Source organism: Mytilus trossulus, chromosome 4 (genome assembly GCF_036588685.1).
Source record: "Mytilus trossulus isolate FHL-02 chromosome 4, PNRI_Mtr1.1.1.hap1, whole genome shotgun sequence".
Taxonomy (NCBI): Eukaryota; Metazoa; Mollusca; class Bivalvia; order Mytilida; family Mytilidae; genus Mytilus; species Mytilus trossulus.
This window is the reverse complement of record NC_086376.1, coordinates 91364616-91436704: the sequence shown is the minus strand read 5'-3', so window position 1 is coordinate 91436704 and position 72089 is coordinate 91364616. Positions and strand designations below refer to the sequence as shown.

General features: G+C 31.4%; 4 protein-coding genes across 4 annotated transcripts; 2 read left to right on the top strand and 2 right to left on the bottom strand.

Moving 5' to 3' along the window:
* Positions 1-13092: 13092 nt before the first annotated feature.
* LOC134716290 (uncharacterized) lies at positions 13093-16019 on the bottom strand. Its single transcript, XM_063579186.1, has 2 exons — positions 15903-16019; positions 13093-14526 (listed from the first exon to the last, which is right to left on the bottom strand). Exon 2 carries the CDS (start codon positions 14514-14516, stop codon positions 13110-13112), a length of 1407 nt encoding a protein of 468 aa, XP_063435256.1. The 5' UTR covers positions 14517-14526; positions 15903-16019; the 3' UTR covers positions 13093-13109.
* A 12957-nt stretch (positions 16020-28976) lies between these two features.
* LOC134716289 (heat shock 70 kDa protein 13-like) lies at positions 28977-42493 on the top strand. The gene is made up of 6 exons (XM_063579184.1): positions 28977-29074; positions 34084-34173; positions 35292-35397; positions 36557-36701; positions 38625-38844; positions 39756-42493. Exons 1-6 carry the CDS (start codon positions 29050-29052, stop codon positions 40466-40468), a joined length of 1299 nt encoding a protein of 432 aa, XP_063435254.1. The 5' UTR covers positions 28977-29049; the 3' UTR covers positions 40469-42493.
* Positions 42494-52039: 9546 nt separating this feature from the next.
* LOC134714299 (large ribosomal subunit protein bL35m-like) lies at positions 52040-54980 on the bottom strand. The gene is made up of 3 exons (XM_063575536.1): positions 54855-54980; positions 53990-54128; positions 52040-52503 (listed from the first exon to the last, which is right to left on the bottom strand). The coding sequence occupies exons 1-3, from the start codon at positions 54880-54882 to the stop codon at positions 52107-52109; spliced, it is 564 nt and encodes a 187-aa protein (XP_063431606.1). The 5' UTR covers positions 54883-54980; the 3' UTR covers positions 52040-52106.
* Positions 54981-58977: 3997 nt separating this feature from the next.
* On the top strand, positions 58978-70656 carry LOC134716902 (MICOS complex subunit MIC60-like). The gene is made up of 12 exons (XM_063579918.1): positions 58978-59134; positions 60881-60990; positions 61821-61994; positions 62650-62734; positions 63021-63180; positions 64037-64186; positions 64713-64846; positions 65909-66006; positions 67180-67442; positions 68355-68578; positions 68944-69172; positions 69650-70656. Exons 1-12 carry the CDS (start codon positions 59096-59098, stop codon positions 70267-70269), a joined length of 2286 nt encoding a protein of 761 aa, XP_063435988.1. The 5' UTR covers positions 58978-59095; the 3' UTR covers positions 70270-70656.
* The last annotated feature ends 1433 nt before the right edge of the window (positions 70657-72089 follow it).

Below are 72089 nucleotides of genomic sequence, written 5' to 3'. Positions count from 1 at the left end.
ACCCGTGTTCCAAACTTAAGCCGAATAACTAAAAGAGGACAACAGCAAAAACACTGAAGTAAAACAAAAACAAACGCCAACATACATAGAAACAGACTATTTGATAACACTAGCCTATAGTTGCTTACATCCGACTCATTTAATGTGTAGGTGTCTCATTTGCAATCACAACACATCTCCTTATTTTTACATGGTCCCTTTGAAAGAATTTATTTAATTTGTGCGTAACTAATATAAAGCAGGCATAACTTAGGAAAGGGGACGAAGTCTGCATGAATTATTTTTTATGAATCTGTTAAAAAAGAAACGGAAAAACCACAAACATTTCCGATTTTGGTTCTGGTGTTAGGGATTTTTACTTGTGACGTTAGTAATCACGTCATGTACAGTGTAAACAAAGACACGCGATCATCAGGTAACGTTTATTCATATCAAAGATAAAGAATTATTAAAAATGAAATTGTTATTGTGTTCCTCGAGTTTATATATTTTACTAGATTACTCAAAGTCTCATGACAACAAGACCGGAAGAAGGAAGTAGATTTCTGCGCTATGTGCAAATGCAGGAATTAAAAAAAGGGACAAAAAAGAGTTAACAACTTTGAGTTCATTAGTTCAATGAATTTTTTTCTTTCTGAATTTTCTACTGTAATAGGGGAGTTCGTCCCCTTATGAAATCAGACAAACAAGTATCATAAAATTTAAAGTCATATAAACTTTGAAGAAGATAAGACATAAATTGCGATGACGCTATGATAACGATAACTAAAGAATGACTTGCAAACTGAAGGGCTTTGCATGTACAACAACAAAGATGCATCATCAAACCTCTTACGTATTCATGAAAATAAGTAAATATGAATACTGCTGACTTCCCTGTGAAATAATTTCAAAACGATCCCTAAGTATTTAATGCAAAAATCAAAATCACAAAAATACTGAACTCCGATGAAAAATAAAAACGGAAGGTCCAAAATCAAATGACAAAATCAAAAGCTCAAAAACAATAGATTAAATTTGGACTTCAACCATACACTTCCTACTTTTGTGAGAGTACTTATAGTATTAATTGACTATGATCATTCATAACAGATATCAGCTTTATAATTTTGTATGCTAGACGCCATTTCTGTCTACATAAGATTCATCAGTGGCGGTTGCATACAAAAGTTGAAAGGCCAAATCAAGATCGAAGTTGACATTTAGGACCCAAATTACGAAAGGTTTTTGTCCTACTGTAATGTTTATTTGTGTATTTCTCTGTTCTGTATATTCTTGCATTTATTTGTACTGTACCCCTGTCATTTAATGTTGTCATTTTAGTGTTTTAATTAACATATCCATTAAATAGCAAGGTTTGGATTGCCGCAAAACTAGGTTCAACCCACCATTTGTTCTTAAAATGTCCTGTGGCTTGTCAAGAATATGGCAGTTGTTATCTTATAGTTCTTTTCTGTGTTTGTTGCATTGTCGTTTTGGTGTTTTGTTGCACTTCAGTCTTTCTGTTGTTTCGTTGTTTCCCTCTCATAGTTGATGTGTTTACCTCAGTTTTAGTTTATAACTCATAATGCGTTTTCTCAATCGATTTATGCCTTTCGAACAACGGTATAATAATGTTGCTTTTATTTGCCAAATACAAAAAGTATAATATTCCTAAGAGAAAATCCTAAATGATTAGAACAATTCAAAGTGTAAACAGTTAATTTATATATGTGAGCATATGATAGACAGAAGTGCTTATTACTTGGTTGGTGATACCCTCGAGGAGAAAGCCTCGTAGTGTCACTGACTGTGTAGATACCTTTTTCGTCTACTAAAGACTCATCAGACTTGTTTGTTAAATAATTATTTTTTCAAGTTTTTTTTTATTTGTTATTCTGGGAGCTATTGGAACAAACGTTTTAAACTTAATTGGTGCCAAGGCTATGAGGAATTAACCTCGCACATTACTGCAGTAAGGGTACTGTGTATTAGTAATTGGCATTCCAATTTTCGTAGATTTCGTTGGTATAGGTAAACAAGAATTTATAAGGTCCCCTTTATGCAAAATCTTTTCCAGTCTTGTATGCCATCTAAGTCAAAATCATTACTACAAAAAGCCGCGAAAATTATTATTCATTAAGAAAATTGAATAAGTACAAGACATTTTTAGAAAATCTTGTTTTGTAAAAGGTATAAGCTGTATTTGGCACAACTTTTTGGAATTTTGGGTCATCAATTCTCTCCAACTTTGTTCTTGTTTTACTTTCTGACTATTGTGATATGAGTGTCATTGATGAGTCTTAAGTAGAAGAAACGCGCGTCTGGCATATTAAATTATAAGCCTAGTACCTTTGATAGCTATAAGACAACTTCATACCTGTATCATTTCCTGGTTTCTAAAAAATCATCAACGATAAAACCGGTCCAAAACGAGACTAACATTGCAAAACACAGTTAATGTGTGTGCCTCATAAATTGTTATCACTAACGTGTTTCTATACATGTTTGCGTGGGTTATTTTAGGTTTTTTTTCTTAATTTTATATAGCAATTCAGTGATTCTGTTATTCTGGATTCTCCCCCTCTGATAGTTGGTGTGTTTCCCATGGTTTTGGTTTGTGACCCGGATATTTGAAAGCCTAAAATGTATAAATTTTGTAACGAAGGTAAAATGTTGGAATCATATTTTATTTGTACAGACCATGAATAGATAGATGAAAAATATTAGGGTCATTGTATTAAACACTTCTTGTTCTCTTTTCAGCTTAGTGTCACAGTTCGATTGAGATTAATCTTTCGAATTATTGTATTGATACATTCTGACCGAATGACAATGAGAAAAATCTCCACCAGAGACCAAATGACGTTGAAATTAGCAGCTATATGTAATCGTACGGCCTTCAGTAATTAGCACAACCAATACCGCAAAGCAAGCTATAAAAGGATTTCAAAATAACAAAGGTAAAACATTTCAGACGAGAAAATCAACTTTAAGATTCAGAAACAAAACAATAAACGAAAACAAAAATATAATATACTATTACAGTATAACCATGGTTATGTAAACTAATTGTTTATGACATGATCTTGTTTTCGAACATCAAGGTTTTCCCAAACTCAACCATAAATATGTATGCTTATCATTATTCTGCACAATTTTAGGTATGAGCGATTCTAAATGCTTTTAAACTAACCAGCATATTTTCCTTGACATTCATCGTTTTTGATTCAATCCCTGCATTTTAAAGGATTCATATCGATATGCGTATTGATATTTTAAAAATCGACTAAACTGTTGCATTTTCTGCACTTCGTTGAAAGTCAATACATAAATGCGAATTGAGCCATGCGAATCGAATTATTCTGTATTACATTTGTATATGATATATTTTTTTTTTTAAGATAATGCTGTACTATGCCTTATATTTGTTGACAAATCTGTTAATTTTTTTTCATTGTTTCCTATCGCATCGTATTCAGCATTGAAATTAGAAAAAAATATATCATATACAAATGTAATACAGAATAATTCGATTCGCATGGCTCAATTCGCATTTATGTATTGACTTTCAACGAAGTGCAGAAAATGCAACAGTTTAGTCGATTTTTTACTTTAATTTACTTTTAAACAATACAAAGGTCTGACATTTTTTTTAAATTTTTAGCTCATTTGATAATTTAAATGTTTGTGAAAAAATAAAAATGAAACCTTGAGACATGAATGTTTTCAAACATTTAAGAGCACGTGTTAGTTAAAAAGAGGTGGCATGTTTGATTCTACTTGCAATACTAGCAGCTGGCTTTGTTGTATAACGATAGACAATAACACAGTCATGTTCAACCATTTGAAAATAGGCAAATATGAAATGAGTTATCCGTGAAAATAAGTTTGTTAACAGTAATTCAATGTTTCAAAAAAAACATACGATGAAGATATAATATTTCAATCTGTTTGATTGAGATTTGAAGCTGGCATATAAGAACTGCTTGTATTCTTTCCTTAATAGTTACCAAAGGTACAAGGATTTGTAAATTTATGTATTATTTTAATTTTGTTTGTTTTCTTTTTTTTCCTCTTCTGACATCGGACTCGCACACTACTCTTTAACTGAGTTTTACTATGCGTATAGTGATGCGTTTGTTTTTTCTACATTGACAAGAGGTATAAAGGGAGGGTTGATATCTCAAAAAACATAGTTATACCCGCCTCATATTTGCGCCTGTTCCAAATCAGGAGCCTCTGGCCTTCGTTAGTGTTGTATGATTTTTTATTTTCGTTTCTTGTGTATAATTCGGAGTTCAGTATGACATCCATTATCACTGAACTAGTAACATATTTCTTTAGGGGTCAGCTGAAGGGCCCCTTCGGGTGCGGGAGTTTCTCGCTACCGTGAAGACCCATTGGTGCTGTATAGTCGGGTTGTTGTCTCTTTGACACATTTCCCATTTCCATTCTCAATTGTAATTGAAAAAAAAACAAAAAGAAAACATTTTCCAAGTGTCAATGTCTTAAGAGAAGAGTATATGTATAATTATGATCAATGTCGATGACTTGAGATAGGATTATATATGGCTACCAGCGTATGATATCACTTATAACAAAACGATATTTGTATATAATTGTAATTGTAAAATATTATATATAATTGTAAGTGATTTGTTACGCTTAAAGCTAAAAATAATTCTGGCTTTCATTACGACTAATAAGACTTTGGATTTTTGCTATTATACAGCTAGATGCAAGTTTTAAATTACAGTCAATGTAGTTTCCATCAAAATATACGTCATTAAACCAACGCAATTGTCATTATAAACTTATTTGATATATGATTAGGACTTTAATAGATAATATGTACTATTTTATAGTCTACCAATGTCAAAGAAAGTATCGGAATACAAGTTATAAACAGAAAGAAAACCAGTATTTTCTTACAACCAATTTGTTATTCGTTGAAGGTCGTAAAGTGACCTCTAGTTGTTTATATGTTTGTCTTTGTGGAGGTGTTTGCCTCATTGGACATCATACAACACCTGATTATTTTTCATGAAAGCAATTGGAATTTGACGTATTTAAAAAAGTTAGAGCAGGTTTGTTTTAAAACCTTTAAAATTAAAGCAAAATCATTATAGGAGTATAAGCTACGATTAACGTGAAAAATTAAAATAACATGTCTGCTTTGCTTGAAACATTTATTAAGGTGGAGTTTTGAAATAAAATTTCAATATGATAAGTTTTTTCCGTTGCTGTATTTAAGATAGTTTGCAAGTCAATAACTTAATATCTTTCCTTTGATCTTCATTTTTACTCTGAGCTGGAGATATGTTGCGCATGAGCTAAGCATGCTCAGTTATAGAATTAAAATAATGTAAACATTCAAAAGTGATGGAATGAGCCACACTACGAATCAGTTCGTTGACTTTTTTAAACCACAAAAACATACTTCCATAAAATTTGACCTTAATTTCATTTTGTACAAAAGAGCTTTATAATTCAATCGTGATCAAGTAACTTAAGACAACAGGTAATCTCCGTATTTCATTCGGCCAATTTAATAATTTAATTTCTGCTGAGTGTTCATGCGATGTTTATGTTGTTTTTTTGTAATGTAGTGTTGTCATTTTAATCAATATCTTTTAACATTGCGATATAAGCTGGAGGATTGGCTGGCCATAAGAACGTTTCGATACACCATTTTTCTTCAAATGTACTTAACCAAGTCAGGAGTATGGCAGTTGTTATCAAATAATTCATTTATATATATATTTATATGTTGGCGATTGTTTTATAACATTTATATGTTTCTGTTGTTCTGTAATTTCCACTTACGATTATAGTCTTTCCCTCGGTTTTTAGTATATAATTAGTTATCAAAGGTACCAGGATTATAATTTAGTACGCAAGACGCGCGTTTCGTCCACATTAGACTCATCAGTGACGCTCATATCAAAATATTTATAAAGCCAAACAAGAAAAAATGTAAGAGCATTGGGGATCCAAAATTCCATAAAGTTGTGCCAAATACGACTAAGGTAATCTATTTTTGGGATAAAAAATTCCTTAGTTTTTCGAAAAATCCAAAGTTTTGTAAATAAGAAATTTATAAAAATGACCACATTATTGATATTCATATCAACACCGAAGTGTTGACTACTGGGCTGGTGATACCCTCGGGGACGAAACGTCCACCAGCAGTGGCATCGACCCAGTGGTGTAAATAGTTATCAAAGGTACCAGGATTAAAATTTAGTACGCAAGACGCGCATTTCGTCTACATAAGACTCGTCAGTGACGCTCATATCAAAATATTTATAAAGCCAAACAAGTGCAAAATTGAAGAGCATTGAGGATCCAAAATTCCAAAAAGTGGTGTCAAATACGGCTAAGGTAATCTATGCCTGAGATAAGAACATTTTTAGTTTTTCGAAACCCTGATCTGTTTCCTTTTTTATTCGATTGATGACCTTTGAACAGAGTTATACTACTGTCGCCTTTATTTAGAAAACAAATCAAGTTAACAAACACACCTTAATGAATTCGCATTAACTCTAAAAGAATCAAGAACGTCTCCACTATAATTGTATAGTATTGATTATTTGAGTATATGTATGTCAAACTATGTAAGTTTAAACTCATTCGATGTTTTTCTCTGGTCAAGTAGGGCTTTTAAGATACAGGGATCCCTAAGTATGCGACCTGGGCTACTTAGATATTTATAAATCAGGAAATGATAGAATAAAAAAAAAACGTCTCCATTATGCCAATCCACACTCGCTCAAAATCGGGAATAGGACACAATCGGTAAAGGTACGAACTATTATGGTATCCCAAGATCTAAAACTGCGAAACATGTAGTTAGATTACTGAGACATACACATATCGTTGCAAGAATTCTACTTGTGACCTTTTTTCAAATCCTCATGAATCTGTTCGGGCAGTTTTTGTGAACTTAATAACACCCGTCGTTATAGAAGTCCAATATGAATGAGCGTAGCGTATCAGTTGATATATGTATTCCCTGAACAATGGGGCAAAGAGTATGTTACTGCTTAGAAATTTAAAGTTGAAACAATCACCTGTGTCATTATCGAGAAATAAGTTAAAATATGAAAAAAACTATTTTAGATGTCAGATGAGATGCAACCAACCACTAAAATTCGTGAAAATGAAACAAGTACCCTTATGATAAAAACAACACTAGTTGGTTTTATAATAAAACAGGCGCGAATGATATTAAAAATCGAAAATAAACTGACAACGCTACGACAAAAAAATTTAGTTGGTAGAATTCGATAATAATAATTTGACCGTTTGGGTGACCGTTACGGAATAACCGTTTCACAGATGCTATCGGATATGTTACTTACGTCGTAACTACGATCCCCTTCCCTTTCATAAATGTTACATCCCGAATTAGACTATTAATCGGGTTTGTTATAAAATGAGCAACAGGACAGGTGCCACATGTGGAGCAGGATCTGCTTAACCTTTCGGAGCACCTGCGATCACCCCATGATTTTGGTGGGGTTCATGTTGCTTAGTCTTTAGTTGTTTATGTTGTGTTATTTGTACTATTATTTGTATGTTTGTCTTTTTCATTTTTATCCATGACATTGTCAGTTTATTTTTGAATTATGAATATGACTGTCCCTTTGATTTCTTTCGACGATATATTCAAATATCATTAGAGTACAAATCACCTAAAAGTTTCTTCCGAACTTATAATTTTTATACTGCTGTGGTTTTAAAAAAAATCGAATTGTCTGTCAAACATGCTAATATTTAAGAATTGAATGCTTCTTTTGTAAATTCATTGAAAGTGTAAATGCGTTGACCGGAGTTCATTTGGTATGAAGTGCGGAAGCGCTTTATTCTATTAGCACGTGTCATCATGAATGTTAAGGGGTGGACACTAAAGTAAAGTATATTTAGAATAACAAGTGAAGTAAGGTTAGGAAGCGTTTTGATTTTATTTTAGTTCGAATTACATTGTAAAATAAAGAATAGTTTTAATTAATTCTTGAAAAAGCCAGAATATATCAATATGAATTAACAATACTATGATTATAAGATTTTTCAATAAATCTTTCAAGACAAATAAAAATCAAAGATTTAAAGGGCAGTTCGTGCACGTATTTATATGTATTATTATATAACCATCAAACGCACGGTTTATCATGATACAAGTTTTTTTCTTGCTTCCTACAGGTGCAATAATTCTCGTTATAACGCTTTATATATGAGATCTAATTATGTTGTTAAAGTTATGCATATCAAAGAAATTTTCGGAAAAGCCTGAAATGGTAAAACAAATGAAGTACAAAACAAATTATTTATTGAAATGTTATTAATTGTGTAGGCGGAACATGCATAATTTAACCAAACATTTTTTTTAAGAATACGTCATCTCCGTAGGCCCTTTATCATTTGATAGATAGGAAAGAAATATGTTACTAAGAATACAAGAAGAGGAACGCTAAGTTCTTTACAAAATATATCATAAAAATGAAAGCAACTTGGGAACTGAGAAAATAAACAATCGCATCTTGGCCACAATTGTGTACGCCAGATGCACGTTTCATATTAAAAGATCCATCAGTACGGTCGAATAAAATAAGTCAAACAGTCAAAATAAAATACTGTGTTGATCCGAGTGTCACTGATGAGTCTTATGTAGAAGAAACGTACGTCTAAATTATGTTGTTAAAGTTATGCATATCAAAGAATTATTCGGAAAAGCCTGTAGGCTAACATTGTCTATGTAAAATTTTAAAACTGGTTGTATGCATATTGAACGACAAAGTTATGTGACGTATAAAAATTTCTGACGTCAGACACTCAAAGTATTCGTAGATAGTAGATGTGTTTGTGTTCTGTTAAATTTTTCCTTTTGAAATTGTTATACGATGATGACTGATGTAGCCATGTTTTGACTATTTTGTTTATTGTGTCTGTTTGTTTAACGCATCAATGTAAATAAACGGAATTTGTTGAGACTGTCATCATAAAGTGAGAGGGTTAGCGCTGTAGAACCAGGTTCAATCAACCATTTTCTACATTTGAAAATGCATGTACCAAGTCAGGAATATTAAAGTTCTCGTCCATTCGTTTTTGATGCGTTTTGTTATTCGATTTTGCCATGTGATTATGAACTTTCAGAATAGATTTTCCTCTAAGTTCAGTATTTTTGTGATTTTACTTTTTATAAGCCTGGTACCTTTGATAACTATTTACCTACTGAATAAATACCACTGCTGGTGACGTTTCGTCCATGATGGTATCACAAGCCCAGTAGTTAGCACTTCGGTGTTGACATGCATATCAATTATATGGTCATTTTTATAAATTTCCGGATTACAAATGTATGAATTTTTCGAAATATTAGGGATTTCCTTATCCCAGGCATATATTACCTTAGCAGTATTTATCACAACTTTTTTTGAATTTTGTGTCCTCAATGCTTTTCAACTTTGGATTTGTTTGGCTTTATAACTATTTTGATCCCCAGTGTCACTGATGAGACGTATGTAGACGACACGCGCGTCTAAATTTTAAGCATCATACCTTTGATAACTTTTTACCCCACCGGATCTATGCCACGCCTAGTAAACGTTTCGTCCCCGAGGTATCACAAGCTCAGCCGGCATTTCGGTGTTGACCTGAATATCAATTATATGTTTATAGATTAAAACAACCTACTAGGTCTATTATAAATAAATTTACAGTCAACTCGACTTTTAGAAATCGTAGAGCCATGTCGTTTAAATTCTTGTTAATTTCATGTCTCCATATTACTATTGTTTACGATGTCATTTAAAGAATTTTATTTTGTTCGGTTATTAATAATTTGCACGTAATCACGGTAATGTAGAAGACGTTCTAAGTCGCAAAACTTGAGTCTATTCTGATTGTCAATGGTTTGAAAAAGCAAATATGTTTATTAAACTACAACTACTAGCTTTTATATAGATATCTCTACTTACTTGTATATGAATATTTCTATTTACTTTTATCTGACAATCTCTATTAATTTTTATATAAATATCTCTACTAATTTTAATATGAATATTTCTACTAACTTTTATACACATATCTCTATTAACTTTTATATGAATATCTCTTCTAACCTATATATGAATATATCTACTAACTTTTATATGAATATCTCTACCAACTTTTATATGGATATCTCTACCAACTTTTGTATGAATATCTCTACCAACTTTTGTATGAATATCTCTACCAACCAACTTTTATATGAATATCTCTACGAATTCTTGTATGAATATCTCTACGAACTCTTATATGAATATATCTACCAACTTTTATATGAGTATCTCTTCTAACTTTAATATAAATATCTCTACCAACTTTAATATGAATATATCTTTTAACTTTGATATAAATATATCTACCAACTCTTGTATCAATATCTCTACAAACTTACTTACTTTTATATGAATATCTCTACTAATTTGTATATGAATATCTTTTCTATCTTTTATATGAATATCTCTGCCAACTTGTATATGAATATCTGTACTAACTTTTATATAAATATCTCTACCAACTTTTATATGAATATCTCTACTAACATTAATCTGAATAGCTCTAATAACTTTAATATGAAAATCTCTTCTAACTTTGATATTAATATCTCTACCAACTCTCGTATGAATATCTCTACAAACTTTTATATTCCTCTACTATTTTTTTCTATATGAATATCTTTACTTACTTTTATATTAATATCTCTACCAACTTGTATATGAATATCTCTGCTATCTTTTATATGAATATCTCTACTAACTTATATATCAATAACTCTTCTAACCTTTGTATGAAAATCTCTAACATGTCTGAAGACGTCTAAGTTGGTGAATTCGTGTTGTTCGGTTGCTCTTCGTGACATTAAAGTTAGTATTAATTCTTAAGAAAGCTCAAACGTCAAGTTTATTCGGGGAAATGAATTTCATAGTTTTGCATCTGTCAAACTGGCTTTCAGTTTGTCTTACATAAACTTTTTAGTGTCTTGACGAACATATTAATTAAACAAAGACAGCTGTGTAATACCAGAGTTGTATGTTTATAATCTAAACGTACATTTATAACTATCTGAACGTGGGATTAAAATGTATGGAAGTTATAATGATAAAAAAATCTCCATTTTTCCAGTATTGAAAACTTTGTTTCAATGCCTTTGATGTAGTAATTGTGAAATGAATGTATTTCAGGATTTAGTAAAAACACAAAACATGAACATGATGAAAGTGAGCTCATGTTTCCTGACTAAAAACAGATCATTAAGCTTCAAAATGTAGACATAAAAATTAAAGAAATTTAGACTTTGAAAGTGTGATACCTACGCATAATGTTAAATACTAATAAATCAAAATCAATATCTTCAAAGCCTAACAAACAGACGATTCGGAAATCCGAGATCCGTATATTTCTTCGCCTTGTCATGTAAATTTTTGAAAGATTTTCCTTCTTGTTCTTCGTTAATGGCCCGTCTCAGAGAATATTGATTAATATACCAGACGCGGACGGATAAAACGTATTTATTCTCTCATGATAAATGCTATAAAATTCAAAATACCCACTATTATTCTTCAAATTGCCACGTAAAAGGAAGATACAAAGGAAATTTTAAAATCCACATATCCAAAAATACGACTTCGAAGCAAATCTTTGACAAATAGAACAGAAAAGAATAATTTTTCAAAGAAAACTGAATAATTAGCCGACATAAACATGATGTTGTCTTTGTCTGCATATTAAAAGAAACTATATGTTAAAGAAAAAACAATGACATTTGCGTACCAATCACCAAAAATTCAGGATATATTTTCAAAAATACATTTATGTAATTTTAAAGATTCGAAGCCTGCAGAACAAACATGTTTAATGCATGGATTCAACACTTATATTGCAAACAATGTCTTTAATGGGGTGATTGAAAAAAAAAAGTCCTATTATGTTATTTGTTTAGCGATAAGGTGTATAGTATTCAGAATCATTTATACAGATGAAAAAGTCTGCTTGTATATGTTACAGAGGTGTTACAGGCAATATATCCCCAAGAACTAGAGATTAAAGAAACAACAGACACAGCTTCCTTCGCTTCATTTTTAGACTTATACCTCGAATTTGACATACACAGTCATCTCAGTACCAGAATATATGTCAAATGAGACAATTTTAATTTGAAAATATCAGTTTCCCTGAACTAAGCAGCAATATTCCAACTACACCTGCATTTGGGATATACATTTCCCAACTTATTCGATATTCAGGTGCTTGCAGCTCTTGGTTGGTAAACGTCAACAGAGTCTGAGCAGAAAGTTGATGAACCAGGGAGGGATATGTCAAAGAACGTCTCGTCCTTTTCTTAAAATCAAGTTCATCGGAAGGTACCAAGACCTTGATGATAAATATTCCGTATCAACTTCACAAGTAATACATGATGGTCTTGATTTATAGATTCTGCGTACTGACGTTGTTTATTATCTTAACAACGTGTAATATTGTTCTTTCATTTGTCTTTGTTATATAATTAATATTACTTTTACTGTATGGTCTTTTTTCTGTGATATCCATTTGACGTGGCTCGGTACTTATACATCCCGTCAATGTGTTTGTATTATCTTTCATTTTTCCTGGTGTGTTTTGTATGTGCGACTTTTTTTGTGTGTTTCTTCAGTTCAAATGACGTGACTCTGTACTTTTAAAGATCCCGCCATTATGGTATTGTTCTATTATATGTCATAATGATATTATTCTATTATAAATTTGAAAATACTTGGAACGACAAAATTGTTCGCGTAGTGGTATTAACCATTTATGGACTCTTAAAAATTCTAATGAACTTCTTGATAATTTCAAATCTCAGTCTGTTCCTGAAATTTGTTCTAACATAACTTTTGATTTGTTAGCCTTGTATACAACCATCCCCTCATGGGCAATGGCCTCTAAATTAATACTGTTAGAAACGAGCCAATTTGAAATTTTCATACATCGGAGTTTTCATCTTGTTAAATGAGCTTATCCATGAAAATTTATTCAAATGAGATCTTTCATATCAATTATTCATTGAAAGTATGTGAATAAAACTAATATTTAGAAATAGTTTATTTAAATTTCTTGTATTTGTTGTTTAGGATAGCAAAGTAATTACTCCTGGACAATGGCGTCCATCTGGTATTAAAAATTTCAGACATCTTCTCATTAAGCTTCTCCGGGGTTTCGTGGAAAAGAGTCACTGTCTTTCGTATAACTTCATCTGGAAAAACATCATCGGGGATGTCATTTGTGTAAATGATCATATCATCACGGACAAGAAAACGTCTAATATTTCTATTGAGACACGCAATCAAAATTAATGAAGCACTAGATAAAGGTTCTTTAACCGTAAGCCATTTCAGTTTCTGACAGTTTCTGGCAATGTTAATTACCCAATTGTCCATTCTAGAAAGAAATGATTTGGCATAGCCTTGTTGATATGTCAGTTCTGATAAACTATAATCTACGAATTCTTCTAAAGTTTCACAATATGCCGACATAAAATCAGAAATAAAACAAGGATATCGCAGCCAGACGTTCTTTCTATAAACAAGCGAAGCCAAAGGCATGCTTGGTTTAAATATAACATCTTTTTCAGCCCATTCATGGGTGCAGCTAAAGTAACAATGAACTCGAAGTGTTGGGCCATTCCTCCTTATATCCTTCCACTGTGTATCGTTAATAGCCTCATTGTAAAATTCCCGCGTGTTTTCGTTGGCAACAATGAAAAGATCTGTTAGAGAGTATGAAGCTAGGTGAACTAAAAGACTATGATTAAGTTGTTGTGGATTAATAGCTAACTCTGTCAGATTTACTAAATACAAGATATTCCTTAAAGAATGCAGCTTAAAGGAATTGACAATCCATAGCTCTTTAAGATGTTGTGAATGAGAAGCTCCGAATGGAATTGTAGGATATTTTGACTTCGACACATTGAGTCCTGGAATAACATCACCATCAAGGAATGGACTTTGATCTGTAAGTTTCTTGGGAAAAGCACCAGAAGAAACATCATAGATTCGGACGACTTTGATATCTTTCTTTTTTATAAACAAATTGTTTACACAATCGTGAACCATCATGTCTAATTTCTCTTTCGTATTGGACCATATGGATAATTGTAAAGATGTAAGATTTTGACAATCAGATGTTATATGTTTAAAAAGTTCAATGTCAAACTGTCTGCAAAATGTTACATTTAGATTCTTTATAAGATGACTTCCCTTTTGAACAAAAAATAAAAGTTCTGAGCTAAACTTATATTCTGAAATCATTTCGTCAAGACACATCATATTGCATGTTATCTGAAGTAAAAGCTTTTCTCCAGAAATACATACATTCGCCCACGCCTCGGGTCTGAAAGCAGCACATTCCCACGAACGGCATGTTTTACTAATACAGAATTTATCGAGTATTTCCAAATAACTGAGAACTTTTCCAAGTACTACTTCCGGTAAACATGTCCAGTCAGCCATTGTGTTTAAACTGCAAAACAAAAAGAAATACAAAGAAATATTAAAGGTTATATTCTAAACTCAAAACGTATATGTTAAGGTTCAATTAAACAGAAACCCACAGTAATAAATACATACATGACATAGTGGAATGGACCCTTCATAAAAATTGATTGCAACAAATTCTATATATGTTTATATTTTCAGCTTAAAGTATTTTTATTTCAGTAGTTCACACAAAATACCATATAATGTATTGTATCATTGAAAACAAGATACTTGAGGGAAGTGACTGTACGTCAATGCGACAGCAATCAATCGACACCAAAAAAATAACACTGAGGAATTAAAATATAGATTTCATCTCTAGCTCAAACATATTACGTTTTCAACATTGAATTCATTGGCACTTATCTTTAAATCTCCTGAGTATTTCTATCTTTAACTCAGTGCCAAAATCTTTATGTTTTCAAACGTAAATGTTTATACTTAAACTGAAGTAGTGCCGGCCACGGTCTCATTTCGTGGTTATGTGACCAAAATGTATTGGTTCCATCTGATTTTAAATTGTCTGTCAGACCGATTTATAAGTTTTGGCTGCATGAGCACGTACAAAAAATGACGTATTATTGAAAATTGTAAATTCAAGTTCTGTAATTAGTTATTACTAATTATAAACAGGATAAATCGCAGAAAGCTACTATTTTTAGGGCAGTTTTTCTCAAGCTTAGTCACCGTGTTAGGTCAAATGTGTGTAGTGTAGAAGAGGGACGACAGATACCAGAAGGATAGTCAAACTCATAGATTGAAAATAGACCGTCTGACAACGCCATGGCTAATAATAAAAAGACAAACAGACAACTAATAATACCGAAGACAAAACATGGAAAGCTAAATAATAAGCAACACGAACCCCACCAAAACCTAGGGGTGATCTCAGGTGCTCCGGAAGGGTAAGCAGATCCTGCTCCACATGTGGTACCCGTATTGTTACTTATTTTATTACAAATACGGTAAAGTCTAATTCGGTATAGGTCTCAATCGTGAGACTGGGATCCCGCTATATATAATCACCTTGTTCTATATGTGTAATTATGCACATTTGTCTAGACAGGAGAACCAGTCTAATGTTTGTAAATATAATGGTATGGTTTATGATTTGTTCTACTTTAAGAGAAAGGAAGTATGAGCTGTGCCCACGCATTCGTTCATTTTTTATTGTTTTTATTTGTTATTGGTAAGAAAATATTCGGAGTTAAACATCATTGAAAAAAGCGAATGAAGTGGTTTTTATCATGGCAAAATTAATAGACATGTGTTTGTATATTTTGTATCCAATCCCTTTTGCTACTAAAACTATTTTCTGGACGCGATTTTTTTCTAAATATAAAAATAAAAACAACGTACCATTATATTAAAAGAGTTGATTCTTTGAATTATATGTAAATACAAAATATATTCCAATAATCGAAGTATTCATCACGCGACAATATTTACACATATATATACATATATCTATTTATAACACGGAAGTTTATTGATAAAATTATGGTTACACAATTTGGTAATTCCTGTAACCGAAAAACGTATCTAAATAATAGTGAACAAAAACGTTCTTCTTGCATTCGGGTCGGTTGGATACCTAAACACGTGACTAGCTATAAAGGGTAAATTTCGATTATTAGTTTGTTCAAACAAATAACACAAAGACACTGAAAGGTTTTTTTGAACTAGCATATCGTATAAGCATATAACATAACCCCGAAAATAAAGATGTGTACATAAATAAAACAAATCACCGAAAACAGCCAGGCACCAACAATAAACAGATTTCTGTCAAACTAATATTTTCTTAGATAGCACTGCTTAACTCTCTAACAACAGGACATGTGGTAAGTGCCTCTCATCTGTTTGACTTAGACACCCGACAGCAGAGGTGAAAATCGACAAGTTTAAAACAAACTGTTTCCCGTCCTGAAAAAAGGGTCTATTGTGCATACTTAACATGTTCTTCCTGTCGACGTAGCTTCTAATATTTGTGTATCCACATCACAATGTCACTCTATTGGGAACCCTGTTAAAGAACTATTAATCTGTATGTATCTCCTGTGTTTCAAATATGTAAGAAGATTATGTTGATCTTCCTTCTTGAGGACTCTCAGGAAGATTAGTTTTAACTAATGGGATCAGCCTCTTGAAATAAAGTTTTTTTTTTTTTTAAATTTATTTTGTTATACTTTGAAAGAACCTAAATGTGACACGTTACATAGCAATGGACTTTCGTCTATAGACCATGTCGAAGGCTCTGACCAGTATTCTCGAGCATTGCAATCAGATCGAGAAAAGTTTGCAATGTGTACTCTAACATATCCTAACAGATGTTAACATTTTTTAATTTATTTTCTAACGAACAATCGATATTTTAATGGACAAAGAATGCGAATTCCTGCTAATCTACCTGTTTTATTCTCAGTATGAAGCATTATTCATATAAAACCCCTCAAAGACAAGAAGATTAAAACAAATTTAGAAAAATAACTAAATTTTCTTTTTCTGTTATTTTTATTTTTAATCAGATTGTTAATTATGTCCTTGCAATCTACATGTGTACTTGCATCTCTTATAACCATATGAAGTTTTGTGAACTTGAGACCTGGTTTACGGTGTCATCAAGAGATATTTATATCCACATTATTGCTCGAGTTACACCATGGGTACCACTAATTGTTGAGCTTATCCTAAGTCATCGAATTCATCCAAGCATTTGGGTTTGTATTAATTTTCGTTATCTTTATTTTTCAAATGTGCATCTTTAATGCCACGGTTTAATATTAATCCAATTTAACAAACACAATTCGTTATACACATTAATGGGAACAACTTCACAAGACATAATTGTTATTTTGTCTGATGGACAGTTGTCTCATTGGCAATCAAACCACATCTCCATATTCTATATATTTATTAGCATTGATAAAATTTCCAAAGATATCCAATGTTATGCCAACCCCTTGATGTCGTTAAATTGTATAAATGCCTATATTACTGACCTGATTATATAGCGTGTCTCAAATTGTTCCGCAATATCAAAGATCAAACTAGTGATTTTAAAAATGTTCTTTTTGATATTAAACATTTGATTGAAAGCAATATCAGATTGCCAGAATAATACATATGATGATGATCTCTGTTATGTCAAAACATTAAGACGAATGACATCTAAAAATAACACAAGGAGCAAGAACAATTCGCTAATGATTCAACATAGTTTATTTAACAAATGATCTCTGTTATGTCAAAACATTAAGACGAATGACATCTAAAAATAACACAAGGAGCAAGAACAATTCGCTAATGATTCAACATAGTTTATTTAACAAATGATCTCTGTTATGTCAAAACATTAAGACGAATGACATCTAAAAATAACACAAGAAGCCAGAACAATTCGCTAATGATTCAACATATTCTATTTAACAAATGATCTCTGTAAGGTCAAAACATTAAGACCAATGACATCTAAAAATAACACAAGAAGCAAGAACAATTCGCTAATGATTCAACATATTTTATTTAACAAATGATCTCTGTTATGTCAAAACATTAAGACGAATGACATTTAAAAATAACACAAGAAGCCAGAACAATTCGCTAATGATTCAACATAGTTTATTTAACAAATGATCTCTGTTATGTCAAAACATTAAGACGAATGACATCTAAAAATAACACAAGAAGCCAGAACAATTCGCTAATGATTCAACATATTCTATTTAACAAATGATCTCTGTAAGGTCAAAACATTAAGACCAATGACATCTAAAAATAACACAAGAAGCAAGAACAATTCGCTAATGATTCAACATATTTTATTTAACAAATGATCTCTGTTATGACAAAACATTAAGACGAATGACATCTAAAAATAACACAAGAAGCCAGAACAATTCGCTAATGATTCAACATATTCTATTTAAGGGCATACGATACAGTTACAGGGAAGGGAATGGCGTTGCTAACGTAATTTGTTAGTTTGGCGACGTCAAACAGTGAGATATTGGGAAAATATGCATTTTTCGACTGATTTTTATCATTCAAACTGATTTAATTTGAACACAAGTTCATGGACCCCTATTTTTCAAAACGGCATTTTGTTTCATTTTGCAGGGAGATTATGTGACCCAAATTTTATAAAACTGTAAATAGAGGATTTTTTTTAATTTCAATAAACATGCAGTAAAAAATGACGTTTTTTTCCTCAATTCATGAACATTTGATAAATATGAGTTACTTCTGAATAAAAAATTGCATATTTTTTTAGGATATTTATAAAATACAGAAATTACCGATTATTTAACAAAAAACAAATTGTGTTTATCTTTTATAACAAAAAAGTTATGTCTTTCTTTCGAAAAAGAAATTACGGCCACAAATCTGAATTTTGAGCAAATATATAAAATTTCGACCTCATTTTACTCAAAAAGTAGCACATGAAGGTATATTTTTTATTACATATTTGATTTAATCAGGTAAAAAATAGCCTTTATGCAAATTTTCATGAACTTGTAAATACAGGATCAAAACTGTATCGTATGCCCTTAACAAATGATCTCTGTTATGTCAAAACATTAAGACGAATGACATCTAAAAATAACACAAGAAGCAAGAACAATTCGCTAATGATTCAACATATTTTATTTAACAAATGATCTCTGTTATGTCAAAACATTAAGACGAATGACATTTAAAAATAACACAAGAAGCCAGAACAATTCGCTAATGATTCAACATATTCTATTTAACAAATGATCTCTGTTATGTCAAAACATTAAGACCAATGACATCTAAAAATAACACAAGAAGCAAGAACAATTCGCTAATGATTCAACATATTCTATTTAACAAATGATCTCTGTTATGTCAAAACATTAAGACCAATGACATCTAAAAATAACACAAGAAGCAAGAACAATTCGCTAATGATTCAACATATTTTATTTAACAAATGATCTCTGTTATGTCAAAACATGAAGACCAATGACATCTAAAAATAACACAAGAAGCAAGAACAATTCGCTAATGATTCAACATATTTTATTTAACAAATGATCTCTGTTATGTCAAAACATGAAGACCAATGACATCTAAAAATAACACAAGAAGCAAGAACAATTCGCTAATGATTCAACATATTCTATTTAACAAATGATCTCTGTTATGTCAAAACATTAAGACCAATGACATCTAAAAATAACACAAGAAGCAAGAACAATTCGCTAATGATTCAACATATTTTATTTAACAAATGATCTCTGTTATGTCAAAACATTAAGACCAATAACATCTAAAAATAACACAAGAAGCAAGAACAATTCGCTAATGATTCAACATATTATATTTAACAAATGATCTCTGTTATGTCAAAACATTAAGACCAATGACATCTAAAAATAACACAAGAAGCAAGAACAATTCGCTAATGATTCAACATATTTTATTTAACAAATGATCTCTGTTATGTCAAAACATGAAGACCAATGACATCTAAAAATAACACAAGAAGCAAGAACAATTCGCTAATGATTCAACATATTTTATTTAACAAATGATCTCTGTTATGTCAAAACATGAAGACCAATGACATCTAAAAATAACACAAGAAGCAAGAACAATTCGCTAATGATTCAACATATTTTATTTAACAAATGATCTCTGTTATGTCAAAACATGAAGACCAATGACATCTAAAAATAACACAAGAAGCAAGAACAATTCGCTAATGATTCAACATATTTTATTTAACAAATGATCTCTGTTATGTCAAAACATGAAGACCAATGACATCTAAAAATAACACAAGAAGCAAGAACAATTCGCTAATGATTCAACATATTTTATTTAACAAATGATCTCTGTTATGTCAAAACATGAAGACGAATGACATCTTCAAAAACACAAGAAGCAAGAACAATTCGCTAATGATTCAACATATTCTATTTAACAAATGATATCTGTTATGTCAAAACATTAAGCTGAATGACAGCTAAAAAAACACAAGAAGCAAGAACAATTCGCTAATGATTCAACATATTCTATTTAACAAATGATCTCTGTTATGTCAAAACATTAAGACGAATGACAGCTAAAAAAACACAAGGAGCCAGAACAATTCGCTAATGATTCAACATATTCTATTTAACAAATGATCTCTGTTATGTCAAAACATTAAGACGAATGACAGCTAAAAAAACACAAGGAGCCAGAACAATTCTCTAATGATTCAACATAACAACAATTGCATCTGTAGTTTTATTTTCTCTAACTTGGAAATTAAGGAACAAACAACTAAATTAAACGGATATGAACATCCGGAATAGACTTCGTTTGTTTATCCAAGATGTGCTCTAAATCAATGTTTAAACAATGATAAAAGTAAAAGAAAGGGAAATGAAGCAAATTAAAAAATCTGCTTTCATATATAGTGTTTATAATTACAGTCGGAATCAGAGGGGAATAATCTTCAAAATAACACATTGCCTTCTAAATTACAAAACAAAATGCTTAACTAGTATTCTTCAGTTGAAAGAAGCTGTGGAGAATCCTTGCTGTGAAGTTTTAATCATTTTCCTAATGATCTATTCGGTATTCCCAAGTCGAACTTCGCTTTAAATCTTTTTCTTAATATACTTATAACTCTGCCAATGAAAGTGGCCATTGTCATTAAGGAGGAAATAGACACGAGAGTGAATTACAAGTATAATTCTTCTATCAATTCACTCTACACTAAGTAAAGACATGGGTTAAATCAATCATCATAGAAAGCTTCAGTTTAACGTGCTGAATAAAAGTAATATTTAACAAGTTAAATCAAGTTAAATCTCAATCAAGTCGATTAAAATCCATACATCAATGAATTCTGTTTACTCATGCCAGCATCACTGTATGTAATTAAGAAGATATTTAAGATGTTAAATACAAAATCATAAGTCTTATAATAACATACAAAAATACATCAATCGAAAAACAACAGTAAAGACAGTAAATATTCACGAAATTACTTAGAAATCAATATCGAGTCATACAAACCATACAAAACCAAGAGTTAAACATATTTGCTCTCTTAAGATAAGCATGCCCTTCTACACAATATTATCACCCACCGTATTGTGTAGCATTGCTCCTCCTTCTTTACAATTGACAACCATCGTATTGTGTAGCATTGCTCTTCCTTCTTCACCATTGACACCCATCGTATTACTTATCATAACTCTTCCTTCTTCACGGTTGACCCCCATCATATTGCTTGTCATAAAACTTCCTTCTTCACCATTGACAACCATCATATCACTTATCATAACTCCTTCTTCTTCACGGCTGACCCCCATTATATTGCTTATCATAAAACTTCCTTCCGTTCACCATTGACAACCATCATATTACTTATCATAACTCCTTCTTCTTCACGGCTGACCCCCATCATATTGCTTATCATAAAACTTCCTTCCGTTCACCATTGACAACCATCATATTACTTATCATAACTCCTTCTTCTTCACGGCTGACCCCCATTATATTGCTTATCATAAAACTTCCTTCCGTTCACCATTGACAACCATCATATTACTTATCATAACTCTTCCTTCTTCACGGTTGACCCCATCATATTGCTTATCATAAAACTTCCCTTTTCACCATTGACACCCATCGTATTACTTATGGTTGCTCTTCCTTGTGCACAATTGACACCCATCGTTTTGCCTATTATTGCTGTTTCTGTTTCACCAATGACACCCATCGTTTGGCTCAGGGCAAAGGAACAGCATGGCAAAGAAAGCATTAATTCGCCAGTTTTATTTAATAAAAGGGGTTTTCTATATACATGCAAAACGCTTACTTGGAATAAACAATATAAATGACAAGGTCTCCCTTCGCCCATTGAAACAATATCTAGCTATAGCTTTTAAACTTAAGAAACAAAAATAAATCAAATGACATAAAATATAAAATAGGTCTTTTGGATGGTAGAACAAATTAACAAAACCAATTTTCAAATAAATCGACATCCATTATTGGATGTCCCATAAATACAAGCCAATCTTTAAGATCCTGTGCGGAAAGAAGTCATCAAAGATAAGGAAGGATATGTCGATCGATTGACTGCACATGCAGACAGTTATGTCATCACTCCAGATATAAAGATGACCACAATCTAAATTAAAAGCATTAGTAAAATATAGATCTGCTAATGACATGTAGAAATTAAGTGCAAAACACTATTTTTGTCCTCTTCTTTTTAAGTGAAATGTGCCATTGAAATGAAAACAGTGAAGCCGTATGGCAAGCCGATTTGCTATTTATTCTTAATTCAAGATATCTCATAAACTTTATAAGATATCTTCTATAGTTTATAAAATATCTCATATAGTTTAAAAGATATCTTCTATAGTTTATAAGATCTTATATAGTTTATAAGATATCTCATATAGTTTATAAGATATCTCATATAATTTATCAAATATCTTATATAATTGTCTTTAAAAGATATCTCATATAATTTATCAAATATCTTATATAATTGTCTTTAAAAGATATCTCATAAACAATATAAGATATATTATAAACTATATGAGATATCTTATAAATTATATAAGATATCTTATAAACTATATAAGATATGATCTTATAAATTATATAAGATATCTTATAAATAAAAATTGTTTATAAGATATCTCATATACTTTATAAGATATCTTATAAACTTTATAAGATATCTTATAAACTTTATATAAGATATCTCATATAATATATAAGATATCTTATATAATATATAATATATCTTATATAATATATAAGATATCTTATATAATAAATAAGATATCTCATATAATATATAAGATATCTCATAAAAATGAAATTATATAAGATATCTTATATATTAAAGGAGATATCTTGAAATTCGAATAAATAGTAAAACGGCTTGTCATATGGCCGATATACAGGTTTAGTTTTTTTTTCACTTAAAAATCACGATATATTTAATTTCCGTTAATGCGGGAGATGTGAAGATTAAGTTTTTAGCCCCCCCCCCCCCCCAAAAAAAAATAAAAAAATCCCGTATATTCCAATGGCATCACCTGCTGAGTTAAATATGTCCAGTACAAGCAGCACATTGAATTGCATTTCTTACAACACTCGAACAAAACAAAAAACATCGTCCGAAGATATTTGAATTACGGACAATAACTTTAGTATAACTGAATAGAAATGTGTGTTTAAAAACACGGTTTATGACCAAGAAAGGAAGGTTTGGATTGATTTAAGGGGTTATGGTCCAAACAGTTTAGAAAAGAAGTCAAAAATGGGCCCAAATAAGTATTTTTCTAGTTTCCAAACAATATCTTATGATTGGTGTATTGATCTCTCTGAAATTTTACCACAAGTTCCCCTGCATACGACAAAGGAATGGTAAGGATTGGCTTTGGAGTTATGGCTCAACCCATTAAGGAATGGGGGCAAAAACGGGAGAAAGAAGTGTGTCCTGGTTTATGGACAATCACTAAAGTACAAAACATAATTTAAAAGCAGTGTAAGGGAGGTAATTCAAACACATCATGTTGATTAATGTAATTTAGTATTAGTCATGATTATGTATGTCATTTTCTATATTTTAAGACTTTTATGATGTATTTTAATGGGTTATTATGGTTGCAAACTCCATTGGAAATTTGAATTGAGATTATGACCACATTTCGAGTAAAATATATTTTGTATGGGGAAAAAGGGGGGGGGGGGGGGTAAAAAAAAAAGAGGGGGTCAATTCGCAACAGCATAGTGTATTGCACAAAAGCAAAAAACTGAATATAAATTCAAATCGCATAACCAAAATTTGCAAGGTCTTTGACTAAAGTTATTCTGTGTCAGAAACCTATTGCATGTGTGTCAAATGTTTTAGAACATTCCAAATTCAAACCTGTATCAACTGCGATTATGGTGTCAATTTTTGCCACATCTTTTCAGGGTTGGTCTTTGCGGTCGTATCTAGCTGCGCTATGCGAATCAATTTATCTAGATATATAAAGAACTCACAGCAAAGTGTCTGTAATAGTCATATTTGCCTATTACGTAATAGCAAGGATATGTGGTAATAATGCCAATGAGACTATTTACCAAAGTTCAAATTTAGTGGATTTAAACAATCAAAGGCAACCGTACGGCCTTTAACATTGAGAAAGACCCATACCGTACAGTCGGCTATAAAAAGCCTCGACATGTTTGTTTGTTAGTTTGGTTTTTTTTCTGTCTGTTTAGTCAGTTAATTTTTCTTCGTTCTGTACGTTTTAAGAAAAATATATGTTTAAATATTTCAGCTATTCTTGATATCAATAGTTGAATTTCGAGTTTAACACAGTGAAATTCCTACTTGAACACTACATGCCATTTTCTAGAGGTTCACATATTTAATTAGTACATAAGTTTACTTTCTCATGCATGCTTGCCTGGTATCGAACCTATTAAATATACCTGCTTGTTAAGAAGTATGAAAAGCTAAACTTTATTTTTTCTTTATGCTATGTATTGATAAGTTAAGCCCCTTTCAAACGACGTTTATAGTTTTTTTCAGCCAACATTTTTGACAATCATGTTCATTTTTCGTTTATTGAATTTGTTTTATTCACAAATCAGGCCGTCATTCTTTTCTCGTTTGAATTGTTTTACATTTGTCATTTCTGGACAATTTATAAATTACTATATATATATTGCAGTATTGGATTTGCTAAGGGTTGAAGTCGTATGTTGACAACTTGACATATAGTTAACTTTTACGTCATTGGTCCTTGGAAGAGAGTTGTCTAATTGGCTTACCACACTTTTTTTTATAATGAATTTTCTTTATTGTAGCAAATGGAGTATATTTGGCAAAACTTCGTGTAGTTTTGTTCGGTAAATGTAGTATTTTGAAAATAGAATAATCTTTTTTTTAACAAAATACAATTTTAACATTTTCGTAGATACCAAATAAAATAATCATAATATTCAAAGGCAGTTCAATATTTGTCATTTCAAAAATTCAAATGTTTAGTGCATGCCAGAGACTGGCGACCATCGGACAGCTCCAAAATAAATGTTCTATGGTCTCTAATCCTTCTTTACAAAATGTACACATGTTGTAACTATTTATTTTTATCTTGTAAAGTAGTGAATTAATTCCCAAAGTTCCATGAATAATTCTATATTGGAACCAGCAAAGCTTAGTGCTTTAATTTACTATATTTTGTACAACGAAGTGTGTATTTTTTCCCCAGTTAATACCAGTCATATTAAGATGGTTCTCCAATTTGTCTTTTCCAGCAAATGTAACATATTTTTCATTCAATATTTTGTACATTTCCTTTGAACCTTTACTGCACTTTTGCTAATTATATTCTATTCATTGAATCCAGATTTAAACGTACCTCAAATCACCCGTTTCACATGTTCCATGTAACCTGAGATTACTATTTCTTCTTCTTCTTTTTCTGATATACAGTTACAGCCTGGGGTTTACTGGCTATCTGTTCGGGTATAACTGTGCCGAGAGCACTTACCAAATCCTACCCTGTTCTAATTAGAAAACATTGAAAAACATACACGGTTTTAAACAGAAATTTTGAAAAACATACCCTGTTCTAGACACGCTCAGAAAACGTTTGCCCTGTTCTATACCGTCTGAAATAGATGCTGTTCTAAACCCGGGTTATAGACGCAACCCTGTACTAGACAAATACTTAATGTTTAAAAAAAATACCGTGTTCTCACAAACAGTGCATTGAAAAAATGACCATGTTCTACCCAGCAGGACATCATGAAAAAGGGATCCTATTTTGCGGCAAACTCGTACCACTGAAAATTTAGGAAGTACACCCCCCCCCCCCCCCCCCCCCTCCGGGAGTTACATATTCTTCTATATTGAAGATTAGGAACTGTTGCATGCGTGGAGAATCTTTGCATTTTGACGTACTTATAACTTATACAACGCACGTTTAACGATTATACTTAGCGTTCATCTAGCGTGCAACTAACGTATACGGACTTTGTCAATTTTCTCTGTACGTCTGGTGCACGCCGGTCTACACGCCAATATGTGACGCCAGCATTACCATGCAGTTTGAGAAATTTCATTTTATAAACACCTTCCTAGATGTAGTTTTTTTTCCAGTTAAATGTATTCAGATTGGTCCACTTTATTCACGAAAAGTATGAAAAAAAGGGTTTTTGTTCGATTTTTGTTCAATAGCTCAACAAAATGTTACAATTGATGAAAAATGAGAAAATCATCAGGAAATTGTACTTTCAAAGGAACATATCAAAAGAAGAAGTACACCACCATAGATCACCATATGATTATATGGGGACGAAGTCCCCAATTACGGTAGAAAAATCAATGAAAAAAAAAAAAAAAAAAAATCTGGGAAAATTTCCCGAATTTTTCATTGTACTAATGAACTCAAAATCGTTAACTTTTTTTTTCAGATCTAGTTCCTGTTCCGGTTTTCCCGCATTTGCGCAGAAATCTGTCTTCTTTGCATGAGACTGATATTTTTTTTATATTGATCAGTCTAGTAAAATATAAGATTGGAACTCAATAAAATTTTAATATGATAATTGTTTGATTTGAAAAAAAAACGTTACCTGATGGAAGGGTTTCTTTTGTTTACATTGAATATGACGTCATAACTTAAGGTGGTATGGGAGTCTAAAATAAAAATGATAGAATTTGTTCATACTTTGTCAAAATGTAGTATCTATTGATACATGATCAGAAATATTATAAAAATGATAGGTCACCGTGCATTTTCTCAAGCTACAGGTTGTGACAAAATGACAAATTTTGTATGGATTATACAGGAAAAAACACCATTTTGTGAATAAAAACTAAACAAAATGATAGAATTGTAAAATAAATTAGGAAAAGATTGCTTTCAGACAATGCTTTGAGAATATCAAAAAAAAAGATAGGGTCACCGTACGTTTTTTCCGGCTAAAAGACAAAATAGGAAAATTTCATGTAGAGTCCTTCAGAAAATGCACTGTTATAGAGTTACCTCCCCTTAAAATGACAATTTGAAAAATATTCAAAAACAACCAAAATTAATCTACATTTGTAAAAATATTAATATTTCTAAGTTATATTCTTATAAATTGGTTCTTTTAAATGAAAATTCACATTAAATTCTGCATTCCTGCATCAAATTTTGCTAACTTATTAGAATATATGGACCTTAGATTCTCTGTTTTTTACAATCCAAGATGGCGAAAGACACCCATACCACCTTAAAGAACGTCACAGCTAAATCCATAACAACAGAACCAAAATCGGGAACGTTACGGTATTTCCGTATCCTTTATTAATATGCTTGAAGTAAAAAAAAATATACATACAGACTTCGTCCCCATTCACAGGTTATGCCTGCCTCATATTATTTCTCAACATTTTTTTTTAATATGAGGCAGGCATTACCTGTAAATGGGGACGAAGTCTGTATGAATTATTTTTTTGTAACTTAAATATTTGTTAAAACAAAGAAACGGAAATACGGCCGTAACGTTTCCGATTTTGGTTCTGTTGTTAGGGATTTTAATTGTGACGTTTTTTAACTATGACGTCATATGCAATGTAAACAAAGAAACGCTGTCATCAGGTAACGTTTTTTCATATCAAGAAATTATTTAAAAAAATGAAATTGGTATTGCATTCCTTCCTATTTATACTAGACTGATTAATATATAGTTTACTCAAAGATTCATACAACACGTGACCGGAAAAAGGAAGTATATTGTAGATTACTGCGCAGGTCCGGGATATCAAAACATGACATAAAAAAAAGTTAACGATTTTGAGTTCATTAGTACAATGAAAAATTCGGGAAATTTTCCCGATTTTTTTTTTTTTTAATTTTTCTACTTCGTCCCCATATAAGTCATTTAAACTAGTATAGAAAGTCCCTGTTCAAACCCCAAAACAGGTTTAGAAATGAGGGCCCTCATGGGGTTTTTGATTATGTGATTACTTGGCCGTTTTTTTAAGTGATTATTTGATTATTAAGCCAAATAGAGTCATGATTATTTGATTACCTAGGACTGTATTTTTAGTTTATGATTATTTGATTACTAAAGATAAGCAAATATTTAATGATTATGTGATTATATTGGCAAAAAAATGGTGATTATGTGATTACTAGGACCCCCATGAGGGGCCTCAGAAATAAGATTTATTCTTGGCTTCTCATAGGTGTACATCCTAAATGGGTCAAACATGGTTTAATAGACTTAAACGTAGTCCAAATAATTATGACGTCTTGAAAGGCTATTATAATTTTTTTCTTTGACGCCTGTAAGATTTTTAAAATCCAAATAAATCATAAGTACATTGTTGTTTTTAATTTGGTACCTGAATAATTGGTACTAAGATAAACCTAAATTCAAACATCTAAACAACTTGCTCAATCACTCCTGTGACTAAGATGTTAAGACACGTGAACTTCCGGGAAAACAAAAAAAACGTGAATCTCTGAGGATGGGTGCTACTTTTATCATTTTAGGTAAACACAGAGTCTTACCACTGTAGACAAATTTCCATTTACTGTTTGATATGAAAACCTTTCAGGCTTGATCTCAAAAATAACATCGAAACTATTGAAGCAGGAGACAGCACTATGCATATGCCGGCTATGGACAAATTCAACTACATCATTACATGTAACATATGGTACTGCCTGGTCTAATCCAAATAATTATGACTTCTTGAAAAGCGTCACAGAATTGAATTAGAATAGACTTTCAAGTTGTCATAATTATTTGGAAAAGTACTGGTCATCATGGTCATGCTGGTAGTGTCTGTATATATGTATACAGTATATAGTCAAAATAATTATGAACAAATATTTATATTTTTGACCCCTTAAGCTTCTAACAACGCAGGCGTCACATCAAAACATAAAATAGCCTTTCCAGGATGTCAATAATTGAATTAACAGTACTGTAATTGCTGTCACTTCTGGCCTTACCCACTATAGATTTTACTAACCCCTATAGTGAACCCTAAAACTTAGTAAAAGTGTGACTGTGTCTATCATGTTTATTGGAACATGACGCGTCAGCCGCATTCTTCCATTACTATTGACCAGAACAACAGGAAGTCGATTATTGCCTCCGCCTACCGCACTTGGTTTCATATACTGGTATCTGCTTGTATTCCGCTACACTAGAACAAAGTGTGTTAGTCGGACAGGAACCAGTTTACATACTTTATTTTATTTAGAACAACAAAAATGTTGACCTGTCCATAGGAAGTCTTGTATAGTCCGCGCTTTTATTCTCAACAATTGGACCTTCCAGTGGGGATGCGCACTAAATAGTATAATTAGCAATAAATAAGAGAACAAGTTCAATATTTGCGGTGAGGTTGTTTGTTTACATTCCGCCATCTTTGTTATTGATATTGTAGAGGGCGCTCTCATGATTTTTCAAACTAATTATTTTAACTCGTCTATATTAATAAGTTATTTCTATTTAATATCAAATTAAAAGTGATAAATATAAAAACTAAACCTTTCATTACAAATTTCTCCTTTCTGTTCAATGCATTTAGAATTTGTAAACTACAAAACGTAATCGGTTATTGTTCATTCCGTTTTGATGTTTCATACAGACTTAAAATTGGTTTGTATAAGCTTAGACCCTTCAAACATTAATATGATAGGTATATTAAAGACTGTTTTACAAAAGGATGGAACTTTTTTATTTTCAAAATCGTATTATAGTGATATCTGTCATGTACGGATTTCGACTTTCACTGGTTAATTTCTTCTTTTACACGTGCGATTTAAACTTCCTTTCAAAACATCACAAAGTTTCAAAAGTTTTTTAAGTGAATTAAACTTATTTCAACAATCATGAAGCGTTCTAGAATCATTTTAAAACAGTTTCTACTTCTGTTTGATGATCAAAAACAGGGTTTCTCAAGAAAATACCGCAAACGATCGCAGAGGATTTGAAATGTTCAACTCAAATCGGCACCTGGTTAAATCGGCATATTGTCAAATCGGCACCTATTTGAAGTCAATTTGGCATCCAATAACATTTGTTATAATATTTTCTATTCAATCAACTTATAACTTTTACAAAGTACATAGTTAATTAGTTGTTGTGTATAAAGGTAAACAACGAAGCCCTTACCCAAGCTGTAACAATGAAACAATTAGAAAAATAAAATGGAAATCTATGTGTCCCTTTCAATAAATCTAACTTTCATGCCAAATAATAGCTAATTTTAGGTGTTCTTTTTAGGAAAGTTTAAACAACATCAAACCAACAATCCTGTAAAATGCTCAACTGGTTAAAAAATGCATAAAAATTGAATATTCAATACCTTTAATTCCTAAATATACCTCATATATATAATTAAAAATACATGTTCCAGACCACTAGACGTTCTGTCAATAGCATGAAAATATTGGCAATGGGAAGAAAATAGTGTCCATATATATATATATGGACACTATTTTCTTCCATATACACAAATGTATGGACACTATTTTCTTCCCATTGCCAATATTTTCATGCTTTTGACAGAACGTCTAGTGCTCTATATTATATATATGGACACTATTTTCTTCCCATTGCCAATATTTTCATGCTATTGACAGAATGTCTAGTGCCTATGTCCAGACCACGAGTATTTGGACTGTACGTTCCGGACGGTATACATATACTCGTACAGTCTGACAATACTTGTATGGTCGGACCGTATGAGTAAACATGTATGGTCCAGTCATCCAGTACGAGCTAACCATTTATCACAATCTTTATTTTTTATTTTTTATAAATTTTCATCATTACAATTACTTTTAGATGGATCAAATGAATAATTGAACAATTGAATTAAATATTTGTTTAATTGAATATCTGAATCCTATTTTGGTGTTTTCTCCTATGGTGACTCTTACTACCACAATTAATGATAAATTATTTACATTTACATGTTTGCAGTTCATTCATGTTCCTTTGCATTTGCATTATTTTATAAAGTTTCTAATATTCTAAAATTGTAGTTCCACATCATGTTAACTTCCGATAATGTAAATTTCTATGATCATAATTCAATTAAAGTATTACTGATCGACAAGCTAAATACAAGATATTAACATGATGAACAGATTTAATAAGCGTGAATTTTTGTATTAGTTAAAAAATTAAGTTTTTATTCCAATTACTATTGGAACTTTTACATATTAATTTGAGAGTTTAGTTATGTTGAGCTGTAAATGAACTTTACATGCATTTGTAACTTATAAACTTAAGCAACTTCTTAATGATATTGATCAGATTATTTTGAAAAAGTACGCATACGGTCCAGACCGCACGCATACGGTCCAAATACTCATACGGTCTGGAACAGACACATTTAGTTGAGAAAAATAAATATATACAAAATGTACATGAACCCCCAAAAATGTGAAAGTAAATATTTTCAGACAATCCTTTCCTTAGGTACTTAACTCTTTTTGCTTAAATACTAAAAACAATCTGGCAACCCCTTTCTTATTTTTACTCTTTTTGCTAAAAAATACTGTTAAAAATATATATTTAACATGGGTGAAAAATTTACTATATAGGGTGTCGATTTGACCAGGTGCCAATGCAATTTAACCAGGTGCCGGTTTGACTATAATTTTTTTTAATTACCTGAGTTTCATTAGACCTTTGATAACAGTAACAAAAAGATTATTTAAAATTATTTAAAATTTTCTGAGAGAAGGGACTATGTACCAGTGAGAAATATACAAGCCTTTTTACGGTATTTATTTGTACAATTCAGGTAGTCTTGACCTATTCATTTGTCTTTAAAAAAAACAGTCACTTCACACACACACATATATACGAATATCAATTATATGCTTACAAGACATGTTGCATTGTTAAATTAATTACGGTATGTGAAAATCAAGACTTGCATAAAAAATATCCCAATATTAGAGACAGTGGCGTCATTTTTCCTCAGAGCTTTCAGCTCTTTGATTATTTTTACTATAGACTAGTGATTTTCAAATTTTAAGCAGGGTTGGTAATTCCATATCAAATAATTATGACACATTGAAAGTTTTTTTTTCTTCCTTAATATCGCAGATAGGCAATCATATAGCTTTAATTTCAAGAAATCGTAATTAATTTACAATGTATTTGGACTAGCAATACCCATGTTTTATAAGTTTTATATAGAGGATATTGACAATGAATTGTCTTGATCAAGCTGGAATGAAAATAGATATACTACCAGTCAAAATGCAGGGGTACAGTTGAATCTGTGTAAACACCTTATGATATCAAGATTAATGAAGATGTGTCACCAACATTTATTATTTTAATACAAGGACAGTCCTCACCTGAACAAACCTTTAAAGAGAATGCTAGGACACCTAGAAGTCTGCTATTGTAGTTGAGAAAGCCAAAGTTTCAGATTTTTTTTGTTATCAACCACCCTTTAGGCCTTATAAGGCTGCCAGGGTAGAGTGGAATCTGTGTGAACTCCTTATCAAGATTAATGAAGATGCGTCTCCAACATTATAATTTACAAACACCCACAGTGACCCGCCACCTCGATAGAAATTTAAAGGAAATGCTAGGACACCTAGAAGTCTGTAATTTCAATTGAGAAAGCCGAGAACCACTGGGGTCAAAAGTACACATTCTAGTTTAAATTCTGGTCTAGTAAAGAGTTACATTTGTATGTGTGGGAGGATGAACATCAACCTTATATGATCCTGATGATTGTATCCACTCAAAATTGTTGATTATAAAAGGTTTTTTTTGTTGAAATATCATGCTGTTTTTTTTATTTCAGCTCACTCTACCAATTCACTACCCCTGAAATAGAAATAGAAATATCTTTTTAGTAGAATAATGATATGCACTTGTAACTCATATTATGTGCATTATTTAATCATTCTCAATTTAACAGACATTTTTTTGTACATTCTTCTAAGTCATGTAAGTAGATTTGATAACACATTTTATGTTGTGTTTGTGTTCAGGTGTTCTGATAAAAAAAAACTTACAAAAATTTGATGACATTTTTATAGAAAAATAAATGATATGGGATATCCATCTATGAGACAATGTCAGTTCATGCTCAGCAAAAGAACAACACATTTATTGCTGTTTTTCGTCTCGAAAACACAAAGAGGCATTCAACACAGAACATTAAAAAAATTCCTAAAAAATCATCTCAACTTTAGCATGTTTAGTAGTCTTATGGCAAGTTTAAGATAGTCCCTAACATAAGTTTGAGTATTATTCTTAGCAAACAGAATCTGATAGACTTTGTGTTTCAACAAAATACAAATGTAGACATAAAATTATTTGGGTCAAAAGCACATGATGCACAGATGTAGGATAATGTTCCTGACACCAAGCTTATACATGTTTAAAATGCAATAACTGATAAGAATACACTACTATACTGAATAAACATAGTCCATAATACATGTAATATAAAAGGTTTAAGAGTGTCTTCAAACCAATATCATAGTCTGAATATTTTATTTTGTAGGTACATCAATACTTGCTATATTTTTGGCTGGATACTTTGCTCAGCATTACCTTCCCCCACCAAAACCAAAGATAGTTGGTATAGATCTTGGTAAGTATATATGATGAAATATCTACATCTATATTCAGCCTTGTCTATCTTTAGCTGGGTCATAAATGTGAGATGATTTGTAATTAGATCTTGGTAGAAATATAAGCTATCCTGATTGGATTAGTTAAAGATTTTAAAGAATTATTTTGAAAGGATACTTTATAATTTTTTGTTCTTTATGTAGCTAAGCAGTATTTATGCCATATGTATTTATGTCTTTTGTACAGATCTTTGCAAATTTATTTTCTAGTTACATGTACTGATGATGATTAATAAGCACAGCTGTATGTACATGTACACCCATGTTATCACAACTCAAATATCTTTAACAAATCTATGATTTTCCTCATCAGAAACTGTATATTCCAATGCTGTTTTATTTTCTTGAACATTTATAAATGTTACATGTTTATATACATGTACAGATTCCACCGGTACTATTTCTTTGAAATGCATTGACTTACATTTTGTATGTAATGGTTTACTTTAATAAATTGTTATTTGGATGGAGAGTGGTCTCATTGGCACTCACACCACATCTTCCTATATCTAAGAAAATAAAAATAAGAAGATTGCCAATGAAACAACTTTACAGAAGAGACCAAATGACAAAGCAATTGACAACTATGAGTCACTGTACAGCATTAAACAATGAGCAAACATATATCCCATAGTCATGATAGTCAGATATAAAAAGGCCCCAAGATTAAATGACAAAAAATTTCAAACGAGAAAACTAACAGCCTATTTATGTAAACAATATTGAACAAAAAAACAAATATGATACAATGAACACAGTAACAAACAACAACCCCTATTACCAATAATTACAGGCTCCTGACTATGGACAGGGCACATACAGTATGTTGGGGGGGGGGGGGGTACAACAGCTTGAAGAAGTCAAAATTCCCCTTCAATATATTTATGTCTTTATAAAGCTTTCTAAACTGTTTTGTCAGGATTTTGTAGATATCATGATATTGTGCTCCATATTAAGGTGTAAATTAACATTAGTTGTAATTATATTATAGGTGCTACATTTTCATGTGTTGGTGTATATCATGATATTGTGCTCCATATTAAGGTGTAAATTAACATTAGTTGTAATTATATTATAGGTACTACATTTTCATGTGTTGGTGTATATCATGCAGTGAGTGGTAAAGTGAATATTCTAGAAGCACAAGACGGACATAAGTGTATACCTAGTGTTGTAGCATATAGGTATTTATACATAAGTGTATACCGAGTGTTGTAGCATATAGGTATTTATACATAAGTGTATACCAAGTGTTGTAGCATATAGGTATTTATACATAAGTGTATACCGAGTGTTGTAGCATATAGGTAATTATACATAAGTGTATACCAAGTGTTGTAGCATATAGGTATTTATACATAAGTGTATACCTAGTGTTGTAGCATATAGGTATTTATACATAAGTGTATACCAAGTGTTGTAGCATATAGGTATTTATACATAAGTGTATACCAAGTGTTGTAGCATATAGGTATTTATACATAAGTGTATACCGAGTGTTGTAGCATATAGGTATTTATACATAAGTGTATACCGAGTGTTGGAGCATATAGGTATTTATACATAAGTGTATACCAAGTGTTGTAGCATATAGGTATTTATACATAAGTGTATACCTAGTGTTGTAGCATATAGGTATTTATACATAAGTGTATACCGAGTGTTGTAGCATATAGGTATTTATACATAAGTGTATACCGAGTGTTGTAGCATATAGGTATTTATACATAAGCAAGAATAAATAAAGGGTTCAAAATACAAATGTAGTTTAACATATACTGTACCAGTATTAGCTATGCAGGGACAAAACTTAAAGGGAGCCTAGTCATCCATGGCCCCTAGATTTTGAGCTGGACTACTAAACTTGCAGGTAAAATTTAGTTGAACATATAGAAACTATTTATGAAATATCTGGTCTGAGCTCCCAGCTTGAAATTCCCAAGTTTTGTCCAAGCTTTGATGCATTTGCTAAGGCTCACACTTGTAAGGCTCCTGCTACTTCAGAACATTGGTAGAAGTGGTAAGACTTAGGGAGGAGTGCTCATTGCTTCTGGTGCTACAATGTTTGATTTTAGAATAATCATGATAATATAAAGGACTATATACATGTATGTATCATATTTATTTAATTCCTCTTTATATCTTTCAAAACATTTTAAGAATACAATTAAATTAAAACATTAAAGTTACACAAATACATGTTTTCCTCTCATCAGAAAATACCAACATAAACACTGATGTATGGGTTCTGTAAACTCGGAAATTATTGCTTGCATTTATTATTGGAGAATGGACAAACATGTGACATTGAGTCTTTTAATGAGTAATTCTCTCTTGTTTTAGTGACGATGGAATACTTGTGGGATATAAAGCAGTAGCTCAGTCAGAACATAATCCTGGAAATACCATCTACGATGCCAAGCGTTTTATTGGTAAAGTATTTGGTAAAGAGGAGTTACAGACATTACAGAAAACCTATCCATTTCAGGTATGAGAGAATATAAAATAAATTTACCTTTAATCTATGATCAAATATAACATAAATTTACCTTTAATCTATGATCAAATATAACATAAATTTACCTTTAATCTATGATCAAATATAACATAAATTTACCTTTAATCTATGATCAAATATAACAAATTTACTTTTAATCTATGATCAAATATAAAATAAATTTACCTTTAATCTATGATCAAATATAACATAAAATTACTTTTAATCTATGATCAAATATAACATAAATTTACCTTTAATCTATGATCAAATATAACATAAATTTACCTTTAATCTATGATCAAATATAACAGAAATTTACTTTTAATCTATGATCAAATATAACATAAATTTACCTTTAATCTATGATCAAATATAACATAAATTTACTTTTAATCTATGATCAAATATAACATAAATTTACCTTTAATCTAGGATCAAATATAACATAAATTTAATTTTTAATCTATGATCAAATATAACATAAATTTACTTTTAATCTATGATCAAATATAACATAAATTTACCTTTAATCTATGATCAAATATAACATAAATTTACCTTTAATCTATGATTAAATATAACATAAATTTACCTTTAATCTATGATCAAATATAACAAATTTACTTTTAATCTATGATCAAATATAACAAATTTACTTTTAATCTATGATCAAATATAACATAAATTTACTTTTAATCTATGATCAAATATAACATAAATTTACTTTTAATCTATGATCAAATATAACATAAATTTACTTTTAATCTATGATCAAATATAACATAAATTTACTTTTAATCTAGGATCAAATATAACAAATTTACTTTTAATCTATGATCAAATATAACATAAATTTACTTTTAATCTATGATCAAATATAACATAAATTTACTTTTAATCTATGATCAAATATAACATAAATTTACTTTTAATCTATGATCAAATATAACATAAATTTACCTTTAATCTATGATCAAATATAACATAAATTTACTTTTAATCTATGATCAAATATAACATAAATTTACTTTTAATCTATGATCAAATATAAGGGGCAGAATTGATTTGTGCCAATTATGATTTTGAAAAGGTATCAATTGTGCCATGCTTTACTTTTCGAATGATATCAATTCCTCCACATTTACCTGTACATTTTGTACCTATAGGAAGATGTGGTTTGAGTGCCAATGAGACAACTCTCATATACATGTAACATGTGTTTGTGTAACATGCATTCATGTAACATGTACTATGAATAACCTATCAACTTTAAATTAAACTCAACACTCTTCAAAATTGAGAAACATCACTAAGAAATAGATTGTTCATTAACCAAATAAATTATTTCGCATGTAAAGATGTCTGATATAATATCATTCAAGAAAATAATTTTGATAGAGAAAAATATGTCATCGTCTTGGAATACACAAATTTTGTCATTCAAGAAAATAATTTTGATGGAGAAAAATATGTCATTGTCTTGGAATACACAAATTTTGTCAAGTCTTGAAGCAAATGAAGTGGAGCATTGGCGAAAATGGGTTGTTGTGCAAATGAGTTCATTTTTGGCGCAAAAAGAGATCGCCCAAATATATAACTGTAACATGTGTTATAAACCTGTGCTTTTGAGATACAATGTATGATCAAATATGTCATGTGTCATAAACCTATACTTTTGTGATAAAACATAACATTTATCAGATAGAAACCACATACCTGCATCAAGAATACAATGGAATACTGGCATTTCTAGTCAATTAGGATATATATAGGAGACTCCGAGTCAAACGCATTCTTGATATGAAAAAGGTTTTCAAATGTTTTGAATTTAAAAACTAAACAGCATTATTGATGCCTAATACTTATAGCACTGTTCTGGTTTATAACTTGTTTTTATTATTATTATTGCAGATGGAAGCAGATGAACATGGAATGATACGATATGTTATATCAGTCAATAATACAGAACAAAGGGTTAGACCAGAGGATATAGGATCCACCATTATAGAATTTCTTAAAAATGCTGCTGTCACGAATCTGACTTCTCCAGTTACTAAAGTAGTTATGTCAGTACCAGCTGAGTTTGATCAGCTTCAGAGAAATTATACCAGGAAGGCTGCTAATAATGCTGGTAGGTTTTCTTATAAGGGTATTTATTTACCAAATTTCCCCGACCATCATCCCAGATGGCCTCTATTGTATCAACCTACCTATTGTATTTATTGTGAACTTGTTCTTGTCCTGAATATGCATGAAATATTTGCCACTGGACAGTAAGCAACCAACAATCAATCAATCAATATAAGGGTATTTAGGGTAAAAAGATTCTGTTCTATAGAAATAAGGAGATGTGGTATGATTGCAAATGAAATAACCATCCACCAAAGTTCAAATAATATACCTTGTAGATATAAGCATTTAACAATGAGGATATATACAATATAGTCGGCTGTTAAAGGCCAGACATGAAAAACTTAAACAGTCTGAAGAAAACTAACAGCCTAATTTTAGCTTGCATTTCAGACAGTTATATCAATCAGTCTTTACAGCAAAATGCATTGAGTTTGTAGGAAAAAGTATTATCTTTGGTAAGCTTACTTGCTAGCTGAACTGTGAAGTCATTATTAGGTTAGGTGTACTACCCTCCATTAAGAGAATATTAGTCAGCTAGATAACCAATCAGTCTGTCTTTATGACTAGACTTCTCAGAAAGGAAGGTAGTGTAGTTAACCTTACAATGAATTCACTGTTCAGGTGGCAAGCTAAACAAATTTGACTGTCAATATTGATAAATATGAAAGTTCTAATATTATTGGATCTTAAAATGAATAATTACACATATATGCTCACTTCCGGTCTATTGCCCTTGAATTCCTTCATGACAATAGCAGATTAGCCAGCTAAAAAAATTTTTTACAGTTTGCTGATTAGAAAGTAATCAATCATGCTAAATCTACTTGTTTTAACAACAACAAAAAACATAAAAAATTCTACGGAGTTGATCAAGTAGCACTTCTTCATATTAACTTTGTTATGTTTTAGGTTTAGAGGTGTTCAGAATAATTAATGAACCAACAGCAGCTGCACTAGCCTATGGACTGCACACTAAGCCAAGTCTAAGTAATGTTTTAGTGATAGATCTTGGTGGTGGTACATTGGATGTATCTCTACTCAATGTTCAGGGAGGGATGTTTCTCACACAGGGTATGGCTGGTAACAATATACTAGGGGGAGAGGATTTCAATGAGAGACTTCATTCTTATTTAAAGACTGTGATAGAGAAGAGACACAAACAGTCATTGACTGACAAAGAAGATCTACAAACATTACGATTAGCAGTGGAAGATGCTAAAATAAATCTAACATCATCTGACCACACATTTCTTAGTATACATTTGCATTCTTTAGGTAAAAATTCATTATTTCAAGAAAGGATAACTAGATCGAAATTTGAAGAGTTGAACTCTGATCTTTTCAGTAAGGTGATAGATCCTATACAAACAGTTTTAAAGGCTACCAATCTACCTCCGGAGGAGATTGATGAAATAGTGTTAGTAGGTGGATCAACTAGAATTCCAAAGGTTAGACAGCTGATACATAAATTCTTCAACAAGAAACCCAACACAAATATAGACCCTGAACTGGCAGTGGCAATGGGAGTGTCTGTACAGGCTGGTATTATTGGAGGAATGTGGCCTTTGACTGTCAGTGCAGTAGAACTACCCACCAGAGTCAAGAAAATACAAATCAACTAATCATTACTTATTGTTTTAAATAGGGGAGATAAAAAGCAAGGTGTGTGATGGATGATAGAATAAAAAAGTGAATGAGAATTATAAATGAGATAGGGCTATAAGACTGAAAAAAGAAAGAAAAATAATCTGAGAGGGAAGGAAAATTGTTAATTTTTAAATGGTACATGAATGTAAATATTAACAGTCATATATATAGTGTATGGTACAATGATCTGAAAAATATTCCTGTAGTAAGCTTTATTTTGCGTCTAAATAATTATATAATTTGTATCATCAATCTTTATTTTTTCTACAGGGATTGTTATTGTTTTGTTTATCATCACCTGCTCATTGTTATTGTTTTGTATGTATATTTCAGCCCTGGAGGGAAAATTAAGCAATTTAAAGGTAGAATTTTAATTCTACTTTTGAAAAAAAAAAAAGGTGTAAAAATGCTGGAAAAATTTGAAATACAACTAATGCTTACTCCATACAATGTCTATGTAAAAAAATCAAAATAGGTAGAAATTTTATTCAGTCATTTAACCTTGTTTTAATTGTATATTTTTACCTTATAAATTTTCATTGTCATTTCTTCTTTAGACTATTTTGGTAGTGTCCATCTTCGCTAGCCAAGGGTTACGATCCACTCTCGCTCTCTTCACCCTTGGCAGATTGAGCCAACATTTGTGATATCAATGTTGCGCCATCTATCGAAAGATTAAAGTCACGCCCATTCCGAATACATTATTCTTGACCAATGGTAGCACTTGAACTCTTCAATTTGGAGTCAAAAACACGGTAGCGTCTAGATTCACCCACTTGGTAAAACCGGAAACAAAAATATACGTCAACATTCATGCATTTGTGCATGAAACATACACAGAAACTTCTATTAGTTGATTAAAAACATTTAAGTTGTCGCTAAATAAAGTCATATGTTTAATGATGTAAAGACTTGTTGCACCATACACATGTGGCACTTGTTTACAAACACTTTCTAGGTTTACACGTGATCATGTAATAGGCGCTTTTTGATTGGATGCAGGGAGTTTCTACTGAACCAATAAAAATCCTTACCTTGTGTCTACGAAATATTATCTTAATCCGCCAAGGGTGAAGAGAGCGGGAGTGGATCGTAACCCTTGGCTAGCGAAGATGGGTAGTGTCCTGGGGTTTCCTAACTTTATTTGTTGTTATAGCATTTTAAATAAATTGTCTAAAAAGGCATCACTAGTTACAATTTATATATATAATACAGTATCAATTACTTATGCACTTAAAAGAACATTTTTATTTATTATCTGTGAGCATAAAAGGAACTGAAGTTTCAAACTGAGATTTTCATTTTAATGCAGATTTTTTTTAGCTTGTATTTTTCAAAACATTCCATGATGAAGAACAGTCTTCAATTCCATGAATTATACTAGTGTAATTATGTGGTTTGACCATATTCATTGCTTGGTTAGTGTTGCTTTTGTTGAATGCATCTTTGTACACATGGAGTAGCTTACAATGATAGATGCTCTGATATAAACAAATGTAAAAAAAGACTCAACTTGCATCAGTCTAGATCTGCTCCTACCTATATTATATTTTTATGTTGTGATACAATTATCAACAATCAAGACCACATTATTTTTAAGTGGAATTAGTTATAAACCCACCTTTAATGTAAATAATATTTGTAGGCAAAAATAACCAACATGACTATAAAACCAAATAAGTGCTAAAATAGTGTTATGATTCTTACAACATAATGTTCAAACTGAGAGGTTTCTAACGAAACCAAATAGACTCATAATAACCCATACATGTATATTGAAACTTTTTTTATGTTAAAAAGTATTATAAATAAGTAGATTTAATAGTTATTTTCCAGTTGTGTTGATGAATTCAAGAATCCTATATTTAAAATGTCCAAGGACAACAGCCATTAAGTCCTGTAGTACAATCATGAATCTACATCTCCATAGTTCACTGAAACATCGGAACTTTTGATTGGCTGATAAGATTTGTGAGGCATTAACATAATCAAATTATATTTCTTAATAAAATGCAACATTCATGACTGCACATGCCTCCCATGACAACATCACTCCAATTGATAGGAAAACAAATGGAAAGCTTGACATAACTCAAAATTTCATAGTTGTAGCAAAAAAATGTAATAAATGCTTCTTTTTGTAATTTTATAGTGTTATAAAAGGGTTGATTGTGCAAATATTTTTATTATGAATGTTAGAAGCATTTCTAAATTTACTTAGGTATTGAAATGCTTTAACACTCCTATAAAATTACCAAAAGAGTTACTCAATTGTTAAATAAGTTTTATAGACTGTTTGTTATTTGTCTCATTGTTGAGGATTGTAAGTTGTGACTGTGATATATTTATCTTGCCTTTTGTAATGTATACATGATACTAGTATGTAGATCATATTGGATAATAACTAGAATATAATGTGATCAAATTTATATTATTTTTCATTTGAAAGTTGATATGTATGTCACAGTATTCATTTTGCATAAATTGGTTAATTGATAAAATGAACCATTGAAACAAAAACATTATCAACACACATGTCACTTGTTAGATTCATCAAATGTAATTAATAGATTTTGTAAATTATTGTTTAGTTTATTGTACAGAGCATTCCATTAATTTATGTATATTTATATGGCCAATTTGTTTGTGCTTGTGCCTTTTAGGTATTTTAAGTCAATGTAAATAAGAAAATAGAATTATGAATGGATTTGCTTAATTTGGCTATAAATGAATGCATTCTTAAATGTCTTAAATGGACAGTTGTAAGGATGAGAAAGATTTTTAAAATTTGCAAATTGCAGCAATCAGAAATTTTGTTTGAAAAGATATACAGCTGTAATCGAGTACCGGGTATTCTTTGTTGTCATTTTCCTCACATTAACATATTACTGAAAATACATTCACAAGTCATGGGTATCTTCAGTTCTAAAGAGGGTGATGGGCATAACAAATTCATTTGAGAAAGAGATTCAACAACTATTACACATGGCATACTTTATTTCTCCACTGACAATTAAATGTATGCAAGTGATGAAACATTGACGGATCCACAACCAATTCTATTTGTAAATGTTTTTAAGGTTTGTTTAAGATATAAAAGAGATCTACTGGTAAAAGCTTTTGTATCTGAGATACTGGTATTTTTAGTGTGTATGTGATATTAAATTAACTGTTATTTGTTTTATGAAGACATTATTATGATACTGTCTGTTATTTCAGCATTTGTTATCTTGTCATAATGTGCAATAAATACTTTGAAATGGTTGTTTTGTAGTTTTCAAATCTTTATTTTTCTGTTATCTACCAGTTATAGGCTAAGTATAAAGGAGTCTGAAGTAAAATCATTCCTTTATTCTGTAGGTTGTCTTAATACTTCAAATCATCTGTGAAAAAAACAAATCATTAATAATTGTGTTTCAAGATCAATAACTCTTCAAGGAGTAATCATAAGATTTCGATCGAATGAATGGTTTGGTAAATGCTGCTGCATCTATCATTTTTGGGTAAAGATTTGCAATCTAAACCCTATGTTACTGACTTGATATCTAAATCTTCCAAGGCTAATCACTACCTTTTTGATACACAAAATATAGTGCATTGATCATAACATTCTATACATTGTATCCATGAACATTTCCAGAAATTTATCAATGTAATATATACTCAGATATTCAAGTAAAAAAATTATGTTACATCTGTCATGAGATTTACATAACTTTTGCAAGATGCAGGAATCTAATTTCTGTTCTAAAACTATAAATTATGCCATTGTTAAAGCCATCTTTAAAAATTGGAGTTATCTCCCATTGTCTAGAATTTTAGTTAAATCATCTCCAACCAATGCTTTTATACAATGCAATGTTTCATTTTACTTCCCACTGACAAATTAACACAATCTCGTTAGTTTTCTCGTTTGAATTGTTTTACATTGTCATGTCCGGGCCTTTTATAGCTGACTATGCGGTATGGGCTTTGCTCATGGTTGAAGGCAGTACGGTGACCTATAGTTGTTAATGTCTGTGTCATTTTGGTCTCTTGTGGACAGTTGTCTTATTGGCAATCATACCACATCTTCTTTTTTATATTTACCCTTTTGTGATTACAAGCACTTTGATTACAATTCTAGCTCTTGTAGTTTTCTGTAACTACTTTATCACCAATTGTTACTTGTTTCTGTTAAGGTCAGTTTGTGGGGAACCACTTGTGTAAGGTTGAGGAATTGTTACTTGATTGTGTTAAGGTCAGTTTGTGGGGAACCACTTGTGTAAGGTTAATGATGTTTGGCTAAGTTTTATTTTCTCTTCAAATCTAAAGGAGATTTTTTGACCCACTGACCTCGGCCATGGTCCTTTGAATTTGAAAGTTTCAATAATTTACAAGTTAAAGTTTATGTTTATGTGACTCTAATGGAAAACACTAATGGCAGGATGTATTGAAGCAAAAGGATGATTTAAGCTTAATTTAGCAATGGACATATAGTTGCGGTGACAATATATGGGGACAAAGTTAATTAGTTCATATTCAAGTAGAAGTAAGTCAACTTTTAAGTATAACTTAGACTTACTTATTCCTGACAGGGCAGCCAAATATATATTACTCATCATTTCAACAAATTTATCTGCTGTAAATTCAGAAATTTTTGCTGTTTTTTATTATTTCAAAAATTTGGACCAGATGTGCTTCCCCAAAATAAATTTGCCGTTCAAATGTAGATAGAAGTTTGTATGAAGTATTTCCTGAAATTGTAATAACTAATCACTTACTTTTAATCGTTAAAAAATAGCAACAATGAATGCACTGCCTGTTTTTGTTTTACTAACCATCGTCGATTTTATGTCAAAAGTATTTTTAAAAGATAAAGTTTTATAACAAGTATCACATGGTAAAATAAACATAATCAATAATCTGTGAAAAGGAGGTCAAGGTCAGATAAATCAAGCAAACAGACAAATACTTTACAATCATTCCATACACCAAATATAGATTACCTTGTTGCTTGTAGTATTGGGGGAAAACAGATTTAACCAGGAAAACTTAAGTTTGTTGAATGAACCATGAAAATGAGGTCAAAGACATATGACATCTGAAAAACAGACAATGAACATATAACAATCATTCCATACACCAAATATAGTTGACCTATTGCTTAAATATTGTAAAAACAGATCATCAGATAATAGCTTATAGCATTTCAAGAACAAACCAAAACACAAACTTGAAACATTGACCAATCAACCATGATAATTAGGTCAAGGTCACATAATAAATATCAGGCAGACAAGTACATCTTAAAATTATCCATTGAACAAAAAAAAATTGACCTATCGCTTATAGTATTCAAAAACAGTCCAAAGCACAAAAACTTAACATTGTTGTTTGTTTATGTGTTACATATTTGTTTTTTGTTCATTTTTTTCATAAATAAGGCTTAGTTTTCTTGTTTGAAATTTTTTACATTGTCTTATTGGGGCCTTTTATAGCTGACTATGCGGTATGGGCTTAGCTCATTGTTGAAGGCCATACAGTGACCTATAGTTGTTAATGTCTGTGTCATTTTGGTCTTTTGTTGATAATTGTCTCATTGGCAATCATACCACATCTTCTTTTCTGTATTATAAGGTCAAATAATAACACCTTACAATCCTTTCATACTGCAAAATGGTTTACCTATTGCTTATAGTATATAAAACACCAAACTTTGCATTTCCAAAACCCTGCCAGACTGACATGTACCCTCTACAATCATTTCAAACACCACATATACCGGTAGTTAACTTCTGATTATAGTGGTTACAGGTAAGAAATGGACATAACTTTTAACCTTGTTCACTGATCCATGAAATCAGGTGAACCTTGTCTAGACAAACATGTAGATGTTATAAGGAACCCATATACCAAATATAGTTATCCCAGTATAGTAGACAGACATGTAGATGTTGCAAGGAACCCATATACCAAATATAGTTATCCCAGTATAGTAGACAGACATGTAGATGTTGCAAGGAACCCATATACCAAATATAGTTATCCCAGTATAGTAGACAGACATGTAGATGTTGCAAGGAACCCATATACCAAATATAGTTATCCCAGTATAGTAGACAGACATGTAGATGTTGCAAGGAACCCATATACCAAATATAGTTATCCCAGTATAGTAGACAGACATGTAGATGTTGCAAGGAACCCATATACCAAATATAGTTATCCCAGTATAGTAGACAGACATGTAGATGTTGCAAGGAACCCATATACCAAATATAGTTATCCCAGTATAGTAGACAGACATGTAGATGTTGCAAGGAATCCATATACCAAATATAGTTATCCCAGTATAGTACTAATAACAAGTGAGAAATTCACATTACAAGGAACCCATAATACCAAATATAGTTATCCTAGTATAGTACTAATAACTAGTGAGAAATTCACATTACAAGGAACCCATATACCAAATAAAGTTATCCTAGTATAGTACTAATAACAAGTGGGAAATTCACATTACAAGGAACCCATAATACCAAATATAGTTATCCCAGTATAGTACTAATAACAAGTGAGAAATTCACATTACAAGGAACCCATAATACCAAATATAGTTATCCCAGTATAGTAGACAGACATGTAGATGTTGCAAGGAATCCATATACCAAATATAGTTATCCCAGTATAGTAGACAGACATGTAGATGTTGCAAGGAACCCATATACCAAATATAGTTATCCCAGTATAGTACTAATAACAAGTGAGAAATTCACATTACAAGGAACCCATAATACCAAATATAGTTATCCCAGTATAGTACTAATAACAAGTGAGAAATTCACATTACAAGGAACCCATAATACCAAATATAGTTATCCCAGTATAGTACTAATAACAAGTGAGAAATTCACATTACAAGGAACCCATAATACCAAATATAGTTATCCCAGTATAGTACTCATAACAAGTGAGAAATTCACATTACAAGGAACCCATTATACCAAATATAGTTATCCCAGTATAGTACTAATAACAAGTGAGAAATTCACATTACAAGGAACCCATATACCAAATATAGTTATCCCAGTATAGTACTAATAACAAGTGAGAAATTCACATTACAAGGAACACATATACCAAATATAGTTATCCCAGTATAGTACTAATAACAAGTGAGAAATTCACAATACAAGGAACCCATATACCAAATATAGTTATCCCAGTATAGTACTAATAACAGGTGAGAAATTCACATTACAAGGAACCCATATACCAAATATAGTTATCCTAGTATAGTACTAATAACAAGTGAAAAATTCACAATACAAGGAACCGATATACCAAATATAGTTATCCTAGTATAGTACTAATAACAAGTGAGAAATTCACATTACAAGGAACCCATATACCAAATATAGTTATCCTAGTATAGTACTTATACCATGTGAGAAATTCACATTACAAGGAACCCATATACCAAATATAGTTATCCCAGTATAGTACTAATAACAAGTGAGAAATTCACAATACAAGGAACCTATATACCAAATATAGTAATCCTAGTATAGTACTAATAACAAGTGAGAAATTCACATTACAAGGAACCCATATACCAAATATAGTTATCCTAGTATAGTACTAATAACAAGTGAGAAATTCACATTACAAGGAACCCATATACCAAATATAGTTATCCCAGTATAGTACTAATAACAAGTGAGAAATTCACATTACAAGGAACCCATATACCAAATATAGTTATCCCAGTATAGTACTAATAACAAGTGAGAAATTCACATTACAAGGAACCCATATACCAAATATAGTTATCCTAGTATAGTACTTATACCATGTGAGAAATTCACATTACAAGGAACCCATATACCAAATATAGTTATCCTAGTATAGTACTTATACCATGTGAGAAATTCACATTACAAGGAACCCATATACCAAATATAGTTATCCTAGTATAGTACTAATAACAAGTAAGAAATTCACATTACAAGGAACCCATATACCAAATATAGTTATCCCAGTATAGTAGACAGACATGTAGATGTTGCAAGGAACCCATATACCAAATATAGTTATCCCAGTATAGTACTTATAACAAGTGAGAAATTCACATTACAAGGAACCCATATACCAAATATAGTTATCCTAGTATAGTACTAATAACAAGTGAGAAATTCACAATACAAGGAACCCATATACCAAATATAGTTATCCCAGTATAGTACTAATATCAAGTGAGAAATTCACATTACAAGGAACCCATATACCAAATATAGTTATCCCAGTATAGTACTAATAACAAGTGAGAAATTCACATTACAAGGAACCCATATACCAAATATAGTTATCCCAGTATAGTACTCATAACAAGTGAGAAATTCACATTACAAGGAACCCATAATACCAAATATAGTTATCCCAGTATAGTACTAATAACAAGTGAGAAATTCACATTACAAGGAACCCATATACCAAATATAGTTATCCTAGTATAGTACTTATAACATGTGAGAAATTCACATTACAAGGAACCCATATACCAAATATAGTTATCCCAGTATAGTACTAATAACAAGTGAGAAATTCACATTACAAGGAACCCATACAAGGAACCCATATACCAAATATAGTTATCCCAGTATAGTACTAATAACAAGTGAGAAATTCACATTACAAGGAACCCATATACCAAATATAGTTATCCTAGTATAGTACTAATAACAAGTGAGAAATTCACATTACAAGGAACCCATATACCAAATATAGTTATCCTAGTATAGAACTAATAACAAGTGAGAAATTCACATTACAAGGAACCCATATACCAAATATAGTTATCCTAGTATAGTACTAATAACAAGTGAGAAATTCACATTACAAGGAACCCATATACCAAATATAGTTATCCTAGTATAGTACTAATAACAAGTGAGAAATTCACATTACAAGGAACCCATATACCAAATATAGTTATCCTAGTATAGAACTAATAACAAGTGAGAAATTCACAATACAAGGAACCCATATACCAAATATAGTTATCCTAGTATAGTACTAATAACAAGTGAGAAATTCACAATACAAGGAACCTATATACCAAATATAGTAATCCTAGTATAGTACTAATAACAAGTGAGAAATTCACATTACAAGGAACCCATATACCAAATATAGTTATCCTAGTATAGTACTAATAACAAGTGAGAAATTCACAATACAAGGAACCCATATACCAAATATAGTTATCCCAGTATAGTACTAATAACAAGTGAGAAATTCACATTACAAGGAACCCATATACCAAATATAGTTATCCCAGTATAGTACTAATTACAAGTGAGAAATTCACATTACAAGGAACCCATATACCAAATATAGTTATCCCAGTATAGTACTAATAACAAGTGAGAAATTCACATTACAAGGAACCCATATACCAAATATAGTTATCCCAGTATAGTACTAATAACAAGTGAGAAATTCACATTACACGGAACCCATATACCAAATATAGTTATCCTAGTATAGTACTTATAACAAGTGAGAAATTCACATTACAAAGAACCCATATACCAAATATAGTTATCCCAGTATAGTACTAATAACAAGTGAGAAATTCACAATACAAGGAACCCATATACCAAATATAGTTATCCCAGAATAGTATTTATAACAAGTGAGAAATTCACAATACAAGGAACCCATATACCAAATATAGTTATCCCAGTATAGTAGACAGACATGTAGATGTTGCAAGGAACCCATAATACCAAATATAGTTATCCCAGTATAGTACTAATAACAAGTGAGAAATTCACATTACAAGGAACCCATATACCAAATATAGTTATCCCAGTATAGTACTGATAACAAGTGAGAAATTCACAATACAAGGAACCAGTATACCAAATATAGTTATCCCAGTATAGTAGACAGACATGTAGATGTTGCAAGGAACCCATAATACCAAATATAGTTATCCCAGTATAGTACTAATAACAAGTGAGAAATTCACAATACAAGGAACCCATATACCAAATATAGTTATCCCAGTATAGTACTAATAACAAGTGAGAAATTCACATTACAAGGAACCCATATACCAAATATAGTTATCTCAGTATAGTACTAATAACAAGTGAGAAATTCACATTACAAAGAACCCATATACCAAATATAGTTATCCTAGTATAGTACTAATAACATGTGAGAAATTCACATTACAAGGAACCCATATACCAAATATAGTTATCCCAGTATAGTACTAATAACAAGTGAGAAATTCACATTACAAGGAACCCATATACCAAATATAGTTATCCCAGTATAGTACTAATAACAAGTGAGAAATTCACAATACAAGGAACCCATATACCAAATATAGTTATCCTAGTATAGTACTTATAACATGTGAGAAATTCACATTACAAGAAAACTATAATTTTATAACCTTGAACCATGAAAATAAGGTCAAGTATAATGGACATATGATAGACAGAAACTTTATAACATAAAGGTATCTGCATACAAGGTACGAAGCAATAAGGTCTTCTTCCTTCTAAAATATAAAGCTTTATACAAATAGTTTACCCCATTTTGACATGATTTATAGCGAACCCTATCAAAGTTTTCCACAGATTCACCTGCAAGTTACCTGTCCATTTAAACTTTTGGCAGTTCTATTGTCCCATCTAACAAATACAACAGGTAATGTTCTCTGTTTAGTTTATTCACTGGGACCTTTAAATTTCTTGCAAGAGAAATCTATCACTCATTGATTAATTTACCTGAACAAAAAATTGAACTGTCAATGATGGAAATACATGTACAAATAAGTAATTATAAAACTGCATGTGATGTTGTATTTATTCAATCAATAACCATTTTCAATTTGTTTGATTAAAAACTAAAAGTTGATTTCTGATCAAATTTTAATATTTTACCTATTAAAATTTGCTCTTTTTTTTCTGTTCACAAATAAAAACTTGAAATGATAATGTCTAAATAAAGGTCTGTTGTATTTGTTCAATGGGACAATAGAACTTACAAAAGTTTAAATGGACAGGTAACTTGCAGGTGAATCTATGGAAAACTATGATAGGGTTCGCAATAAATGCATCAAGATCATGAAATTTAGATTAAATCTACTATTTTATTTTCATTTTATAATCTTTTCAAGCTCTACTGTATTTTGTTTTGCATTAGAATAAAGATAACGGTTCTGTAGGTTTTTTTCAATTCTAATTTTAACACATTGACAATGTTTGTACATCATTTACAATACCAGTACCTGTACATTTATAAGGGGTAAACTACCTGCCATAATTATGTGCATCTGCTATAAATCACTAAATATATCTATATTTAGAATTTCATTTCTTGGGGTTTACAAAGTGAAAGCAGCATACACAGGTGATATCCGAATAGATAATTAAACATAAAAAGATAACAGAGAAAGCACCTTTGTCAATATGGTCCATGCCAGAAAAGAAACACTTACTTTGCTTCACAATAAGTATTGTTGACAAGATAAAGAACTATAATCAAATGCAACAAACATATTTAATTCAAACATATCAATAATTCAATTTTATATAATCTAACATATATTCAAGGAACAAATTTTGGTTTTTGTATGTCCAAACCAAACTTTTCCATTTTTGTTCTTTTTTGATAAGGTTCATAAGGATCATCAACAAAGTAGGTTTTCTTCTTCCAATATTTTGTGACCATTTTGTCGAGAAGTGTAGACTGTGAAGCATTACAAACAACATGAAGTCGGTGTCGCCACTTTTTTTGCTGACCCATTCTCCACAGTTTTTTACTTCTTCCTGCCCTGGTTCGGATCCATAATCCACAATTTAGTCTTTTAAATCTTTTGAGAACATTTTTGTTTGATTGAGGTTTACCCTCTTTTTTATCACAAACTATTGTAGGTTCTGCCCAATCCATTCTGGTTCTCACAGAAGTTTGAACAAGTGGTGTAGAATTCTGTAAAATGCTTTTCCTATATCAAATAAATCAATGTATATCTTAAAATTTGTTTTGAAAATCAATAATTCAACACTTCTGTTACATGTGTATTATATATATTTGAGACAAATGTTTTGGATTATAAGTTTTACCATTACTTTGAACATATTTATAAATTGATTTTGACAGGAACATTAATCAGTTAAAGTTATCAAATAATGTAATTCTTTTAGTTCTATATTTTAAAATGCATCATGACAGAGGTCTCGTAAAGTCTGAAGGATTTAACCACTGAAATTTTGTTAGGACCAACACAAATTTAGTATTTTGAAAATATAAATAACAGTGAGTACAAATTTTCTTAAAGATCCACCAGTGAATGGCATGCCATGTGTAAGGATTGAGCAATGTCATGTTCAAGTCTTTTACAGCTTGCTATATGGTATGGGTATTGTTCAATGTTGAAGGTTGAACAAAGACTTATAGTAACAAACTTGTATGTCATTTGGTCTTTGGTTGAAAGTTGTCTTAATGACAATCATACCTCTTCATAATGTTCATATTTTTATTCTGTGAACATGCTGTAAACATGCAAATGGTCCCACATCAGCACTTAATGGTATCCTTTTGTTTTACATTATTCCATTTTTATGTGGAGGAAAAGATAACCCATCTTCATGATCTTAGAATCACCTAGTGGATCGCTTCATTCCTAACTAGCATTCATTTGTTCATCTATTTCTATGTTTAGTGGTCTTCATTTCCCTGAACCTGAACTAGGATTATAAGTTATATGGTTCGCTACTGACCCCGTACGGATCCATAGAGGGTTAGTAAAATCCATAGGGGGTGAGACCAGAGGCCGATTCCCCTATGAATTTTATTCACCCTCTATGGATCCGTAGGGGGTCAGTAGTTAACCATATAAAGAATTTATCAGACGCTGGACTTTTTCTGCGGCGTTTTGTTGAAAAATAAACAATGAAACACAACAACATTAATAGATGACGTCATCATTAACGCATCACGAACCCCATATGAAACTTACTAACCCCATACGGTCTCATAGGGGGTCACCACGTGACGGCGTTTAACCAATCACAACGTGATAATTCATCTGTGGTCCGATAAGAATGTTTAGAGGCCAGCTGAAGCATAAACTAGGATGTATGATTGTTTAGAGGCCAGCTGAAGTATGGATATATGATTGTTTAGAGGCCAGTTGAAGTATGAAATAGGATATATGATTGTTTAGAGGCCAGCTGAAGTATGAACTAGGATATATGATTGTTTAGAGGCCAGCTGAAGCATGAACTAGGATATATATGATTGTTTAGAGGCCAGCTGAAGCATGAACTAGGATATATGATTGTTTAGAGGCCAGCTGAAGCATATTAATGACCATACTATATATTCAGATATTTGTTACATTAAAATCATCTCCGACTTTCAAATCATTTTATTTTTCAATTGTTGGCATATCTTGCGTTTGACTTTATTTCAATATACATGTACATCACCTTATGGGAAATGATCCATGGGGAAGAATACTGTAGTTACCAGCAGACTGTAGTGGTTTAAACAATCTATTTGAAATGGTTAATACTGGCTTCACACGACAACATGCTGAAAATGCTTTGCACAGGGGAGGTAGTAATCCTGAAATAAATTAAAAAAAAACATTATTACAAATCAATGAAAGAAAGATAAATTGTATATTGAGGTTCATCATAACGTTTTTACACACATGGCTGTATTTTCACTACAAATTTCAGTCTGAGTACAGACATGACAGACAAACCTGTGCATTTGGAAAAGTTTTAGAACATGGCTGGACCTAGATTAATAAAACATAAATGCATTTTAAGTTTTAGAATATCAAAACTTTTCTAGAATTTGCTGTTCATTTTTTTTTCATTTCTGCAGAAGGTGAAAAAAATAAAATAAGTTGGGAAAGAAGTTTGAGAAGCTCCCCTCATACATGTAAATAAAACTTGTTGTAAGTAGTATTGATTTCAAAAATTTACAAAAGATGATCTGCCAAAAAACTGTGTAACTGAGTGGACCTTATCATATGAAACTTGTGTGTTTATAAAAAAGAAGATGTGGTATGATTGCCAAATGCCAATGAGACAACTGTCCACAGGAGACCAAAATGACACAGAAATTAACAACAATAGGTCACTATACGACCTTCAACAATGAGCAAAGCCCATCTAGATCTATCTAGATCCTGTCATGCCTTAAAGTGTTCCTACATGCATCAAATTGTCTGTACTCCTAATTAATGTTGCTCGGGATAAATATGGTACATTCGGGTTATGGAAATTTCATAGGTTTTACAAAATTATGTATATAATTTGATGCATTTTCGATATCTGTTACCTGTGAATTTTTTCATGGGCGCAGCCATTTCTGAAGTTGGTCCAATACACTTCAGAGATTAGGTCACCTCCAGTAGTTCATAGCTGGAATCATGAAAAATGTAACGGTTACCTTATTCATGTTTTTTTCACAACACACCACAACGGATTAATTCCATGCAAAACAGCTAATCTTTGAAAATAAAAATAAAAATACTACATAGAATAAAAATTCATGTTCATATCATTTATGTACTGATGTGAAATTTTTATTTCATCGGGAAAAAAGTGGGTCATTCCTCGAAGAATGAAAAGTTACGTTACCCTGAAGTCGAAACATTTCATTTTACTCTGCTTTCTGTTTGCTGCTATCACTAGGCCGCACCACTGCCAGTACACATGATATTCCCAAAAAGATGCAAGATTTTTTTTCTTCAAATCTATATTATATATGTTTCAATTCACCATATCCATAAACATAAAATATTGAGTCCAGAAAAAAAAATCAGAAAAAAATGCACTATTTTGTTTCCCTGCATGTTTTGAAATGCACCGGAAACTGGAGTTGTAATACAAGACTGGTACTTTTAGCATATCAATAAAAATGCTTTGAGAATATCAAAAGAAAAGGTAGGGTTACCGTGCGTTTTTTTTTCTCTCGCATATAATACAGAATAGCAGAATTCCATGTAGATTCCTTCAAAAATGCACTTTTTCAGTCTATAACACAGAATAGCAAAATTCCATGTAGGTTCCTTCAAAAATGCACTATTTCAGAGTTACCTCTCCTTAAAATTCCAATTAAAACATTAAAAATTAAGCAAAAAATAATAATCTACCCTTTAATATAAAAAATATCAATATTTATAAGTTAAAATCTTATAAATGTGTTCTTTTAAATGCAAATTCACAATAGTAACCTGCATTCCTGCATCCAATTTGGTTAACTTGATTGAAAATCTGGAGCTAAGATTCCATGTTTTTTACAATCCAAAATGGCGTAAGACATTTAAGGACGCTCAAGGATACAAAAAAATCAGCAAAAATTGAAATACTTTTTTTTTTCATTACAAATTTTATCTATTACACTATTAGTTGTTACTTTATGATATGGGACATTATCAACCGGACAAATCTATTCGTTTTGCCCCCAGATGATTTTTAAAATGTTTACATCATTGAAAACCTCCAAATTATCTCACTTTGCTGAAAAAATGCCATTTTTTTTACATTAAAATTGAAATAACTCATTCCACTCATCGGTGACCTACGTCTTTTATTATTTTTTTTCAAATGAACTGTTCTTAAATCAAACTTTTGTAAGATTTGAGCTATTTCTGTAATTAAGTTATTTTTTATTTCGATATTACATTCTTTTCACCTTTTAGTTTAACAGAAAAAAGTACCTTAACAAAAATACATGCTTCTTTTGAATGCAGAGCTGAAATGACTGGTGACCCCATATTTATACCCCTACTACGATAATAGAGGGGTATTTTTCATAGTCTGGCCTATGCGTCCGTCCGTTCGTCCGCCTGTCCCGCTTCAGGTTAAAGTTTTTGGTCTAGGCAGTTTTTGATGAAGTTGAAGTCCAATCAACTTGAAACTTAGTACACATGTCACCCATGATATGATCTTTCAAATTTTAGTGCCAAATTATAGTTTTGACCCCAATTTCGTGGTCCACTGAATTTAGAAAATGATAGTGCGAAGTTTGGGATAAAGTTTTTGGTCAAGGTAGTTTTTGATGAAGTTGAAGTTCAATCAACTTGAAACTTAGTACACATGTTATCTATGATATGATATTTCTTAGTCTAATGCCAAATTAAAGTTTTGATATCAATTTCACGGTTCACTGAACATGAAAAAAGATAATGCGAGTGGGGCATCCGTGTACTACGGACACATTCTTGTTTTATTTTATTTTTCTATAAAGTATAGGATAAAGTGTATTTAAAGAAAATTTTAATTTGATATAAAAAAAAAAATTATACCCGTGCGCCCCCTTTTAAGCTTTAATTGTTTGTAAACTTGTTTTCATTTGTTGATTCCTGTATCAAATAGAATAAGAATAAGAATTGTATTAGTCTAAAATCTAGACAATAAGAATGTTGCAGACAGACAGACAAAGCGATAGACACTAAACACTACAAATATGTTTTATATGTTGTAGCATTGAAAAACATATAGAGATTAATAATAAAGATTATAAAACTATTTTTGACAGCATGCCTCCTCTTTAAAATCATCAATTCAAATATTATGCTTATATATAACATTTTATCATATATTTAGTACAAAATACAGCTATTTTGTATATCTAATAAAGGTTGTTTTTCCAGTCTGTATCACCTACCCTGTATCGCATACCCCGTATCGCATGGCTAAACCCGTATCGCATACCCCGTATCGCATGGCCAAACCCGTATCGCATACCTTTTTTTTTTTTTTTTTTTTTTTCTTTTTATTTAGTCAGTTTTTTTGTTTTTTTTGCTTAAGAATTTTTTTTTTAAAATAGGTCAATTTTTTGAATGACGTCATTGTTTGCCATGTAAGTTAACGACAAGTTTTCATATTGTATGTGACGTCACGAACATCAAGTATTTACAACATATTTTTTGGCACACTAAATGCAACTATAAAAAATACAAAACACTCAAATAAAAACAATAATAAACCAAATATTTTCAAAACAACAGATTGTAAGGTAACCCAGGTGCAACATATAAATAATTGAGCAGTAATTGTAAAGCTTTGAAACAAGACAAAAGCAGAACTGAAGGTATCCCATTGCTATGGATCAGAAAACAGTTCATATAATATATTACTCTTCTGTTGAAATATATGATAAAGCGTATAATACATGGCAAAATCCGTATCACATGCCGTATCACCCTCGACCAATATCATCCCTCGGGCCTAAAGGCCCTCGGGCTGATATTGATGTCTCGGGATGATACGACATATGATACGGATTTTGCCATGTATTATTCTCTATATATATGTAAGGTGAGCCATCAATTACACAGTTCATATATTGACATTATAATTGTTTCTCTCTCGATCGTTATACATTACACTTATATAGTTAACGATGATGAGTAAAATATCACATTCTTTGTAGAAAAATATAAAATCAAATTTATTTTCTTCACTCATTGAATTATAATTGGGGACAATACTAGACATTTCATTAAACATTTTGATCTAGTTTTATTTAATTTCTGAACATGTTATGATGCAATGGAATTCATCTTCCACCTCTTTATGGCATAAAGGACATATTCCATTTTTTTAAAGCTGTTTGTTGTATCTACCGCGTTCAACCGCAGGCATACGATTACTTATTCTTATTTTAGCATATTTTTTGTAACATTTTTATCTAAATTCAATAAAAGGTTCTTTTCTAGTTCATACTTTAGTTTAAATTTTCTGTATGTTCTTAGTTTGTTTACATTTATTGAATTATCGTCATTATAGAGACATTTTACCCCGAAATATAATGTAATTTTCATTGAGCTTCTTTACGACGGCTTTTTTTTTTTAGAAAAGGTACATTGATTTTCTCGAACATGAGTGAAATTCAATTTTGATAGTAGCCTTTTAATTTTTAAATCAAATCCATCATTTAACTGCTTGTTAACTTTGTAAACATTATGTAATAAAGACTCATTTCCATTTGACTTTAAAATATGTTACAAAAATCCTACAGAAGGCTTAAAGGCCTGTATACCAATAGGATACAGCTGTATTTACTGCCTTTGAATTAACACTTAGAAGACCTTTCGCAAATTTGATCTGAAGTTTTAATAATTCCATAGATAAGTATTGAGATTAAAGAGTTTTTGGTGTTCTTCACATTATTTAGCGACCATATTTCACTGCAATACAGTAATATTGGGCTAACACAAGAATGAAAAAGTTTCATATGGGAAAAAAACATCCATCTTATCTGAGTAGAATTTTTTTTTAATACAAAACAATGCCTTAGAAGCTTTTTATAGAGAAGATTTACAGCATTAGTGAAAATTCCTGATGGCTTGAATAGTATACCTAGATATTTATATTCTGTGCAACATTAAATTATGAAATATGAAACTGTACATTATGGTGCTTTACAAGTAAAATTTCTTCTTAAAGTTAAGTTGGATCTGTCACATTTCAGATTCTGCACAATCTCACTAAATCATTTAGCTGCTGAGTACAGAAGTCGTGAAGGTTACCGGAAGTCAATTTGAAGAGCCGGTGTCCTACTGATCAGCAATGTGGAGGACAACATCCAGAGTGCCCCCAAAAATCAAGGTTAGTAGGTTAACAGCTGATGCAAATTGTCTTCCTTTATTGAGTGTTCCCTTTTCAATTGATAAAAATCAGTTCTATACAACATGTCATGCTAATCTGTCATTAAAAAGTCTACAGTTAGTACCGAGTACGTACTGACACTACTGGACCGCAGTTCTACACTTCAAGAAGATTTTCCAACTTAAGTGGTTCATCTGGTAAAGGTGAAATATACAGAAAAGGTAACAGGTAACTGTTCCTCAGTTTAATGGGTCCTCCTGTGCTATGGACTATTTGAATAATGAATGAATGAATGAACATACGCAAACACTGTCACTGTAAAAAAATCTCAGTGTTTTTTATTATTTTATTCCATGTGCGAGGGGGATAGGACCTTTATCTGGAATTTTGGATCAGTCGTTTAAGCTCTGGATTTCAGGATTGACTCTTTCGGAATCTGGATATTCTTTTTTCGAATTTCAGGGCCCGGGATTTCGGTATCAGGACCCCTCCTTCCCCCTCTCATGTGTTCATTTGTTTTATTACAATAGATTGGGAAGAAACCCTCTAGATATGGTGTTTGAGTGACAATCTGTCCTATTATGATCTATTATGCTTTAAATCCAGTCTTAACAAAAATACCCCTCTATAAATTTATATACCATATAGAGGGTTTAAATTTGATCCCAACCTGTTACAAGTACCTCCATGGTCATACACCTTATTGCTAATCCCAGCTGACCCAGCTGCTTGAACTTTTGACCCATACAACAATCACTTTTCCGTTGTGGCGTCAGATATTTTGTTTTATGACGTCAAAATTTTATGGAAACCTGTGTGATATGCAATAATGGCCGACAAATAGTGATATAAATGTGTATTGGTTAGGGAGTATATATAATTTGGAAATAAGATTTATATCCTCATTCATTGTCATTAGAATTTTTACAATACATCACAACTTGCCCTATCTGCCAAATTATCCATGATCAGCTAGCTCTAACTTCCTAATACATGTAATATATCTCCCCACTCATGTTCATCAACTTGCACCACTCTAGTTAAATAACTATGATGTCTTGAAAGGATGCCATAACTGGATTTTGGATGTCAGAGCTTGTCCCATATCAAAATGAAAATTTAAATGCTGGAATCAATGGGTTACTGTGAAAACTGTCCAAATATGAAAAAATAAAGGGTGGCAGGAAGGTGAAACTTGCATAAAGAAGAGAAATATGAAAAATGAACAAATTGATGCCAGATATACATGTAGATCCAAGGCTGTTAGTCAGCTCTAGAAACAACAAGGCAGCTGATCTATTTTTGGAAGGGAAAATATCCACTTTTTGATATGGGACAAGTTCTGATGTCCCACAACCCAGCCTGTCTGACAAAACAGCTGTTGGAACTTGGACGTCAGAGTAATCTGGGACTACATTTATGCTGAAGCCATTTTCTCTGTCTACAATGGTCTACACTTTGAGAGAGAATTTTCAGGGGAACTTTGAGACCCAATTTTGACAATAAAGTCTTCCATGTCTTCATCATGTTCATTAAGTGTTTTATAGGCATTTTTTCAAAGATACAAAGTCTCACCTGTTCTGTGCCTATTGGTGCTAAATATTTTCAGAAATATCCCAAACAAATGGTAAAATAAATAGTAAATAAATGTCATGAAGTATGCTTGAAACATTTGAACCTGGATAAGTTTTGGGAAATATGAAAAAGATTTATCATTGATTTATCATGTTTATGTTTTTGTTTTAGATCCATGGAAGAAGATCTACAAGTACAAAGCCACCAGTGGTTCCACAACCTCCCCTATCAACACCATTTGAAGCTAACCAACAACAACCACCGCCACCACCACCACCAAAGTAATGTTTATCTACTAGCAGGATAAAACCTTTAAAACAAACCCATCTATAATAGCTTTAATAAGGAATTCCTGAACTACTGTATATGATGCTGTCCACATGGATACTTATTGCAATTTTGTTGTTAAAATTCATTTCTTATAAAAAAAAAATGGTTTCTTCTAGACACTAGACATATGTAGATACCTTTTAAACTACACATGTATATGATGTTTACTCAACCAAGTGCAACTTGCATTTTTATCATGTATATATACAAATCAGACATAAAAAATAAGGAAAAATAAGTTATTGGAAAATTAAAAGCTATATACATGTATTCTAGTATATCATGTATATGCTGTCAATTCAGAAATTATTGCGAGGTTTTTATTAATGCGAACAAATCGACTGGGTGAGTATCACAATAATAAGAACTTACATTCTTATATATTTTAATCATTTAATCTTTATGCAGATTTTCCTGAATTCAGAATAATCAATATCACATTTCTGTCATGTTTGTCAACTTTTAAAAAATCACAATCATAAATGCTGTTGTACACAATAATTTCAGAACTTTATACAGTATATTGACATGATAGATATATGAAAAAGATACAAATTTGATTCATTTGATATATGCATTGTAAACCTTTTAACAAAATACACTACAATTAAAATAGTGCTGAAAGCTGGCTACATTTTAAAGCAAATAGGATAAGGGAACTTGATGGATTGATCAGAACAGTTGAGATCATTTAAACACACTTTGCAAGTAGTTGAGTAATGGTACTTTCACAATGTTCTCATGTAAATACAAATGTACAATACATGTAATTGTTTTCCAGACAAGGTGGAGGTTTCTTCAAGTTTCTTGGTTTGACCACCTTGGCAGCTGGTGGAGTAGTAGGGTATGCCTGGTATGATTCTAACTTCAGGAAACAGATAGAAGACAATGTACCATACAGTAAAGATGCTTTTGATGCTCTGTTTCAGTTAATACCAACTTCAGAAACTATTAAGTAAGACAAAAGTAGATATATGTAAATCATATATAAGAAAATAATTGTTAGATACTAGCACAAATATTTCTGTAGATTATGTTTATACCAATATGCATGATAAACCACAGACATAATGTCGGTTTCTTCCTAGTTGTCTTTAAATTTATTTACTTCGGCTGATGCACACATTTCCAACTGTGTACACACAATATTTCCATCTCATGCATGTCATGGTCTGTTTACAATTTAAGGAGAGATAGAGTTACTTCCCTTGATATATTTTTTTCCTGCAAGAGATTTGCAACTATATATATGTAAATGTATTTCAATAGGGCAGTATATCAATGTGTTAATAACTTGTGAGCACAACTCCTCCTTTTAAAATGGCTAGACTGATTTTGATGAAACTTTACACATTTGAACAACACTACCAGAGGATAGGCATAAAATAATATTAAGTAAATACAAACAGAATTTTAGTAATGTAAGTTATAGCTGTAGTAAAAATAAATTGTGTAATTTACTAGGAAAGTAATCGTAAATGAATTTGAAATTACTAAAATGATCAATATTTAATGTACCATAAAAGTTGATCTATATCAACAACTACATATTTAAATTTTGATTTATTAACACAATAGAGAAAACATACACAAACTGATTTCTTTTCCAGAAGCACAGATAGATCAGGTCCCCTTATTCCAAATATTTCTCCTAAACCTGAAGAAGAGAGTAAAATGAGACGTAAAGTTCCACAGGTATGTAGGGTAATAGAACGATATTTAGCTTCATGAATTCCATATATATATGGCATGAAAGTAATTTAGTTTTATGTATCAAAGGTTAAGTTGATTTTGGAGTTCTTGTCTGCCATTTATTGTAACTGTGTTGTGTTGTATATTTAACATTAAACTTGACTTTTGTCTGTCATAACAAAGCTCATGTGTCTGATATACTTTTGAATATTGTCATTTAGAATTAACTTTTAATTCCATATTTCACTTCATAATCATATTTATACTAACGTGTTACATTTCTTTTCAGTCTGATATTCCACCTATGCCAGCTCCACCCATGACTGCCCCACCCCCTGCAGCTCCCACTCCTGTTGCTGCTCCAGTAAAGTCAGAAAAAGAGAGAAAGAAAGAGGAAGCACAAAGAAAGCTGAAACAGAAGGAAGCAGAAGAAGCTGCTGAAAATGCAGGTAAGAAAAAGACATTAACTAAACTGTAAAATGAAAGTTTTAAAGACTCACTGAGGTCAGTTATTTTAGTTTGCATGAAGATGTACAGGTACTTAAGGTTATGTGAATGATTGGTGCAGATAGATGGGACTCAGGGAAAAGATGGTATCTGTGGTAATCAAGTCCTCTCACTGGTTAAAATTTAGTCATCAAAAGTTTCTTGCATTGAAAGAATAGGTTAAAAGTTATGAAAAACAATTGATTTGTTCACAAAAAAGGTTATGGTGAAGAAATTCTCATTAAACTGATGTTACAAATATTTGACATAAAAAACCTTCATCAGTGCCAATGTTTTTTTCAAAATACAATAAAACAGTATGGTGCAGTATGACAATTCTAAGTTCTTATAAGTACAGAAAATTTTGAAAAAGTTATACCACAAATCTTACTTCAATTGAACTCCTTGAGAAGTACAAGCTGCTAATTTATCAAAATCAGGAAAGATTCTAAACAAAGTATAAAAAAGAAAATGTGGTATGATTGCCAATGAGACAACTATCCACAAAAGACCAAAATGACACAGACATTAATAACTATAGGTCACGGTATGGCCTTCAACAAAAAGGACTATCTATTCAAATAGCATTTTGTGACTGCATATATGATTTTGCATATTATAACATTCTTATTAACACATATGCTATGACGGCCAGGAGACCCTTTTTGAGCTCCCCAAACACCTCCATATGGTACCTAGTGTTTTTTTGCTTGCAAGTTCAACTACATAGTGTAGCTTAGTGCCACGATGTGGATTCACTGCACTAAACCTTTTCCCCCTTAAGACTGTTTCTTTAATGAATTAATTTTGTCTTTACAGCTTTAGAAGTTTACATAGAGAATATGACAGAAATGTGTAACAAGACCATAAAACAGGCTTTAGAAAAACAAACAGAAGTTATCTCCACCACTAAACAACATATAGAGGCTCTGAAGAAAGCTATGGACGATGCATCTGAGGTTTGTATTACTCTAATATGACAGAAATGTGTAACAAGACTATAAAACAGGCTTTAGAAAAACAAACAGAAGTTATCTCCACCACTAAACAACATATAGAGGCTCTGAAGAAGGCAATGGACGACGCATCTGAGGTTTGTATTACTCTAATATGACAGAAATGTGTAACAAGACCATAAAACAGGCTTTAGAAAAACAAACTGAAGTTATCTCCACCACTAAACAACATATAGAGGCTCTGAAGAAAGCTATGGACGATGCATCTGAGGTTTGTATTACTCTAATATGACAGAAATGTGTAACAAGACTATAAAACAGGCTTTAGAAAAACAAACAGAAGTTATCTCCACCACTAAACAACATATAGAGGCTCTGAAGAAGGCAATGGACGACGCATCTGAGGTTTGTATTACTCTAATATGACAGAAATGTGTAACAAGACCATAAAACAGGCTTTAGAAAAACAAACTGAAGTTATCTCCACCACTAAACAACATATAGAGGCTCTGAAGAAAGCTATGGACGATGTATCTGAGGTTTGTATTACTCTAATATGACAGAAATGTGTAACAAGACCATAAAACAGGCTTTAGAAAAACAAACTGAAGTTATCTCAACCACTAAACAACATATTGATGCTCTGAAGAAGGCAATGGACGACGCATCTGAGGTTTGTATGACTCATTGCCAGGTCCACACATACTGGTCAACATTTTTTTATCTTACTTTATATTGCATTTTAATCTTAAGGATGTTCGCTGCTCAGTTTCAAAATAAATAACTTTTCATGAAACTAGTATATATTGATAGGGGCTTAATTGAGGTTTCAAAAAAGCAAAAAAAACTATAGGGGTCAATGTGGTCGTTTTCAAGATATTAGCCATGTTAGCCATTGGAATTTTAGCGGGAAAATGTTTTCTCTAGACTTTTCATAACTTTATCATTGACCAGTCAAAGTCCTCAAATACTATGAAAAAATAAATAAGATTTTATAAGACTAATACAAATGGCTTATAATTATACATGTAAAGGATTTATAAAAAGAAAAATTGGGGTTCATGGGCAAATTTTTTTAAGGCATTCAAATGGATAAAACCAGAGGATTCCGAAAATCTGACAAAAATTCCAAAACATGACAAGCAGACATCCTTAAATCACTTTTCATTAAATATTTTGCAGATTTTTGTTCAGGACATCTCAAATGCTCTGAGGACATAATCTTTCTGGTGTAATTCATAGGTCATGTAGATCACAGTCTGCACAGGATATTATATCTATTGTAACAAAGTTTAAAGGTCGACATATAGGTCATAATTCCTGCAGAATATTAATTTTTGTGGGGTTAAAATTTGATGGTTTTGTCTCTCTCTATATAAGATTTCATGGGGATTTGATTTTGTGGTTTCCATTAATTTGAAGTGATATGATATGAAAGTTGAATTTTCGTGGGGGTTTTAATTCCGTGGATATATATTCTTTCTATGAAATAAATGAAATTAATCCTCCACCAAAATTTCTGCTTTTACAGAAATTTTTTTGAGGGTGCAGAAAAAGGAGTTTCCCCAATGATAACTCCAGGACCTCTTATTCACCTCATTCATAAATTTTTAACAAGTCTTGATGAATAATTGTTTGATTTTTTTCATAATTAAAGCTCCCATCTACAGTGAAATTAGTGGAGAACATTTTTCTCCTGAAAGTTATTTGTCTACATCTATGTCCTATATTACAGATTCTGAATAAAGATAGTCAGTGGCAGGAGGTATCCTCAGCCTATGGAGCCAGACTTGATGCTGTTACTTCTTCTGACAGACTGGTTACTCAAGCCAGGTATTATCCTCTGTATCACTTCAAAATGAAAACAAACAAATGACAGATTTATAAAAACTGTCAAACTAAAATGTTTTCTAGATGTGCATATTTTACCCAAGAAAAAAGCCAACTTATAAATTTGACTTTTTAAAATTTAAAACTGTATCTTTTCTTTCATAAGGCCACGTTTTTTTTAATTTGTTGGTTTACGGCTTTTCCCCATGAAAAAGTCAGGTCGGTCAGTCGGGAAAAAAAAGAAAAAAAAATATCTTTCAAGACAGAAAAAAAAATGCAAAATAAATATACATTTCACCTTTCTAACAAAATGTTTTTTATGCTATTTTGTCATCATTTCAAATTTTAGTTCGATGAAATATTCTTGCTCAGCTGTCATAAATATCGCATGACATTGTCTAATGATTTGCCGTAAAAAAAAGGGGGGTGTTCACAGACAAAGACGAAATTAAATCGTCTTTTCACAAACAAGAAAAACAAATTGTCATAGCTCTTATTCAATTCCAGAAAACTTGGTGAGTAATGATCTTCAAAAACGAGAACTGATAAAGAAAAAAATGTAAAAAACGTTGTACGAAAATAAGTTTCAACACAAGTGTCAAAAACGTAATAGACCACAGAAAAAACAAGAGTATTGGGTTAATCTAGTGTCATGCATTCCCGTTTTTAATCCAAATGAATGATATTTTTGTTGTTGTTATCCATGAAACAAGAAAATTCTAAATGACTTGTTGATATTCAGAACTTTTACTTCCATGCAAGGTGCTTTCCACCTGTCCACATTTGGACAAGTCTATTTCTATGAGATTATGCATCTTACAGAGTGATGACAAATAAGGGAAACAAACTTATTGTGTAATGGGTTTTCAACACAGATTTTGTTCCGCAAAATTATTTGTTTTATTTTTTCACAACAGAGAGTGTTATCAATTTTGTTAGAGATTCATGCATTTCATTTCATAAAAAAAGAAGAATTTAATTATTTTTCAGGGATAATGACTATTTGTTTGGGTCGGCGGGAATAAAAAAGCATGAAAAGTCAATTTTATTTTTATTCTAGGAATCGGCAAAATCGGGTCGGCGGATCCGTAAACCAACAAATTAAAAAATCCTGGCCTTATAAGGTTTCATTCGTATGTGACTTTACCAAATTCAACATTTATTAATCTTTTACAGAGAACAATTACAAAAATTAAAGAATGCCATTACTGAAGGAAAATCACAAGCAATGACCAAAAAGAATAAAATTCTGATCTCAGCACAAGAAACTTTCAACAAATTAAACAGTGATTTAAACAAGCAGGACACACAGGTGAAGAAGGTGGAATCACAGTCTAAAATGATGTTAAAATATAAGGACCTTGTAGAACAAGGAAAGAAACAGTTCCAGAAGGAGTTAGAAAGTATCATGCCAGAGGTGAAACTAGGTCAAGCTAGAGGTAAATACAAGGTTAAACTAGGTCAAGCTAGAAGTAAATACAAGGTTAACTAGGTCAAGCTAGAGGTAAATACAAGGTTAAACTAAGTCAAGCTAGAAATAAATACTAGGTTAAACTAGGTCAAGGTAGACGTGAATACAAAGATAAACTAGGTCACGCTAGAGGTAAATAATAGGTTAAACTAGGACAAGCTAGAGCTAAATACTAGGTTATACTAGGTTAAGCTACAGGTTTAATACTAGATTTAAATAGGTCAAGCTAGAGGTAAATACTAGGTTAAACTAGGACAAGCTAGAGCTAAATACTAGGTTATACTAGGTTAAGCTACAGGTAAATATTAGGTTAAAATAGGCCAACCTAGAGGTAAATACTGGATTTAACTAGGTCAAGCTAGAGATAAATACTAGGTTAAACTAGGTCAAGCTAGAGGTGAATACTAAGTTAAACTAGGTCAAGCGAGAGGTGAATACTATATCTAGGTCAAGCTAGAGATAAATACTAGGTTAAACTAGGTCAAGCTAGAGGTGAATACTAAGTTAAACTAGGTCAAGCGAGAGGTGAATGCTATATTTAGGTCAAGCTAGAGATAAATACTAGGTTAAACTAGGTCAAGCTAGAGGTAAATACTAGGTTAACATAGGTCAAGCTAGAGGTAAATACTGTTTTTTTGGAAGGATGTAAGGCCTACATTTAGCTGGTTATTTTTTCTAAATTTCCCTAAGAATCAATCTTTTAAGAGGATCAATTCACATTGAGATTTGTCTACAATTTTGTGGAATTTTTGTAATAATTGTCTTTAAATTATAAACTCTTATTCGTCCCAAACTACAAAAAGACTTAAAAATAACAAAATATAATGCTGAGTTAGTTATTAAATTATATTTTTGAAATAAATTAAAACGTTTTTAATAGGTAAAAAATTAACAGAGGAAGAATTGAATTCTCTGATTGCTCATGCTCATAGAAGGATTGAACAGCTCCAGAAACAACTGGCTGAACAGATAGCTCTAGAGCAACAAAGGATTCAGCAGGCTTTAGAGCAACAAATACAAGAGGATGACCAACTATCTGACCAGAGGGTGGCTAATGAACAACAGAGACTTAAAAATGAATTTTTAATACAGAAAGAAAAATGGGTAAGTTTTCCAAATTTAATAGTATGATATATACTGTAAATATAGACATTTATGTGTCCATTTATAAATGTGAGTCCTTGATAAGCTACATTTTATAAATGAGATTGCAAAGCTTTTATGAAGGAAAATCACTACTGATATTATTAATTATTAAGTTTTTATTATTGCGCACCCATATATAGTCTAATTTTTACCATCAATAAGGAATCCAAAGTAAGTATCTTATTGCTATGTTTACATATTCTAAAGGACAGTATCAATTTTATATTATATTATTTTTTTGGTTTTCAGTAATATATGTTATAAAATTAAAAGGCTAATGAGTAGTGCAAATAAATCAAAAATATCTTTGTAAATGATTTCAGGAAAGTGATTCAAGGGTTGTGTTTGAACAAGAATTACGTCAGCATTTAGCCAGACAAGCAGCTGCACACAGTGATCATTTGAAGGATGTACTTAAAATACAAGAAAAGGAATTAGAGCAGGTTTTTGAGAGAGAGTTAAATACCAAACTGATTGAGGAGCGACAGAGCTTCCATACTGAAGTAGCTAACTGGATTGCTAGATTGAGGGGGATAGAGAGTGCAGTAGAAGGTAATCTTTATGATCATTGTAGTTTGTTGTAATAGGAGAAACAATTTGCTCTTAATATTTTGTGGTTCAAATCTTGTTCACTAATGGATCCAATATATATCACTTATTCTGAGGTCATTGTCCAATATATATCACTAATTCTGAGGTCATTGTAAAGGATTGTGGAGGTCCTGAAACATATTTTATGGAAAGTGCACCTACTTCATTTATATAACAATTTTCACTCCCAACATGTGAATATTTTCTCATTTTAATCAAAACAATCAAATTATTCTTAGATGATGTTTGAAAAAATACCAGTACAAAATAGCAAACTTAATACTTGAATAAAAATTATGTGATGGTCTGTATTAAGGTTAAATATATCCATAAATTATCAATACATATTGTTTTTGGCTGAAAGTATTATTCTTGCATTTTTTTGTGACATTCTTTATGTACACTTTAAAATAAATGTTTTTTGTGACTGTTTTTCAGGAAGGGCTGAGTCAGAGAGAGTATCAAGAAAAGCCCAGCAGCTTTGGTTGGCATGTGTAGCACTAAATAAAGCTCTGATGCATGGGATAGAGGATATAGACGTTTGGGAACTTAAGATTAAACCACTAGCCAATGAAATAGCAGCTGTATCTGATGCAGCTGGAAATCATCCTTATGTAAAAGCAATTGTGAAAAGTATCCCAGAGGTATCATACAAGAGAGGAGTGTGGACTGATGACAGTTTGATTGAGAGATTTAACAAAGTCCACCGTGTGTGTCGCAGAGTTGCCATGATAGATGAGACCGGTGGTGGTCTCGGAAAATATTTCTTATCCTACATTCAGTCTTTCTTTATTTTTGAATCTGTATATGCAAGAGTAACAAGTGATGAAGTTGAACTAGACAAACTATCTACATACCAAATTTTAGCAAATGCAAAATATTGGATGGATCGAGATGACCTTGAGATGGCTGTTAGATATATGAATCAGCTACAAGGTGAAGCTAGGAGAGTAGCCGAGGAATGGATCAAGGAATCAAAATTGCATTTAGAAACTAGACAAGCTACACAAGCACTCATGGCCTTCGCATCAGCCAGTGGTTTGGGAACAATATTTTAAACATTGTAACATTATTTAAATATTTTATAAATTAAAATTATGTTTGAAATTATGAAAGAAAACTTTAAAAAAAAAATATTAAAAGAATTTTAAATTCTTTTGGTTGTGAAAAAAATTGTTGAATGTATCAAACTTTCTTGTTTTCAGAAGTTTAATTTTAATCCCTGATAAATCTGGTAGTAGCAAAACCAAATAAAATAAACACATTCAATTATGAAATTTATATAAAAAAAACTTGAGCACTCTGACAGTACACACTTCAAAGAATGTACACTTCATCATTTCATGCAGTATGTCCACTTTTGTGCTCTTGGTATTTGTTTTGATTGGCTTGAATTTGTTTTCTTTTAAATACAAAATAGTTTAAAGTAAAATAGTTTAAATCTCTGGTTGTCTCTATGAATTCCTGCCAGGTTAATTATGTTAATAGTGTTGAGTCATCTTCATAATGTTTTAGTTTGTGATACTGTAATTTATGTTTCTATAAAAAAAAAAGATGTGGTATGGTTTCCAATGAGACAACCATCCACAAGAGACCAAATGACACAGAAATTAACAGCTATAGGTCACCATACAGCCTTCATCAATTAACAAAGCCCACACTGCATAGTTAGCTTTGAGGGCGTATGAATGTGGTTAATTTACTGATGTAAGCTCGCTCTCAGTAATAAGCATGTAGCTCTAGTATGCTTGGATCAAATTACTACACACTAACAAAGCTGTTATTTGGTTTGATAAATTTAGACTAGCTTCTGATTTTGAACATTTTGTAGTTTTTCATTCTAGAGGATTTGAAGGGTATCAGACTTTTTATAGTTATATTTGACACTATATAGTTCTACTGTAATCATGGTTATGGTATTCTAACTCATAATTTCTCTAGAGTTGTGTTTGTCTCGACTGCAATGAAAGTCCCAGATGCCGAGCCATGCGAATTGCTTTTCTACACAAACTTTTAATATTATCAGATACTTGTGTGCTTGTGGCAAGATGCTCCAGACAATTGACTTTTTTTGAAGAGCATAGAAAATGTTGATCCTGTCCTGCAATTTCATGTTTTATCGTATCTACACAGATCTTTACATATTGTCTAACCAAGATATGCTTGTGGTCAGGATGCTCCAGTCAATTAATCTTTCCAAAAAGAGCTTGGAAAATGTAGGCTCAGTACATCATACATCTTGTTATTGTAACTCCTTCATTCAGGATTTTCAAGTCAATTATTTTTTTGGAGGGTATGTCCAATTAAACATATTTTAAACTGGGTTTTCACTGTTCTTTACTCCATCAGTAGTTACAAAAGGTGTTTGGTTATAATATATTCAAAGGAATCTTGATTTTACAATTGAATAATGGATATTGATAAGAGGAAAAACAAAATGGTCTTTAGACAGTTGTATTAAAGTAAAATCACATGAAAAATTTGGTAATAACACAAAACCCCTACAATCCTGCAAATATCCCAGAAAATAGCTGCAGACCATATAATATCTATAATACTAAAATTACGAGGTCCAATTTGTCTGACGTCATCGGGTAAAAACGACAAATCAAAGAATTAAACTTTATATAAAACTAATATAGGACAATGGTGAAGATTAAAAATTACACCACTCAAGACCCTTTTGTTTTCCAAACAATTAATATTGCCAATAATTAACAAGTTCCGGGTTGAATCCAATACCGATACCAATAGTATACTCACCTGTTACCTATCACCTTATTTGTACGTTCCGCATTTCACAGGCGCACCACCAAACTGTGTATTTAGGATTTTGCTACATACACGGGTCATAATCAAAAGGCTGACACTACTAAAT

Coding starts and splice junctions, on each gene's coding strand:
- LOC134714299 (XM_063575536.1), bottom strand. CDS start 54,882: ATGGCTGCGCCCATGAAAAAATTCACAG. Junction 54,129..54,854: donor GCCCATGAAAAAATTCACAG/GTAACAGATATC, acceptor AATTTATTTCAG/GATTACTACCTCCCCTGTGC. Junction 52,504..53,989: donor CATGGATCATTTCCCATAAG/GTGATGTACATG, acceptor TATTTGATATAG/GAAAAGCATTTTACAGAATT.
- LOC134716902 (XM_063579918.1), top strand. CDS start 59,096: ATGTGGAGGACAACATCCAGAGTGCCCCCAAAAATCAAG. Junction 68,579..68,943: donor TAATACAGAAAGAAAAATGG/GTAAGTTTTCCA, acceptor AAATGATTTCAG/GAAAGTGATTCAAGGGTTGT. Junction 69,173..69,649: donor GATAGAGAGTGCAGTAGAAG/GTAATCTTTATG, acceptor ACTGTTTTTCAG/GAAGGGCTGAGTCAGAGAGA.
- LOC134716290 (XM_063579186.1), bottom strand. CDS start 14,516: ATGGCTGACTGGACATGTTTACCGGAAGTAGTACTTGGAAAAGTTCTC.
- LOC134716289 (XM_063579184.1), top strand. CDS start 29,050: ATGGGTGCTACTTTTATCATTTTAG. Junction 29,075..34,083: donor TGCTACTTTTATCATTTTAG/GTAAACACAGAG, acceptor TTTATTTTGTAG/GTACATCAATACTTGCTATA. Junction 34,174..35,291: donor GATAGTTGGTATAGATCTTG/GTAAGTATATAT, acceptor ATTATATTATAG/GTACTACATTTTCATGTGTT.